At 35.3% G+C, this 72,089-nt stretch overlaps 2 non-coding genes across 2 annotated transcripts; both read left to right on the forward strand.

Moving 5' to 3' along the window:
- Positions 1-15,323: 15,323 nt before the first annotated feature.
- On the forward strand, positions 15,324-15,426 carry LOC131029239 (U6 spliceosomal RNA). The gene has a single exon (XR_009102729.2). It is a non-coding gene; the product is annotated as a U6 spliceosomal RNA (small nuclear RNA).
- A 17,512-nt stretch (positions 15,427-32,938) lies between these two features.
- On the forward strand, positions 32,939-33,152 carry LOC131029244 (small nucleolar RNA U3). The gene has a single exon (XR_009102734.2). It is a non-coding gene; the product is annotated as a small nucleolar RNA U3 (small nucleolar RNA).
- Positions 33,153-72,089: the final 38,937 nt, after the last annotated feature.

Genomic DNA, 72,089 nt, shown 5'->3' on the forward strand with positions numbered 1-72,089 from the left:
TGATTGTTTGACTATTTTTCGTGACAAGAGGACACAGTTTTGATGAAGACCCAATGTTTGCAAGTGTCTAGACTCAAAATGACTCCAAGAAAAGTGTTTTGTTTGATGTAAAAATGTTTTGCATACACTTGAAGACACAAAAGACACAATGTTTGGTTGTTTGGTCTTGAATGTTTTGAATGTTTAACATAAGTCAAGCATAATTCTTATGGCTGGCCAAGACAATAGCTGTTGATCCCACATGGGGTTTTACCCCCGAGGCTACGCTATTCAGAACAGATACTTAGATGCTTGACCTCACTGGCTCCACCCTCGGTACTCACTTCTCGGGTCAGCCAAGCATCAATCCCCACGAAAACTCCCCGTGGCAAACTTTGTATCTCTACTAAGAACCGTATGTGTGTGGGCCGCTACCAGAGGTCCGAACTCCTGCCCCAACAACTAGAAGGATTTGGGCCTCTAAAACAAAATGGTGCTAGTAAGGGCATCCGCTTGTGTGGCCATACATGCGGCACTTTCAGCTCTGTAAATACAGAAGGCTCCCAACCGGTAGGGGTTACGCCCTACAACTGATCAAATAAATTTGATCAAACAGGTTTATGGGGAGACATAGTGTCGGTATGAACTAATCAGCACACGTTATTCATAGTTTTCACCATGAATACATTTGTTTATAGTGGTTCGGATGAGGTGGGTTTTCCTTGCTACCACTTGAGTCATTCTCTTCTCACTAGTAGTCCTAATGACCACATGGGAAGACAGGCCCTCTAAAGATTAAACAAAAAGAGCCTATTGCTCAAGACACAAAAGACAATGATTCAATTTTAGTGCACCAATTGAAGTGTTTGCTAGTCTATGAAAACAAGGCACACAATAAAAATCCAAAAACCCTTGCCAAGGACCTACAACAAAGATTTATTAGTAGTTTGGGTTGTTTCAAATAATCACCCCTTCCTGCAAGCACACAAGTTAGGTAAATTTTAAACCCAAAAGACCTTGTGAAAATAGGGGCCTTCAACCAAATGATTTAGCCTTCAAGACAAACTGCACCAATTTTGTTAGCTAGATCTGAAAATGTTAGCTCAAAATAAACCAGATCTGAAACCCTAAATGCAAAATCCGAAAAACTGAATCAATGAAAACCCAAAATTTGAAACGGGCGAGCATAGACGCGGTTACCCTCAACTTAGACGTGACTGGATAACACAGACGCGGTTCTGTGAGACACAGACGCAGCTATAGAGCACAGACACGCTTCCGTGACACAGACGCAGGTTAAAACTAAGCAAACGTGACCTTACAATGCAGACGCGCCTTCCTGGAACCTGCAAAATAAAATATTGCCAAAACATAGATGCGGATCCAGATGTCACAGACGTGCCAGAAAATCAAAAACGCGATCCAAAAGTATGCAGACGCGGAAATAACAAAATGTTGTTGAAAACGTCGGATCTGCAACTTCAAAATACAAAATCTGCAACAAGGATGTTAAATGCAAAAGGGACAAGAGTCCCACCGGATGTGCCAAAATGTATATGGTGAAAATGGATAAAAAATAATAACGATATTGGAAGGCTAAATGAATTCAACCACAAAACCCTAGCCTAACAACAACAAAGATCCACCATAACATATGAAGATTACCTAAGACAATGCAAATCAAACGAAATCACAAAGATTATACCATCACATGTCCAATAGGGTTTGGATCTCCATTCTTCCTATCTCCATTGATCTTGCTTGATATATTTGCTCTCAGATTTTATGTGCACAAGAGCTCAACAAAGAACGGAATGTGGTTGCAAGTAGGATCGTAGTGTAGTCAAGTGCATAAAAGATGATTAGAATGCATAGAATGATTAGACTTTGATAATGAAGGAAGCATCTCCTTATATAGAAGACACTATATGAAATGGAGGGATAAGATTGAGAGGTGTAAGAGGAGGTCGGCTATGATTAGAGGGTAGGTAAAAGAAATAATAAAATAATGAAAGGGGTAGGTAGTGTATGAATTAAGAGATGAATGACATGTGTCATGGGTAGAAAAGGTTAATGAATTAATTAAATAAATAAAGATTTATTTAATTAATAGAGGAATAGGGATCAATTAAATAAATAAAATATTTATTTAATTTAGGAAAAGGATAATTTAAGTAAATAAATGTATTTATTTAAATGAGAAATAAGGCTAGAAGAGGATAAATGAATTAATTAAATAAATAAAGATTTATTTAATTAATAGAAGAATTAAGCTAAAGTAATTAAATAAATAAAATATTTATTTAATTAAACTGGACAATTTTAGGTGTCTACACTCACCACTAAAAAACCTTCATCATTGTGATTTGCTAACTATCTACACCCGTGGAGAGTTATTTAACCACTCTTTGTATTATCTTTGGATCTAGGGCTTTTGGTTTGATTGGCAACTCTTGGTCTCTAACTTTGTATGACTTCTATTGTCACTACTCATTCTCTTCAAGTTGACATCTACATTACTATTGCTATATCTTTCCTATGATTGAAAGATTTGATATCTCAACTATAGTGAGGTTTGACTATGAATGAGGATAGTTGATGACCCCTTTTGTGATAAGTTTTTTTTAGATCAAAAGTTGACCTAGAGGATCATAAAATGAGAACTATTGGCTATCATAATCACTATGCATAATGAGTTTTTGTTAGAGAGATCAAGTATTATATTGACAAAGTAATGAATTTACAAGGCTATGTGCTCAATGGGTCTCTTAACTTGTAAACATTGCCAACATTCATGAAGAAAAAGGAAAAAATATCATTAGTGAAATGATTACTCATTGAGATCATCTTAAGATGACTTAAAACACAACCATCATATCCCACAAAAATAAATATTGGCCAAATACGCCTTAGAAGCCTCTAATTACTTAAAAGTTAATATTATCCTCTAGATGTCAAAGGAAATTTGGTCATGTGCATTGACCGCTACAATTTGGAGTGCAAAAGAGCGAATGTACCTGACAAACCGCTACAATTTTAAGAACAAAGAGACTCTATGTCACCGAGAGGTTGCAATCATAGCCTATGTTGGCCATAATCCCTGTTGTAACAATAATGAGATGTGAGGTAACAATTATAAAATTTGGATGAATTCGGAGAGACATTTACAAATACAACCTACCCTTTATAATATCTAATTTTAAAAATGGATGCAATGCAATTCCTTGTATCAATAATGTCTGGCAGATAGTAAAAAACTAGAACAATAAATTCCATATAAAAGTGGTTAGACTTAAAATGATAAGGAAAATTAAAAAATGCTAAAGAAAATGTCAACTAATAAAAAAACTTACAAGGATGAGGCATATTCACAACTTTTGCAGGCGCGCCATGCATATTAGCACTAGAAGCAACTCATAGTGTTAGTGTACATACAAGACAATATGGGAGTTCATTATACCCAACAACTTGTGGTGTTGTTGTTCATGTTGGCTCTATTGGACCCTGCAATTAAGATTTAATATACATTATTCAATAAGATTAATTGTGCAACATAATGATCATCTATCATCCAAAAAAGAAATGGCATGTAGGGTAGGGTTTCGGGTGGTTCAGGGGAGGCTTTCAAGTGATGCTTATACGGTCCTTGGCAAAACCTTTATGGGTTCACAGGGAGATGGCTCGAGATCCCCAGGATCTACTGGCTCTAAAGACAACCAGGGTGATGTGGATTCTAAAGATGGTGGGGACCCAAAAATGGGTTTTCAGGTGGACCCAGGGGACGGATCATGGGCTTCTCGAGGTCCTATCACGGGGGCAACAGAATGGGCCTTTTTGACCTGAGCACCTTATGGCATAATAAATATCTTTCTAATGTTCACTCTTTGCAGGATTTTTTGAGTTCTTCTCAGATCCCCGCAGGTTCTCATCTTTGGAACAATATTCTCAAGGCCAGGGATGTGGTTAGTTGGGGAGCCCACTGGAAGCTTAGGAATGGTAGAAAAATCCAGTTTTGGGATGATTGTTGGATTGGGCATCACTCACTTGCTTCAGATCCTACTGTGGGATTTTTAAAATATCTTTGTGTGGCTTCTCATGGCCCCATGGTAGCTGACTATTGGAAGGAGGGTAAGTGGTTTAATCTTCTTGCTATTAATCCTTCTTTTACCCAATTGTAAATTTCCCTAAATTTTTTTGGCTTGGAGGTAAGTGTGGAAGATGAACTAATTTGGAAATTCAACCCTAATGGGAAGTTTTCTGTGGCTTATGTAGATGCCTATAAGGAACCTTATGTGTCTTGGTGTTCTAAATTTTGGATTAAGAACCTTTCTCCTAAGGTCAATATGTTTTTCTGGCTCCTCTTTCTTAATAAAATCTTAACTACTGACAATCTTGTTAAGAGGGGATTTTCTATCCCAAACAGATGCTACTTGTGTTTGTAGGTTGTTGAATCTATGGACATTTGTTCTTATATTTCTCTTACACCTTTGAGACTTGGAGTCTGGTGCCTCAGAATTTAGATCTTTGCTGGACCTTATCGGGAACTGTTAAGGAGTTTGTCCACCAACAGAATCTGCCCTTCGAAAATCCCTTCATAAAGAAGATCTGGCTTTTTGTGTTTCCTTATATGGCATGGGGCTTATGGAAATAATGTAATAATCACATCTTCAAGGACACCCATCTCCCTTCTGATATTGTTTTCAATAAAATTTCTAGAGCCATCTCTGATAACCTCTCAATTGTTAGCCCAAATGTTCTCTCTCACAGTGGCATCCTTAAGGAGTATGAAGTCAATGTTATCAAGGGTTGGGATATTGGTCATCATATGGTTACCCCTAAAGTCAACATCAGGGATAACATTAGTTGGAACTTTTCTCCACAAGGTTGGGTCAAAATCAATTTTCATGGCATGACTAAAGGGAACCCGGGTCAAGCTAGTTGTGGTGGAGTGATACGGGATCACAATGGCAACTTCATTTCTGCTATTTCTATCCCTCTTGGTAAATAGACTAATAATGTTGCCGAAGCTATAGGGGCTTATAATAGTCTTAAACTTGCTAAAAAAACAAATGTAAGCTTGTTTGGGTCGAGGGATTTTAAGAACATTATCAACTACCTTAAAGAAAATTCTACTCCAGCTTGGAATGTTGATATTTGGATGAAAAAAGACAAAGACATTATTAAAACCTTTGATAAATGTATGTTCGCTCATATTTATAGACAAGCCAACGTGATTGTTGACTTCCTTTCCAATAGGGGAGTGACGTGTAATACCTAGCTTTTTTGGACCTATGGTGACAGGTTGGACTCTGAACTTGCGATGTATCTGCTCCATAATCGAAGTTAGGGGAGTAAAGTTAATGGTTATTAGTGCTATTATGACTTTACATGTTTTTAGAACTACCAATACCTTTTATTCTGAGACAGGTGGCTAGAGAGGACATAATAATCAATGTGAATTTATTTGGCATGCTTTGTGGGTGATTTCATATATTTTTTGGAGTATTACCTTAAATCTAGAAATTCGCTACTAAGAGAATTACAGAGAGCCTGAGAAAGTGGGTGGTTCCTGAAAGAGAATTGAGCCGCCTAGCTATGTGCAGCTTAAGAATGAAAATAAGCTTTAGTGCATTCTGAAGAAAGGTGGGTTTACTAATTATATTGAGAGGCTTCAAGGGCAAAATCAAGATGCTACTAGGTATTTTGCTAAAAAATGGAAGGATGACTCGATTATTCTTCATGGTCAGAGGGTCCTGGTAGATGAAGCCCTTATTGCTCAGGTTACTGGGTTATCTATGGAAGGCATGAAGTATTATAGAGATAGGGTGTACACGAAGAAAGATGTGTAGGGTTTCCCTAAGGAGGAGGAGGAGTGGGCTAAAATTGTCAAGAAGACGGTTAGCTACTATGATATTGCTGTCATCAAACCTTTCTAGCAAAAGCTTCTCAAGGTAATTATGAGTTATCTTACTTTGGATGGTCGGTATACTAGGGTGCATGGCCACCATTTTGTTATTTTGAATCATTTTTTCCATGGGGTGAAAATGTCTTTCCCTTTATACGTCATGTCTGCCCTTAGGGCTAATTTCAGTGACCACCGTAAGAACCATGCTAAGTTTCCCATTGTGCATGAAGGCTTGTTGGTTCTTATTGATACACATTTTCATGCTCTTCCTCCCCCTGAGGATTTTATCCATATTTCTTCTGAGAATGATGAGACTAGTGCGGGAGACTCTAAGAATGATGATTCTGGGTCTGGGTCTGAGGAGACTACACCTCCCCTGAAAAAAGATAAAATGGAAACTCCTTCGAGCTCTAAACCCAAATCACGGAAGGGATCATTTGGTCACAAGAATATTGTTATGTCCTCCTCCTCTACTTCGGCTTAGATTGGCTCCCCCTCTTCTTCTGAGAAGGTTGATAAGAACCCTAGTAACCCTAATATCTTGGCTTCTCCTCTTTCCTTTAAGGAGACTGGTAATATGGGTGTGGCTGGTATTGTTGACCTTAATCCTAAAAGTGATGAGCTAAATGATAAGAGGGAGGATTATAAAAATGTGATGGGTTTAGCTCATGATCATGCTATCGACACCTTCAATTTGTTCAAGTGGCTATTTCATGAACTCAAAGAGATCCAGATTAACCAAAGAGCTCTGGGTAGAAAAATGGATTCCCTCTCTATTGGTTTGTCTCTTGGTCTGCACAATGATGGGATTGGACTGAGGATGAGAAGAATTCATCCATGGACTATATCAAGAAAACAGGGGAAGGGGTTGACCAACTCAAGAAAAATATGGAGGAACGCATCAACTGGGTTGAGGATGGATACAAAAAAATCTAGGACACCCTCAAGACCATTATGGTTAGCAGTCATAAAATTGTTAAACAGTCTACAATGGTTATAAACACCATGGTGAAAAGTATGGACCAACTAGATATGGATGTTTTTGTTATTGGTGAGGAAGCTGAGGCGGCTCAAAGTGGTGATGGACCCTACAAAAGGACTTGAGGGAACATGAAGAAGAAGGTGGCCTTTTAGAACTTGGATCATAACACTATGCAGGCTGCTGCTGACACCATGAATGCCTTAGAGGCTGAGGTAGCTGACACCCTTAGAAGCCTAATGTATTTGGGTTGTTTTCTGTGTCTAGGTCTAGTCTTTTTGTTGTCTTTTTGTGCTCGGCTGGGCTTTTGCTGTCTCTTCGGCTTCCAATTTCTATGGCTATCCTTGTATCCCATTTTGTTTTGGAAGTTTCTATTTGATTCTAATCCTCTTAGAATCATTTTGTAAAGGGTTTTGGGGCCCCTTCAAAATCTATTTTTTGCTTTAATCCAAAACTGTGCAACATATTAAAATATTGAACAATGTGTTATCTTATTGAGCTTCACTTTGTTTCGAGAATAGTTTAATATTGTCTACTTAACAGGGACAACCCCATGAAGGAGGAATCTCATTTGGCCCCTCTCCCCACCTAACATCACTCTAAATTCCCCGTTAACATCTAACATTCATTCATTCTTTTATCCATTATTAAAATATAGCATTCATTCATTATCACATAACGTTCATTAACACTTAACATTTATTAACACACACATTCATCAATATTCATTAACACATATCATTCATGAACATTCATTAGCACATAATTACATTCATTAACACATAAAAATCAGTCATTATCAAATAAGGTAGATTACAATCATTTTTTTTTCTTTTTTTTTTGAAGCTATGTAAAAACTAAGCGGAGCATCATTTTCTTCATCATTTCACCCATCTTCGGTTGTTCTTCCCTTTGCTCGTGATCTCTATGTATGCCTAGTCCTATATAGAGGATGAGGACACTGAACCAAAGGGGGGTTGTCTGCAATAACAAAGAAATGGGTTAAATTCAAAACATTTTTTATTATTGTTAGAAGTATTTCATTAATTTAAAGAACATAACCGTGGCACTCTTTACTTGATGGGGCAACATCATCTTCCACATCATTTTGTCTAGCCTCAACCTCAACATGCTGAACACCCTCTAGATCCTCTGGAGTTGAAATATGAAAGGTTACATTAATCAATTCACCAATTGCAATTCAATTTGTTTAAAAGAATAAAAATGGTCATGTTTACCTGATTGGGGAACATCACATTCCTAATGTTGTCTACCTGAATCATGCTCCACTTGGTCACCACCAACTACATGCTCTAAAATATTAACAAAAAAGGTTACATTAATTACTACACTAATTATAATTTAATTAAGATGTTTAATTGTATTAATAATTACATAAAAAAATTTGAATAGAAAATGAATACCTCTACTACTGGAATGTACATCCGGACCTTCATGTCCAGGTTGTGTTCCACGATTAACAGGATACATTCCTATGGCATGTGGATTGTTATCACTGCTTGCTTATTTAAAAAGAATATAGTCACCTTATGTTGGAACTTAACATCAAATAGATTATTGGTAAAGTATTCAATTTGAAATCATTTTCATTTAGCTTATTTACCTTTGTGACAGATGCATCAGAATCTCATGTTTGCCCACTCAATTCTCGTAGCCGTTCAACCACAACTGTATAGCCTTACTGGTAGGCAATTCTCTTGTCATCTTCTGTGGGTGCTCTATTGAATTCAGAGCCCTGCATTTTTTCTTAGTATCATGAATTTTGCTTGTATTGTTTGATAACAAAACAATTGCTTGCAATTTATAAATATTTTGATGTGATATTTCATTTACCAATTCTTACAATTCATGCGGCAAGTTTCATATAACCACCAAAGCCGAGTTTGTGTTGCTCGTGCTTTTCTTGTCTTTCCTTGGTTGCCTTTGACGTGTCACTCAGTCTATGAAAAGTTTGAAATATGTTAGACTATATAAATATAAAGAGTAATTAGTACATAATTATATTCTTAATAGTATCACATACCTTCTTCTAGCATTTGGTGGTGTATTTCCTTTTTTCCTTTCAATTCTCTCCTTCGCATCCAAAATCAGGTCCTTCCACTCCCTCTCCAGAATCATGGGGGGTGCTCATACTTTACGTTCTTCTCTAAATGTGTCCTATATTGGTCCCTCACATACTTTAGATATATGCCAGCTTTTTCAAAGACCTTGGCTTTGTCGAATGTGTCATTTCCGAACAACCCAACCATACGGTTTGTTAGCTCATCTTTTAACTTTTTTTCTTGGTCATTCCACCTTTAAAGAAAAAACAAACCTGTTAGATTTAGAAATAAACTGAAGCTACCTTTGATATAGTTCAAGAAAAGGATCAAAGGAAAGCTATTCTAGCAATGATATGAAATCAAAATAGTGGATTAGGGTTAGGTCACATATGATGTTCCACCTTTTACGTATGGTAGGTCCAAATATTTGCAATACAATGTCATTAAGATTTTTATAAAAAATATCATTTCCTGCAAAAAAATCATGGAATCATTAGTCCAAAATGAGTGATCAATAAGTAAATTATAATTAGACTATATATAATAATAATTTTAAAGTACCTGGAACCTTTTGTATCTTTAATGGAATCAATTCTTCATCACTCACCACCAATGTGGCATGCAACGTTCCCATACTAGCAATACGGGAAGATCTAGGAAATGATGGTATGTTATCAGTAGTAGTCGACTCTGGTGCATCCTCATGTGCATCTCTTGCTGTATAAAATGAATCCACTATGAAATGCATCCAACAAAGAACACTTCAAGGTAAATAAACACATAACAAAAGAGAGAGAAAAAGAGAGATCTACCAACAATGGGCGGGTCAACATGATGTGAAGTAGACGATGTCTGCATGTTGCGTGCTACCGACATTGCAGTCGGCAATAAAAGTGGGGATAACCTCGGATGAGGTGGCGTTTGCACATGAACATTGACAACACCTGAAGAATAATGCATTAAATATATAAAACATTATATATGTAAAAACTGCAAGAATGTAAACAAGGATGAACCTTTATTAAGAATTGTAAAGAAAGATAAACCTTTATGAAGTGTTCGATGCTAATCTTAATGATAGAACAGTATGAAGGAGGACAAAGGTAGGTAAATTTGTGACAAGAGATGAGTGTAAAGGAAGAAGGAAGGAGACACCTTTAAGAACAATATAATGTATTATGGTTTGATAAAATCAATAAAATTTTGTGTTTTGGAACTTGTTAATTGCAAATTTCCATGACAGTCATGTTTCATGCACCATTTCAAGTTTCTTCTCATCAAGCAAATAGATTAAAAATGTGTAATCAAGGATTGGAGGGTGAAGTGTAATGAATTAACTTTGTTTTGTTCCAAGTTAGAGAAATGGTCATGAAGAATGGGGATAGTTTGAATTGTTTTCTCTAAACTATCCAAAACCCTCAGTTTCGGGTCAGTCACAAGGGTTTGTTAATATCCATTTATGTAGTCATTGAAAAATTCTCAAATTTTGGATTCCTATTTTCAACTCAAGTATATTTCATATTGAATTGTTATTATGTTGAATGGTTGTACAAATTTCACTAAAACTAGTGCCCTAGTAGACTGAGACAAAGTTTTCCCTATTTTGGGACAACAAACCACATTGTTTTGTTGAGTGATGTTCAAGGGGTTGAAATAGGATTGCGTTGATTAAATAAGGTTGGAAAAACTCTAAATAACCTTCCCCTGTATGATGGACATTGATAAGCCAAGAAATTTCAATCTAATTGTTTGATCATGAAAGTCACAATGAATGCTAGTTTGGGTTCCTTATTTTGCAGTTTTGGAATTTGTAAGGATTCTATGAGTAAGTGCAGATTATGAGTTATTGGGGAGTTGGAGCAGACATTAATGAGATAAGGACAAAGAAATTATAGTCTTGGAGGATAGGGGTAAGTACATTTTAAGGTATGATGATTGAAATACTTGGTATTTTCACAATGTTAAGGCTAACATGGATTTGCTTGAACGTGTAACTTGTCTTGTTGGAAGTTGAGCTCAAGTAGAATGTGATGAGATTTGAAAGGAGAGAGTATCATATAGTGAGAGGTGAATTAATAGTGAAGAAAAAATCACAGTATGAAGCTCTCAAAAATTATAAGTGATGGAGTGAGAGGTTGATCCAAGTCAAGGATCTATAAAAAGGATGTGTTGGGGGTTTGTTGAGAACATGTGAAAGGATGTGTAAGGGGGTTTTTCCCCTAAGGTATGAATGATCAGTCATGAAGATCATCAACTAGATCCCTCTGCATCAACTACATAATAAATATATGATCAATAACAGTAGCATTAAAAAAGCAAGTTCACAAGTCCAAAGGAGGAGGAGTTTTAATGTATAGAACATGGTCATCACTTGAACTATCTGCAATAACCTGATCATGACCACCAAGTTGATGAGGATGCATAAAATCCTATAAAAACAACATGTACATATTTTAGTTAATGACATAAAAGAGAATAAAATATAAACTATTAATGAACTTTTGTTATAATTAAAGCTTTCATTACTGCTTACTTGCAAGTTATGTGTTGTCTGCATGAATTGTTACACCCTCTCTTTTATTTCATCAGTCTGAGGGCTCATGGATGCCAAAGCAAGAATCTCTCTATTAATTTTTCTAACAGACTTTTTCATCATTTCTATAGGGTTTGTGGTAAATGCAATGTTATCATCGCATAATATTGTTGAGTCCACATCCCTATAGAGGTGTTGAGGTACTACAGGTCCCTTTCCCTTTCCCCAAACATTTGTCTATGACAAGAATATTATTAACACTATCAAAATTACTCCAAAACACTCAATAAAAGAACATAATAATGTAACAATTTGCTTCTATCTAATTTATACAATTACAATGAGGTTTACATGCTTAGTAGAAGTGTCAGGACCTACATCCCTATCTGTGCTATGTGATGGATCCATGTCGCCCCATGACAAAGAAAAAATATAAAAATGTTAGCGAAATGAAACCAATATACCTAGCAAACAAACTTAATAATAAAATGGTATATTAGAGTCATTAATTGGAGGTTGGTTTAAATGGTATATAGTACATACCACCCCCATGATAGTAACTTTGTTTGTATCTATATGATTCAAATTGTAATTGATTAGCAACTCTTCCCTTGCACTTACTGATTTTAATGCACAGACGAATACATGATTTCCCTCATGTGCCTCAAATATGTAATTGGGTTGCTTATTAGTTGACCTAGGTCATGTACTATTTATAAAACCTTCAATATTCCATGTTGCTTTTGGCCTTCCATCAATGTATACAACCACTCATTTGCTTTGATCATTATCTTTCTATTGTATATAATTTGCTGACAGTGCATACCTATGCATACTTTTTTTATATCAAATAATCTGCATCCAATTTTTGTAATTGTAACAAGGTCCAACAAACTCCATCAATTCAACAACTTTGTTGTAACATACCTTTATATCGTCCATGGAGAATAGACCCAAACCATGTAACGACGAAGGTGCTATGCGATATATCCTCTCGTTAACACAAAAATCAGTGTTTATTGGAGGAAGTTCCTTGGGTACCCATTGTTTCTATAGATGTTTGTACCTCAAGGGCACCTCGATGTCATCTTTGGTCTCATCATCGTAAGAACATGACCTCCCTTGAGCAAGGAAAAATTCCATGCATTTATTGAATTTTCTTCTAATCTTTTGACCTCTAGTTTATCTCCCTATTTTAGATCTACTACATGTCTCACTTTCATCTTCAATTCCTGCATTTCCCTCATTCGAGGAAGACACATTTGACAAATACATATTTGTTGATACCTGCACTCCACCAAATGGGAGATTTAGTTGGTAATGAGAGAGATATTTTGCAAATGAGGGTAATGTTGATGAAGAAGTTGACCCTAAAGTTGATGTTGAGATTAAAATTTGAATAAGTCCAACTAGGGCCTCAAGTGTTGATAACTGTATTAGATTTTCTGCTAATGTCAAGGTTTGAAAAATCGAGGAAGTTCATTTTCCAAGTATTTTTTTTTAAATAAACTGTTTCTATAGGGTGTATTGACTTATACCTGTCGATCCATGAGACTGTGCAAGATCCTTGTCAAAGGGGTTCAGGTTCCTGCATATGTAATTCAATTATCTTATGTTAGCTAAAAATTACATGATACATATACTAAATATTACATAGTACACAACATGAACAATATGCAATCATCATAATCATTATATATTTTTTTATTCCTTACCTTTACTTTATGTAGTCTCTGAAGGATCCTCAAGTAAAGGGTTGATGATGTTTGTAGCCAATTACCTGTTTCCACTAAGGGTGGCAAAATCACACAAAATTTATGTAGGAAATCAACACCAACAATTGAGCATCATAAGTATTTCATTTTTAATTTGATAAACAATAAATACATATGTATCATAAGCATCATAAGCATCACATATGTATCATCATATATATAATTGAGCATCATAAGCATCACATATGTATCATCATAAACATGTAATCCATCAAATATATATCATAAATCACCATCCATCGCATAGCTAATAAACAGTCCACATAATGAATTAATTATGTAACCATATAAGTCAAATAAATTTTATCAAGAAATTAATATTAAATAGATAATATACTAATCACATACGTCATACATTTCATTCATGTCATTGATCTTCTTCTTCATCCAACTCATCATCATCATCATCATCATCATCATCATCATCATCATCATCATCATCATCATCATCATCATCATCACCCTCATCATCATCATCATCATCATCACCCTCATTGTCATCATCATCACCATCACCATCACCATCACCATCACCATCAACATCACCATCACCATCACCATCACCATCACCATCACCATCACCATCACCATCATAATCACCATCATCATCAGTAACAACAACATCATCATCATCATCAACTTCATCTTCTTCGTGAACATTTCTGTTAGGAACATCATCGACTAACTAACGATCGTGATCATCATCTACATCATCTTCTACTTCTTTGGTATCTTCTTCTTCCATCACATTATACTTTATCGGCCTTCCTCTTGGATCATGTCTAACAACAAATGACCAACTAGTTTATGTGGAACCTCTGAGTAAAATACCTGCTCACATTGGCTTGGAAGAACATAGGGCTCATCCCCAACTGGCTCAAATGACCTTGTATTAACCATTGTAAATCCATTATCATGTTCAATAAAAGTTCTATCAGGATCATTTTTACTCAGTCGTAGCCTGTATGCACTATTTGACGACGAACATAACTAATTTGAAGGAATTAAAGTCACACTCAAGTATATCATCCAAAATGCCATAGTATCGATTTTGAGACTCTTGAGGATGTATGTCGTTTCTAGATGAAATATTGGTCACCTCAAAGACTACAGTTATCCCAGAATCACAAGTTTTCTTCGTGTCATCCAAATTTTTTATGCGAAATTTATGACCATTGAAGCACATAGCGTTGTGGTGTTTGACCTGCAATATGTCAAACATGTAAAAATTATTGCATCGTTAGTTGATAAACATATGGGCGATTAATAAATTTATACGTACCTGTTTATCTCTAGAACCTTATGCTAAATCAATTTTCCTTTGCGTAACACTGGAATCTCCATTACTATGATATTCTTTAACCAATGAAGACACACCTTCCCATGTTAATGTGCGATCGGAATGTTGACATTGTTCAATCCATACCATCATCCAATCAAGATTGTTTGCAATATACAAATGTAGTGCATCCCACTCTCGACCAGCTGTACAAAAAATAAATAGATGACTTACAACAGATTTATTTTGAAGATTAAGAATTAGTTAACTACAATAACATCTTATAATTACCTCTCACTTTCCTCAATCTACCTTTCCCCATCAAGTACTCCCCTTCGAATTTGTTAATGGGGTTGGGATCCCAAATGCGATCTATGCGGATCTTTGCTGCAAACTTAGGAAGATATTCAGTAATGTACACCATAGTCTAGTATACCATATATCCCTCCACCATAGAACCTTCAGGATGCGCTCTTTTTCAAACCAAAGCCTTAAAAAATTTCAAGTTCCTCTCAACCATCCACATTGACCTAATGTGTACAGGTCCACACAATTCAATCTCCTTAACTTGGTGTATGAGGTAGGTAGACACTTTTGTATTTCACACATTAGATGAGGAATTTTTCTCTTCCAATATTTTATATCTTCTTTATGGATTTATTTAGATGACAACCACCTCCCCTGGATTCAAGACACAAAAAAAGACACAAAAATATATAAAGGACACTTTATAAAATAATATACAATATATTACATAACAAATAAAATAAATGGAAAATATAATATTTATACAAAAAATTGAATAGACTTGTCTCTTTGGAGACATCTGATAAAATTAGAATGATATAGAGAAGATTAGCATGGCCCCTGCGCAAGGATGACATGCATAAATCGAGAAATGGTCCAAATTTTTGTCTTCTGATATGTAGTGTCGCGGTTAAAACACTTTGTTGGTGAAGCGGCCACCATGGTTCAAATCCCTCCTGGGCCTTTTTGCTCGCAAGGACCTGTACCTTCACTGGGTCGTTGTTCTCATGGATTTGAACAAGTGAAGTGTGGGGATGAGGTCCCTCGTTTTTGGCCTCATTGGTTCATAGCTCCAGGTCAAAAGCGTTTACCCCTTATTTAAAAAAAACCAAATTGAACAAACATCACTACTTACCTCATGTATTTTCCAAGATCATATATGACTTGCTTGACATTATTGTTGAAGTGGTCTTGGAGAGATAGAGGTAGAATGTACTCCAACAATTATAAAATGATATTTTCATTATTTTCTAACATAATACAATGAAAAGTACATGCGCAGTATACAAATATATAGTAAATACACAAGAACATGAATTACCTTGATGAAGGTATGCCAATCACGCGTTTTCATCCCTGGCCCAAATTCACTTTTCTTTGATATGAGATTGTTTATGTTCACAAAAAATCTTGTGGGAAATCGAATTTTTCGTATGACTTCATTTATAGTATTGCTTTGTTGCTCCATTAATAACCAAGGAAGGGCACTTATATTAATCTAGTCTCCACTACTATTTGATTGAATGACATTTTTCATTGCATGATTGGATTCTTGAATGTCACTACAAATTTTGACAATTTTTCTTTGACACGCCTTCCATCCAAAATTTTCCATAATGTCTCTGTTATATTCTTTCCAATATGCATAGCATCAAACAAATGCACAATTTGTAGCTTCTTGTAGTAGAGAAACCTACTAAATTGCTTGGGATAAATTTTATTCCCTTTGGAAGGTGGTCATCCATGCCTTGATGACCTTCATGATCATCAATCACATCATTAGTAAACAAAACACGATAGAAATATACAAATTCCAAACATAAACCATTAGATGGAATGACATTTCCTTGACGATTAATTCTATTATATTCAAACTTCCATAGGTGAGGTGTCATTCTTCGTGGCTTTAATGTAGTCTCTTCTTTTCCATTAAAAATATATTTTTCAGTATTCCGATACTAATGATTTTTGTGGAGGAAGTTCCTATACTCATCAAACACCTGCTTTCCTTAACTTTTTGAATGATGAGATTTTGTCTTTGGACCACAAAATGGACATGCAAATTTTCCCTTTGTTTGAAGACCTAGAAGATAATGTATAATTCGATTAAATATGTAAATTTTTATAATTATAATTATCATGCACAAATTGAACACTATAACATACCGCAAAAATGTGTTAGCCCTAGGGCATCATGTATTGTCCATACAAGCATTGCATGGAATTGAAATTGTCTTTGTCTTATTGGTCTAAAGATGTCATACATGGTGACACCATTCCAAAACTCTAGCAACTCGTCGATAAGAGGCTCAATATATACATTCATTTTTTTAACTTGGTACTTACCTAGTGGAATGAAAAAACACATTACTTAATTATTATGACCATTTTACTGCAATATTTATGATTAAATATAGATGACTATTAAATGAGAAAATACTTGGAACAATCATTTCCAACATTATGTGCTCCCTCTTTATTGACATCCATTGAGGAGTGTTATTTTTTATAATAAAAACAAGCCACATCGAGTAAACATATCTCAACTCTCCAAATGGATTGACATCGTTCATTGCCAATGAAAACCTGAGATTACGAGGTTCTTCTTTAAAGTGTGGCCACTTTTACTCTATGTCCATAAATGTTGAACCGTCTACAGGCATTCAAATAATGTCATCTTGACTTCTATTGTGTGCATGGTAATCCATAAATTGTGCGAAGCTAGTGCACCTGAATAATTGTTGCATACATGGAATAATGAGAATATAATGAAGAACCTTGTGAGGCACCCTTTTTGTTATTTGATTTATTTGATATCTACTGATATAAAATTCAGGGCATTCTATTCCAGATTCATGTTATTTATGATATATAATATGATCATTGGGATAAGCATCTATTGCTTGATACTCCATTCCAATATCTTTCATAATGGTAAATAATTCTTGGTATGAGCTAGGTAGAATATTTGATGGTGGTAACAAAAAATCACCTATCAATCTAAAGAAAAAGATATAATTTGTTAATATAAAGAATATTAATGGTACATGATTCACCATTTATTAACTATAATGACATATATGGCATACCTTAACATACGTGAGATTGTTATTTTGGATAAACCATTCATAACCTTCAAGTTCACCAACAACAATACAACGGAGAGAAGAGTTATTTGGGAGCCTTCGTAAAGGGCCTCATATGCCTTATCAATTAGAGGTAAATCATGAACAACATCAAGGTCATCATGATCATCATGATCACCTATGCCAATACTAAATGTGTCATGGATCAATGTATTTGTACCATCATCTTCAATTATGTTTTTTGGCACATGATCGTCATCTTCCATGGGATCATTGTCTTCAGCTTCTATATTCACACCTCCATGTTCCTCCACTTCGAAAACCATATTCTTCGAGTTGTGTTGGTACATACCATATGCCTTGGGGTGCTCAACCTATATAAAAATGATCAACATAAATAAACCATGATCATGATCTCATCATCAATTGATTTCTTATGTATATAAATTGTTAAAATGATATAATGAATAATTTACCAATGGATGATAATCATATCCCCCTTCAATGTGACCATGCTACCTACAATGTTTCTTAGTTGTTTTGATTAGAAGTCTTCTAGTCTTTAAGCCCTTACAAATTTTGCAAGAACAATAACATTTTCCATCACCTTTTTTTTTCAAGTTAGACCGCAATCTAGCAATTGTCTCCTTATTTTTTTCTTCGCTGATATTATTTGACATGGTCTTTCTTCATAGGCAAAAAAATCAAGCTATGGAAAAATTGCAAATCAAACCAAAACCATTTAACTCTTCTTTTTCATCTTAAAACATTGAACTTAATAGAGAACGTATTTAATGTAGCTAGTGGTCACAAATTCTTTTGAGATAGATGTTCCACATAAATTCTTTTTCCTCTCCCACCAACTCTTCCTCCCTCCCTCTTTCTCTCCCTCCCAGCAAAAGATGTTGAGTGCAGATGCTAAATGGCATCAACATAACTGCCCTCATCATAGTTTCTAAAAAAATACTTAAGGAGGCAAACAACTGGAGTGAGATGATTATAAGTGTCATCAACTGTGCATTGGAATTATTCTGAGTGCAGTCAACTTGAGTGAATCAGGCAGATTCATTGAGGACAACTCATTCAACAACCAGATTTGCATATGTTGGATTAGGCACTTAACGTAGGGCTTCACATTAGACTTCAATTAGTGACTGTGATTAGTCACCAATCAGATAAGTATATCTGATATCTGCTCATGTAATCTGAACATTATATTGAGAGCTTTGATCTAAACTTAATGTTGGGTTTTTCCTCCAATTTGGAGGCTTTCCTAGGGTAATCTGCGTGTGTTGTCTTGTGTTTTTTCTTGTATTGTTTATTTCTGAGTTTTATTATTACTTATGATCACTAAGATTATCACCTTCTATATAAGTGAGAGGGTTCCTTAAGGTGTTCATAGTATTCCTTGAAAATGGAATGAACTCATAATTTTACTAATTCACCATGTTACAAGTAAGACAAAATTACTTGTAGAAGTGAGGACACGTTTGAATTTTATAAGGTGTCTAGAGTTTCTTCCTAGAGGGGATATTACTAGTATATTGATGATAATAGATTATTTATTAGAGTTTTTTCCTAATTCAGTTTTCCACAAGGTAAATCACTTGCATTATGTCCTTGTCATGTCGTGTTTCTTTTATATCTAGTATGTAATTGCTAACTAAATTTTCAATTTGAATAAAGGACCTTTTCACCTTCCCAATTTATTTGATTCAAGTCCTCTTGAGGTAAATTCCATGATATTGGACAAAATGAAAAAATAATCAGAACCCAGGTTCCTAGCAAAATGAGTAAACAATTTCATCCCACAACAGGCACAATCCACATTTATAAACTGCAAATTTACCAAAAATCAAGGGGGGGAATGCTTAAAATTGTATGATCTCCTTGTCGTTACCCAAAAGATGTGATGTTAAATGTATTTCTATTTATAATTCTTTGATGTATAATGAGAGTATTGTTAATCATGTTAATATTGTTTGGTATTCTATTTCATCCCTTGCTCAATGGGGCAAGTTGTTTAAGAATATTTGGAACTCTCTTGTTGCTCCTAAAAGGAAAGCTTTTAAATGGTTGCTTCTACTTGATAAGTTACCTATCAGATCTAAACATTCTAATGATGATTTGTGTAACATTTGCAAGGTTAAAGAGACAGTTAGACATATTTTCTTTGGCTGCTTTGTAGTTAAGGAGGTTTGGAAGTTGTTTGGGTTTATTATTCCTTGGCATATTAGCATACTTGATGTTGTATCCGGTTTTATTAAAGGACTTTAAAAAGACACTAATAAGTTCTGGACTTTTCTTTTGTGTGAAATTATTTCATACATTTGGAGGATTAGAAATTTAGAGAAGTATCAAGGGATAGAAAGGGCCCTTACTGATTCTTTTCGTAGACTCACATTCCATACTCAAATTACAAAACTTCAGTCTATGAAAACTTTGGTCTATAACCTTCACAAACTAAGAAAAATGATGTCTCAAGTATGAAAGTCTTCTTAGAACTAGTTATAAAGAACTTGAAATGTTAGTTATGAAATGATGTTTTAGTATAATATACCAAATTGAAATACTTAAACATAAAAAAATTGCAAAACGAACCAAAACCATTGAACATTCAACATAGTAACATCATGAACAATAGTCATTGAAAGATCACAAGAGCAACAACTATATTACAACAATGTCAAAGCACTTTGATAAGATCTAATAGCACATTATTTTTCAAATTAATTATTCTCTTAAAAATGATATTCTCTTATATTTTTCTTTTGATTTTATACATTGAACACTTTCTATCATAACAATAGTTACTGCTGGGTTTTATGTGATGGTTGACATGGATGAGCTTTCACTTTGACAAGTCTTGGAAAAATGTATATTTCAAAAGCATCTCAGGGAACATAATGAGAAAAAGAAGAGCTCCTATGTATGTTAGAGGTGTTGGCAATTGACACTCATTGGATTCATTTTTTTGTCATTGATGGAAACAAGATCTGATGAAAGTCATAAACCAGCACTTGGAGGCATATACCACAAGATACTGACTTTGGAACATTCAGGGCTACACCGGCACCGACACTAGCATTCATACTTCATTGGAAGCCGAGATCAAGGAGGATTTACTTAAATCATTTTGAAATTATTGTCAAGGCCAACATTGAATATCTTTGTAAATATATTGTAAGCCGGTGTAAGGTATATCATTTGTAATAGGTATATAGGACAGTCTGCTAGGTTATTTTGAGATATATGATAGATGATATGTAGTGTGGATATAGGAGAATATAGCAGAACTGTATGATGCAAAATATATGTATGAATATCATTTTGTATGTGAATATTATATCATGCAATGATCTGTAGATAGCTTGGAAAGCATTCTTGGAGGAGAAGAGATACCGGTAGTAGTTCAGGGTTTATGAACCGGTACAGAGTAGAGACATAATCAGAACTCTATTTGGCATAGCAGATGCATTCTTGAGTTCATTTTCCATAATTTACTTTAGCAGAAAGCTTGTAGTCAGTGAGGCTCTTTAGTGATGAGTAGTATGCTCTAGGCAGTGTGCCTTCCTGCATGTGCAGACCCCTATTATATGTAATATCTTTTCATATGGCCAGTGAACTGATATTGTGGGTCACAAAACCCACTGTGGTTTTTCCTCATTGAGGTTTTCCATGTATAAATTATGTGTGTTATGGTGTTCATTTATGTGGATGGTTTATTTGCTTCTTGTTATATGCTTATTTGTTTACTAGTTTATATATGCATGGTATAAAAGGATAAAATCAATTCATACTGGTAGAACACTGATTCACCCCCCCCCCCTCTCAGTGTTCTTGGATCCCAACAATTGGTATTAGAGCTTGGTACCTCAGAAGAAGTTTAACAGCTTGAGGAAGATCCTGAAATCAGAATCTTTGAAAATGGCTATGGAGAAGCAACTTGAGAAAGCTCTTGAGGATTATGATGTTGAAAGGATGAAGAATTTGAAATTGCAAGAAGAATCGACGTCTACAAATGAATTCATTCTTATCCTACAAGAAAGGTTATCATCTGCTCAAGCCAAGAGAAAAGAACTTTTGCAAAAACCGGATGATGAGGAGAAGAATGCTCTTAAGGAACAATTTCAGAAACTAAGTCAAGCAAACATGCCCATGAAGAATGAAATGCAAGATCTAACTATGAGGTTATCAAAAGATATTGAGGATAGAAAGAAGAAGGAAGATAATCTTGTTATATCTTTGAAGAACAAATTTGATGAATGTGGCAGATTGACTCATGAGAATAATTTGTTGAGAACTGATTTGGCACACTCCCGAAACAATGAACAAGAAATTGAAAGACAAATAACTACTATGAGAGATGATCTAACTACTGCAAGTGAGTATAAAGAAAAGTTTGGGATCAGTGTTGCACAATTGGATGACTTATTGAAAAGACAAGGACAAATTGATGATTCTAGAGGACTTGGGTTTGTACAAGGTGAAAGCTCTGGTACTGCAAATGAAGATCAGACAGCCGATATGCATAACTTATCAGAAAAGAGGAAACCGGTAAGACAATCTAATGCTTATAAATTCAATGGTAGATGTTTTGTTTGTAATAAATTTGGGAATATGGATAAACAATGTAGAAATAAAGAAAATCAAAACTACAATTTTGTTCCCGGTCAATGTACAAATTGCAAGAAATATGGTCATAGATCAGAAGATTGCAAAATGAATGTTAAATTTCATGCATGTGGAAAGTTTGGACATTTTGCTAATCATTGTAGGTCAAGAAATGATACCGGATATGTCAAAGCAATTCAGAAGAACAATGTTACATGTTATGCATGCAAGAAAATAGGTCATATTTCTAAGTATTGCAAAAGCAAGACTCAACTGGTTAATAATGATAAAGATAATGAGAAAGGAAAGCAAAAGGTACATGAAATACAACAAGATCACACCAAGAGATGGGTTAGAAAATCTTAAGAACCAACTGGAGATGGATCTACACTGGTAACTCCACTAGTAGAACAAGGTATTCCTCCACCGACAGGAAATTCTATCGGTAATTGAGGCATAAGCCTTAGGGGTTGGCAAATTCATTGCTAAATTTTGCATATTACTCCGGAAGAGACTTAAGGAGATCTGAAAGAGATCTAGAAAGTTGTGTTCATCATCGATGAAGGTTCACCCAACGCATGACTGTGAAATCGACATCTGTAGGGTTGTTGGCAAAGCATTTATTATAGAAAATTAGGGTTTATTCGCTAATAAAGGGGGTAAGTGAATTCATTTTCACTCACTGAGCATTCAAGCATTCAGAAAGAAGTAAAGGCGGGTTAAGAGTGAGCATTGTGAAAATATTTTTAAGCAGTTATCTGAAGCACTCAATCTTCCACCGACATTCACTTTCAAGTATTTTTCAAAATGGCATCTGGATCTTCAGCTCCTACTTTCATTGCAAATCCCACCATTGTCGAAGTCAAGGATAGGTTAAGGCCATTATTTAAGGAGGTTCCCAAAATTGCTAAAAAGGAAGACTCTGCGGGAGCATTTTCTAGGGTTCCTGACGGCGTAATGTATGTTGAAGATGTGAGGGCATACATTCACTACACCCTTGAGGATTTGAGCACAGAGGACATCAAAAGCATCTATCAATCTGTGATACTGGGAGACTCTGGGACCATCAAATCAGAATACAAAGCAATTGAGGATCTAGGGTTAACCGATATTCTGTACATACCAGAATTCAAAGATGAGGTTATCAGATACGTTCTAAGTAGGGTTCACAATAAATTTATTTGGATAGATAGGCCTTACATGATCATGAAGGAGGCTATTCAAGCAGTCACCAACTTACCCAAGGTCAGACAAGAACCTGACAAGAAAATTTCCAACACAGAGGTTGAGAAACTTACTGGTGCTACACCTGATAACAAATCAATGAGGATAACCACAATCACTGACACGGATATAAAGTTTGCAAGCATGATCATAGGTTTCAAGGTAACTCAATCCAACCAATTGAATTTTTTCTCTAGTTCATGCATTCATGTTGCATATCAGATGCTAAGGAACAATATGAAGTATGATTTATGTGAATGGATGAGGAGTGAGTTGATGTTAAACCCTGGTAAGATCAAAGGAATCAAGAAAGACACTTTTAGATATGGAAACTTGATTGTTTGTTTAATGCTTTACTTCCTGAATGAGCTATGCGGTCTAGGGAAGAAGCGTTGGGCTCATGACATACCGTTAGGTATGCAGATCAAGGAAGCAATCACCACTCTTGGTAGCACCAGAGATGAGAAACTTTGGGGGTATTTTAAGATATTTCAAGAAAACATGAGGCAAAGGGAGAGAATATCAAAGAACATTGTGGAGAAATATTCCACTGATATCTCTTTCATGGTAAAAACTGATGAAACTCTTATGGAAGCAGTTGAACCTAGGCAAATCTGGATTACTGAGCTTGGATATGAGGTGGATGATAGCATTTTTGAACTCTATGCAAAGATGTTATTAGATGCCCCATTAGATGATAAAACAGAGCATTTTGGTACAGCAAAAGAGAAGGCTCTTGAAGTGAAAACCTGTTTTAACAGGAAGAGAAGAGAGAAGAAAATAGAAAAGATGTCTGCATATGTACAAGATGTGATTTATAAGATAGACACTCAATTGGGCTCTAAATCCAAATAGGAAGCTAAACCGACAGAGGTTGGTACTGCAGAAGTGAAGAAGCCACAAGTTCACATTTCCCCGATCACTTCTGATTTTGATTATGAGTATAATGAACCTCTGGCTTTCAGAAGGGTACAAAGGAAGAATGTGGTAAAACCACCAGTAGAGAAGAAGAAGGCAGAGCCTAGGAGGAGACTTGTTAGAAAGGCAACTAAGCCTACTGCACCTCCACCACCGGCAAGGAAGCCTATGCAAAAGAGGAAACTAGTTACACCAGCAACCACAAGCAAAAATAAGAAGGGTGATGATACTAAAACCGGTAAGACCACAATAACCTATGTTGAGCTTATTGATGAAATTACAAAAGATGGAATATTGAAAAATGTATCAAAATATTATGAAGATTTAGAAGAGAATGAGCAAAATGAATTAGAAGTGGCTATTTTGTTGTATATAGACATTTATAAGAAAGCCTTAGTTGAAATTTTGAAGGAGATACCTTTATCCTTGTATAATAAACTTGAGGCTAGGAGACTTGACGTAGTCAAGAGAGATAGGGAGATTAAAGAAGTAGCACTTTTGGAATTGTGTGGTGCTGTAAATAATGAAGAAATGAAAAGATGTATAGACACTGCAAATAGGACAGTTTTCAATAGTAAATCCTGACAGATAAGCCTTATGATGGGGAGAGTAAATGAGGTGATAAATGAGACTAGTAAGGGATGGACCAAATTCTTTCAGAAAAACCCAGACTTTCTCACATCTCAAGAAGAATTTGCAAGGGCAACATCTTCTACTATTCCTGACAAACCAAAAGGGAAAGGTATTTTGGGCAATTCAACTCCATTTTTGACACAACCGACAGTAACTATAGATATTCAGACACAATCGACAGCTAAGGAGAGTATATAGTCTGTACCAGCATAGACCATTTTTGAGCAAGGCAATGTACAAGACACTGGAAATATTGTGGATAATACTCCACCGGCAGTAACCGACATTGCACCAAGTGGTGAAGCCACTAATGCAAAAGAGGTTGAGATGGACAAGGTAAAATCAACTGAGTCCATACTAGAAGGTAAAACTGATTCACCGACAAAGGTTTTGGCAATTCACACTTCTCAGGTTGAGAAGAAATCAGTTTCTGAGTTGAGTCCAACTGAATTGATGATGATGACTACTCAGAAATTACTGAAGGAAGGTACTGCAGATAAAGGATTAATTGATCAATCAGTTACAGTGTTGCACAGATTAATATATGACTGTCAGATTAAAGATGGAGCCTACACGGTCTAGGCCCGGATAGGGTCTAGAGAAAATACAAGACATGAAGGAGGAAGGGAGAAGGATTGAAAATGCAGAAATAGGTCTCAGTTAAGGAAGGAGATGTTGTCGCCAAAGTGAGGACCCCAAATGTGGTTAAAATTGTAGGGGTTGCAATTTTATGACACTACAGTGGTATACAAAATACCATATCCCTTACCTGCTATTCACATTCCTCAAGATTCTTTTACTTAAGTTTGCCAATGTCTATCATTTTGTGTCTCCATAAATATGGTAATCAAGCTTATTGTTTACATTATATCAAGCCTAGCTACTATCAACTATATTAAAATTCTAACCATGCTTATGTACAAAGTTAACTTGACAATGCCTTTAAAATATTATTCATGGAGGTTCATATTCTCATGTTTCTTAATGGAGGTTCATATTCACATGACATTTAAGTTGGCATAGTGATCACCTTGATGACTTTTTTAGTTTCTAATTTCTCTTTCAAGGTATTTGAATAAAGGGAGAATAATAGGAAAGGTTGTATCGACCTTGCATTCCTCATTTCTATTTAAAAAAAAATCATATGTGCTCATCATTTGATCTACTAATATTTTTAATCTTCTTGTCCCAAAGAGTGTCATCTCATTTAGAGAATGACTATATTTTATCTTTAGTACAAGTTTTTGGCTTCACATGAGTAGGTAGGAATCATACATTGAGATGACATGGTTTTGTCAAGTGTTGGTATCTTGCGGTGTGTGTAAGATCATCATTTACATATGATAAAATATATTGACCAATATTATGACAAGTGGGAACATTTGTAATGGAGAATATTTGCATGTTCAAATAAAGACAAATTGGGGCACCAAATTTTGGTATTAAAATGTAACATGCAAGTAATATGCTAAAAATTTCTAGGAGGATCCTTTACTAAGGACATTAGAATTTGGTGTCTTGGTTTGGGTGTCATACCTCCTTTGGTATTTTTGGTACACTTTTATTAAATTATTCATGATGTCTAGTTTGTTATTCATCTATTTATTTACATATTTTGGTTTAGAAGTATGAGTAATTTCCATTGGAAGACCTCATGCTATCATATTTCCTCTAAAAAAGCAATATGTAAACTTCCATGTTAAGGATATAAGTGTGTTGTAATTTGAATTTGGTGAGTAAAAGTAGAGTGAATTCCCTGGGGTTTACGGTTTCCATGTCCAATGGGTTGCTTCCCATGCGCGATGAATTTGCAAGGAAGAGGTTCCGCGTTAGATTCTCAATAGCAACTCATGAGAAATAGAAAGAGCGTATTGTGAACGAGAAAAGGTCACTTATCATTGCCACGAGCGAGTTATTCATCAACATCTATTTGCAGCAATTGTGCTTGCTTCCTCCCAATTTTTGCACCTTGATGAGCACACGTATAATGATGGCTCGTAGTTACTTTTAAAAAAAATACCATGTGTTCGTCGAAATTCCGACGTGAAATACGAAATCTGCACTATCGGCAAAATTCAACCCGAGGGTAACACAAATAGAAGCATGTCATCGGGATATAATACATAGAAGAATCCCATCGGCATAACTCACACTAGCGGCAAAGCAAAGATCACGTATTGCCGATAGCCGATGATGCTATCGGTAAGAATTTTCCTGATGGACAGTGGCAAAAGTAAAAAAACATCGACAAAGGTTAAGATGATATAGGGTCAAAGCTTATGATGAGGAGACATAAAATATCAGGAGGAGCTATGCCGAGGGAAAAGACATCGGGGAAATCATGCCCATCGCCTAAACACATTTTAGCTATCCCGATGGCCAATGAGACTAGCAGGATAACTCGCATCGATCAATAGGAAGAGAGGTCATCAACTTATGTTATCCTGATGAGTAAGAAGACATTCAAAGGCTGTGAAAATCATCAGACCAACATATGCCAATCAATAGGTAAAATCGGTGTTCATCCGAATGCTGAGGTAAAATTTCAAGACGTCGATTTTTAGTTGAAATTCCAATGTGAAATACGAAATCTGCACTATCAACAAAAGCCAACCTGATGGTAACACAACTAGAAGCATGTCATCGGGATATAATACACTACAAAATTCCATCGACATAACGCACACTAGCGGCCAAGCAGAGATCATGTATTGATGATAGCCAATGATGCTATCGGTAAGACTTTTCCTGATGGACAGTGGCAAAAGTAAAAAACATCGACAAAGGTTAAGACGATATAGGGTCAAAGCTTATGTTGAGGAGACATAACATATCGGGAGGAGCTATGCCAAGGGAAAAGACATTGGGGAAATCATGCCCATCACTTGAACACATTTTAAGCTATCTTGATGGTTGATGAGACTAGCGGGATAACTCGCACCAATCAGTAGGAAGAGAGGTCATCGACTTATGTTATCCTGATAAGTAAGAAGACATCCAGAGGCTGGGAAAATAATTAGACCAACATATGCCAATCAACAGGTAAAATCCATGTTCGTTAGAATACCGAGGTGAAATTTCAAGACGTCAGTTTTTAGTTGGAATTCCGACGTGAAATTTTACCACGTCAAAATTCCGATGAACACAGGGCAATTTAAAAAAAAAAAACAAATCAATCCGACAAAGAAAAAGAAATCCCATAGATCATCGGAAATGCTCATCGGAATTTGAGGCCAAATGTATTACTGAGATCAAACCCCGGTTGAGGAATCAACCTAGAAAGAAAGTAATTGCAAATGCTTGAATGTAAACTATGGAGATGTATACCTTGTAGATTTGTAACTTGTTGATGATGATTGCTTTTCTTCTTGAAAGTAACCACAAATGTTGTATGAAATGGCATATAACATGAAAAAACCCTAACACACACACATGCTTGCAAATGAATGTTGTAATGTTGCTCCAATGGATGAATGAAGAAGACTTGAATGCTTGATAATGACTTTGAAATCTTGTATCTTCTCCTTATGCTCTCTATCTCTTATCCTCTATTATCCGTCCATACGCTATCCATCTATCCTTGAATGAGGGTATTGAATTCTCTTTTATACATGCCTTAAGGATTAACTTTCAACCGTTGAAGGCCGACAAAGAGGAATAACAAACCCCGAAGACAAGAAGTTCAAGAAGGAGGAAGGGAGAAAGATTGGAAATGCATAAATAAGTCTTGGTTAAGGAAGGAGATGTTGTCGCCAAAGTGAGGACCCCAAATGTGGTTAAAATTGTAGGGGTCACAATTTTATGACACTATAGTAGTATACAAAATACCATATCCCTTACCTGCTATTCACATTCCTCAAGATTATTTTACTTAAGTTTGTCAATGTTTGTCCTTTTGTGTCTCCATAAATATGGTAATCAAGCTTATTGTTTACATTATATCAAGCCTAGCTACTGTCAAGTATATTAAAATCCTAACCATGCTTATGTACAAAGTTAACTTGACAATGCTTTTAAAATATTATTCATGGAGGTTCGTTCATGTTCTCATGTTTCTTCATGGAGGTTCATATTCACATGACATTTAGGTTGGCATAGTGATCACCTTGATGACTTTTTTAGTTTCTAATTTCTCTTTCAAGGTATTTGAATAAAGGGAGAATAATAGGAAAGGTTGTATCGACCTTGCATTCCTCATTTTTATTTAAAAAAAAATCATATGTGCTCATCATTTGATCTACTAATATTTTTAATCTTCTTGTCCCAAACAGTGTCATCTCATTTAGAGGATGACTATATTTTATCTTTTAGTACAAGTTTTTGGCTTCACATGAGTAGGTAGGAATCATACATTGAGATGACATGGTTTTGTCAAGTGTTGGTATCTTGTGGTGTGTGTAAGATCATCGTTTACATATGATAAAATATATTGACCAATATTATGACAAGTGGGAACATTTATAATGGAGAATATTTGCATGTTCAAATAAAGACAAATTGGGGCACGAAATTTGGGTATTAAAATGTAACATGCAAGTAATATGCTAAAAATTTCTAGGAGGATCCTTTACCAAGGACATTACAATTTGGTGTCTTGGTGGTGCAGGAGCACCCTTCCAAGCTCTTCCTCCTCCTTTTTTTTGTTGGTGTTATGCTTCTTTTGAAGCCATTGTACATGTAATAAGGGCCATGAGCTCATTTGTTCTTCACTAGGTCCTTAGTGTTTTTGTTGGGATTTCTTGTGCAGGAGAGGTTGAGTGTACCTTGGATGTGTGTTAGGCCTTAATGGCATGTTTATGTCCTTAGGATAGCCCAAAATAGGCCTAGGAGTCATGAAAAGCAACAATGGAAAAGTTGCTCCAAAGATGCAAAAGTTGCAAACAACTTTTAAAAGTTGCAAACAACTTTTAAAAGTTGTCAAGCAACTTTTCCACCCAATAGGTAAAAGACCCTTATTGAGCATGGAGAGCCCTAATTTTGGCACATCGACCGAGGAAAAGGTGGTATAAGTAATTGTAAACCCTAATTGGATGGGTGGGATCTCAGACATTGTATGGCCCAAGCCAATTGGATTGACTGTGACTGTTTTGTTGGTTACCAGTCAGTTTGTATGAAGCTACCGAGAAAATTAATGGATTGAATTGCATGCAAAACTATGTGGAATGTCTTCTATGGAGTAAATAATTACATTGTGAGCAATTAGATTAGGTTTTTATTTGTAGGTTGAGTGTGTTTGTAAATACTTTGTAAACTGTCTATTCTCTGTCCAGTTTTGGATTGGTCTGTGTAAATGAAGTCATAACTCCATATCCCATTGTGGAATCACCATGAAACCATGGGGAATGGAAGTGAAGACCTGTACAATAGTTCCATGCAAGAAGGGCCCTTGAAAATGTAGGGAGGCCATACAAAGACCCACTCCTAGGCAAGACTGGACAGTGCCCGGCTAGGAGAGGTCAAGTTGCAAAGGTCTTGGAGAGCAAGGTTGGTCTGAGGAGAGTGCACCCTTTGGAGGAGGCGTAAAGGTGTGTGTGAAGCATCACTATTATGGAGGAGGAGCCTCCACCAATCCAAACAAGGTGGCTAAAACTCAAAACTTACACTGTGACCCAGGCAGACCGTTAAACCCTCACAAAAACCCTTAAAAACCCCAAAATTCGCCCTAGGCACTGTACGGCCACTTGGAGGCCCAAAACCCAAGAAATCCTTGAGCCCTTGCCAAATGAATGGAAGTCCATTTTGGGAGTTTGGTTAGTTTGTGCATCGTTTGTGAGAGGGAGCCCTAAAGGACCGGGTAGGAGGCCTAATTGGTCCTAATCCTTGTAGCCTTAATTTGTAGACAAAACACAAAATAGTGAAATCGGTAAAGGGTTGAAGGCTTGAAACCTCTTGGGGGAATATGAATAGGTGGAAAGACCATGAAATAGACTTGATACAACCTTGCTAAGACCTTGGAAGGTGTGGAACAAGCCTAGCCCTTATTAGCCATAGTAAGGAGTTTTGAGTCTCATGAGTAGGTGAGACCTTAGGAGAAGCATTGCAACTCATTGGTGGGTGGAATTGGGCAAGGTCAGGGGATTCCTCAAGAAAAGGAAGTCCTAGAGACCCTAGGGTGTGTAGAGAACACCAGGTGATCCAAGGAAAGGATCCAAGAGCATAGACTAGGCTAGTCTATCCCTAACCCCATCCCATCACTTGGTTTGGGTGTCATACCTCCTTTGGTATTTTTGGTACACTTTTATTCAATTATTCATGATGTCTAGTTTGTTATTCATCTATTTATTTACGTATTTTGGTTTAGAAGTATGAGTAATTTCCATTGGAAGACCTCATGATATCATATTTCCTCTAAAAAAGCAATATGTAAACTTCCATGTTAAGGATCTGAGTGTGTTGGTGTGTTGTAATTTATTTATTTTATTGCAAATTAATAGATTACTTCAATGATTTGGAGTGTGGAGGTTTCTTACCCAAAAGTTTTTTTTCCCACATAGATTTTTTCTTCTTCTCTTCTATCTATTCTTTTTCTTTCTTGTTCTTACATGTGCTAATTATATGTGATTGTGCTACCAAATTTGGTCAGACATGGAATCTACTTTACTTTCCTATCTATGCAAGTTTGTTTCTCTTTTTGGACATAATTGTATGCACTTGTATCAAGAATATTAGATTCAAATAATTACATGGTATTGGAGGTGCATATTGAATTCATTTTTCGTTACAATATTGATTATGTAGGTGCCTCTATTATTTTATTTTGTGTGGTTTTAATTGCTAGGATAACTATCATGTTGCAATTCTCTAGGGAATAACATTGTCATATTACCTATAACTCCAATAAAGATCTACCATACAATATTAATTGGATAATTGGTAATAACCATTTATTTTTTCACCCACACTCAATTCACAAAACTAGACAAGCTAGACTTGAAAAAATTACACATTGGATATTATCATAATACGGATTTTTATGTGGTCACTACAATAAGGTTGATATGATTGAGTTTTCTAACTCTCAAAAATCCATTATTTTGAAATGATCAAAGTTTAGAGGGATGACCATTTATAAGAATAATATTTTATTATTAAATTATTTATAATATTCACTGAGAAGTAGTTATGCACATTAATATCTTCATCATTTACACACTGGCTTATTTATATAAGGACCCCTTATTTACATCTCATCATTTTTTGAAATAGGTTGAAACCCAAAGCGTGGTAAAAAAATGTGTGAAAAAGTTGTTTATATGTAAAATAATCTAATAAAAATTATGGTATCTTCACCCTTCAACACTATGGGTTACAAAAGAATTGAAAGGTTTAGGCCAAGTAATAATGAATAAGAAAGATTGATAGAAGATATTTGTGGATAACACTTCTTATCTTATATATATATATACTGTGCACATTAGTTATATATGCATTTATAATATTGATTAATGACATTAATCTCATAATATTTATTGGATGCACCAAATTTGTGCATTTCATAAGCTTTTAGTGTGAAGCAATAAATAAATAATAAATATAAATATTTTGTTTGAAGTTTTGTGATACAGAAAAGTATGGTAAAAGGAAAAGTTCTGTGATGGTTATGTCTGTACTTAATTTATGTTTGCGTTAGTCTGGCATGATAGAAGAGAGTTTGAAAAACTATGCTGTGATTGGAAGTTCCTCAATAATTGTATTGTATATCTGCCAATCACAACTTGGAACTTTTCTTTCTAATTTAATTACTTGTGAGGCACGTTTTCAAACTCTACTTGTGCGCCTTTTGAATTCAGCCAAACATAAGATTCTGTTTCAATGTAGAAGTAAATATTGATAATCTGGTGACGTTTTGAAAGTAATATCCCACATTTAAGCCACGTATAAACTCAAGACTAGTTATAATAGGAGAGAAGAAAACAATAAGGCTCGACCTTACTTGAACAGGATCTGTTTTGAAGGTTGTACAACTTGGTCTGCATATCAAACTCAGACAAGCACACAAATCTGGAAGATGAGATATGGCTCTCAGGCCAGAGCGCGAATACTGAGGCCGCTGTGTTTTGCAGTTAGCCTCCCGATGAACGTCCTGCCTGCTAATTAACTAGCATGCAGTGAAGGCCTGGGAGCGTTCTGACAGATCCATCCTTTTGGCTGCCATTAAAATGGTCGATCAGGTTTATTTATAACATAGATGAAAAGGGCAAGGGACTTCTTAAATGGTCAATCATACCCTGGGTGACATTATGTTTTTCATCGATCCTTGGATGACCATGGCTGCAGTTTTGGTAAAACGATTATTTCCTGGGAATGTGACCAAGAAATTGGTCCCTGCATCCTCTTGCTCCTCTTCCTCAACCTTGTGCAGATGCTTCTTAGTCTGTATAGCCTAATCTAGGAGATAAGAATCAATAATCCCTACAAACACTCATGACTATAAGGAGTCTCATGATATATATTCAGGACAAGAATGAAGTCCTTACATCATACAAAATTCCTATGGAATAGTCCCACAACAAGATGAGTTTCTATCATGCTTAACCTACCCACTCAATGCCAATAATGAGTTAAATTCATCCCAACACTTTGACCTACTACACATGCTGCAAGCCCAAACATCTACATTGGCATGGAGTTACCATGATATGAGAGGGATAGAACCTAGCCTTTGCATACACCATATTTATTTGAATGAAGGTTGTAGACTAGTAAGCCAACCATAGAGGAGAATGAACCTATCTCTCAGACACATAGTGATAGCTAAGTTGCAGAAACTTTTGAAGGCAAGGTTCATATATCCCATATCGGATATTGAGTGGGTGTTTCCATTGGTCATTGTACCTAATATGGGAGGCAAATGACAAGAGTGTGTTGATTATAGAGAACTAAATGCAATGACCAAGCAAGACCATTTTCCCTTGTCATTAATAGATAAGGTTTTAGACTCATTAGTTGGGAAAGGGTATTTCTCTTTCTTAGATGGGTTTAGTGGCTACAAGCAAATTAAGACAGCTCTTGAGAACCAAATGAATAAACCAATGGTAAGTGGCATGCTTGTTAGATGGTTGGTATTAATGCAATAATTCGATATTACTATCGTTGACCAACTAGGTAAGGGAAATGTGGAGGCTGACTTCTTATCTAAGCTAACAACTTCAACAGCTACCAGTGAATACACCTTTGTGTGCAAACATAGCCACTTATCTAGTTGTAGGAAAAACACCTCCACACCTCTTACCAATGGAGAAGAGGCAATTGGTTCAACACAACTTTCCTTATTCATGGATAGCTAGTTATTTGTTCTACATAGCATCTGACAATGCTATGCATAGGCATATCAAAAATCACTAAGCTCCTATTATGATTCTCTCTATCTCTATTTCACTCTATTTGTGTCCCTCAATCTCTCTTCCTATCACCACCCCTTTCCCCCTCCCCCCCCCTCTCTCTATCTCATTCTCTTCTCTCTCCCCAAACTCTAAATCTATATCTCTCCCTTCTACTTTGTATCTTCCCTCTCTTCTCTACCTACCTCACACACAGTCTCTCCTCTTTATCTCACCTCTCTCTCCCCTTCCCTCTCTCTAATTATCTCTACCTCATCTATCCCTCTCCCTACATACCTCCCCTCCCTCCCTTCCTACATGTACTTCTCTACATAACTCTGTGTGTGTGTGTGTGTGAGAGAGAGAGTGTGTGTTTCCCACCCTTTCATGCTCCATCTATACATATCTCACTCTCAACCTTTCCCTTTGTACTTACCTCTATCTCCCCTCTCCCTCTCTTTACATACCTCTACCTCCCTACCTCTATTTATCTACATAAATCTCCCTCTCTCTCACCCCATCCCTCCCTCCCTCCCTCCTTCCCTCTCTATTTCTCTTTATCTCACTATCTTTGTCTCCCCCAAGTTTTATACTTATATCTCTCCCTATCACTCTCCTTCTCTCTATCTCACTCTCTCCTCTCTACACACCTCAATCTATTTTTCTACATATCTCTCCTTCCCTCCTCTCTCCCCCATTGTATCTCTATTTATATCTATCTCTTCTCTCCCTCTCTCTATACATATCTCTCCCTATTTCCCTACCTACTTGTATTTCTCTAAAAAATCTCCCTCACACCCTCTCTCTTTATATCTACATCCCTCCTCCTTCTCTCTCTCTCTCTCTCTCTCTCTCTCTCTCTCTCTCTCTCTCTCTCTCTCTCTCTCTCTCCACCTCTCTCTATCTATTTCCCCCCTCTCAACTTATCAACATCTCCCCTCTCCCTCTCTATTTCTCTATATACATCTCCCTCCTTACAAATCCTCTATTTCTAACCCTCCCTCTATCTCCTAAACCTTCCCTTGCAACTTCTATCAATCTCACCTCTCTCCCCACTCTCCCTCCCTACTACCTATTTCTCAACCTACATGTCTCTCCCTCCCTGCCTATTTCTCTACCCCTCTTTCTTTCCTTTTCTCTCTACTTATCTCTATCTACCTGCCTCTCCTACACTCCCTCCATACTTTATTTATCTACATACTTCTCCCTCCATCCTTCCATATTTATTTGTCTCTATCTTTCTCTTTCTATCTCACCTTTCTCTCTCTCCTTCACTCTCTTCTTATCAATAAAGAGGGACAAAGGGAGAGAGGTAGAGAAGTGAGAGACCCAGTGGGAGAGAGAGTGACTTGATATATATAGAGGGGAATGAGAAATGTGTGTTATGAGATAAGGAGGGAGATATATCTAGAGAGAGGGGGGGGTTGGGGAGAAATAGATAAAGAGAGGTGAAGGAGGAAGGAGAGAGATAGAGAGAGGTGAGATATACAAAAGTGGAGGGGAGAGTTGGAGCAAGGGAGGAAAAGAGAGGTATTCAAAGAGAGGGAGAGTAGATAGAGACAAGTAGTTAGACAAATAGATTATGGAGAGAGAGAGAGAGAGAGAGAGAGAGAGAGAGAGAGAGAGGTGAGAGAGGTGATCTCACAATAGTGGGTTAAACTTTTTTGCCAAACTTGACATTGAAATGAACATTTTGAACTAAATCTTCATTTTCTAAAACCTATAGCTGCTAAACCATTAGGAATTTGAAAATGATGCAAACAAGTGATTTGTGACATATTTTCTGTGGATTCTAATTTATTTATTTTAGTATTGGAATCAAATTACATCTCCTTTTCCATCTCCTTTGATAGTTAGTTTTTAACACTAAACACCATTTTTAAAGAGTGATGTGCATGACGTCGCACATAACTAAACACATTTTGGTATGGTTTTGTCATCGATGTCAACACCTACTAAACACTTAGCAACTCTGGCACTTTCGAGAATCAGCAACATTCACTGGCAAGCAAGTGACTTATGCACAGTCACCAGTATATTGTACACCGACAGGATATAATGATCATTAGAACCTGGAATGGCATAGAAAACACTTGGTTATGTCGAAGACATCGTTTGGACACCTTGTCTTGGAGATTTGTTTATTGGCATATTCGTATTTGCATATTTGTTGTTACTGGCAAATAGGTCCAAGTTATACACCGACAGGTTTATCTTTTCCAGATCAGCACGACACGCTATGGAGATGATTTATTATTGTTGTAAATGCATCAAACTGACATGTTGAATCATTTATTGCATCGGATATTGTTTTGTTTGTAAAATGATTTTATTGTAATATCTTGTAGAGCCGACCTACTAAAATTGGTCTTAGGTTATGATATAAATATAAGATCTTATTTGTAAGATCAGGAGTGGAATGCGAAGAAGATTTGTGTGAAGGTATATGCGAGAATAAGCAGAGCTATACATGCAGACATCATTTGAAGGTTGAAGGAGGGTTTTTGTGAAAGCATATCAAAACTACACCGGTACTGAATCCAACATATGAAGATGTTATTTTGAGCAGTACATCTTTATTGGATTTAACCATCCAATTGTAGTCAGTGTGACTCCTATTTTGTGTTTGAGCAGTGAGCTCTAGGCGCTTGACCTTTCTGCATGTGTAGACCCCATTTGTATACACTTACTATCTGCAGTAGTATCATCTGATTGTGGGTAAGGTTTCCCACCGTGGTTTTTCCCCTTACAGGGTTTCCACGTACAAATATTGGTGTTATGTGTTGTGGATGACTTTGTCTTTTTGTTTCATGCATTAATCTTTACCGGTATTGCAATTATTTGATAAAACTATCCACCGGTATAAAATACTGGTTCACCGGTATTAAGCAGAAAGTTGGTTAAGTTGTTTTGATTTGAATTTATTTGACAACTGTTTCATCCCCCCCTCTCAGTTGTCTCTGGGACCTAACAATTGGTATCAGAGCCTAGTCCTCTTTTGCAGAAGTTTAACAGCTTGAGGAGATCCAATGTCTACTAACTATTTCAGGAAGGACAGTCCTAAACTTGATGGAACCAACTATGGCATATGGAAGATCAAAATGGAGACACATCTAAATTGCATCGGAAAGGACATCTGGGATGTTACAAAGAATGGCTATACTGCTCCTACTCAAAGTCAGCCTAATCCACCTAACTTGACTAAAGATGAAGAAAATGATTGCAAAGCAAGAGAAGCACTTTTGAGCACATTAACAGATCAACAAATCATGGGATTATCAGATAGGTCTACTGCTAAAGTTATTTAGGATCATTTGGAAACACTGAATGAAGGAGATTCCACAGTCAAAATTGCAAAACTTGAAAGCTTCCGGGTTAGGTATGAAAATCTGAAAAATGGAAGAAGATGAAAGGATTTCTGTTTTTATGGAAAGAGTTAATGAAATTGTTTTGGGTATTAAATGTTGTGCAGGAACCTTAAGTGAGGATGAAATTGTTTCAAAAGTTTTAAGAGGATTGCCACCGGCATATAAAATGAAAGTCACTGCTATAAATGAGTTAAGAACAATGCCTAATACATCAGTAACTAGAGATACACTGATTGGAAAACTTTCAGCCTTTGAAATTGAGGAATTTGGTCCTATTGCTATTATAAAGACAGATTTATCCTTTAAAGCATCAACATCATCTGCACCATCATTTGACAAATCTGATTGGAAAGCCTTTTATGCAAGAGAACTTGAAGAAAGCGAGAAAGAAAATGAAGAACTCGAAGAACATGAAGCACTATTTGCAAGGAAAATGCCTAAAGGTCTAGTTGGAAGTAAGTATGAAGGTAAAGCACCCTTTAAATGTTTTAATTGTAATAAGATTGGTCATATGGCTTCAAGATGCCCTGATAGACATGCTAGACTAAGAGAAGAAGCTAGAAGGACATACAAGCCCAACCCTGAATATCAGAGATACAGATTTAAGAGGAATAAAGACAAATCTTGTTATCTTGTTGATGAAGGAGTGACTGATGATTCTAATGAGGATCTGACAGACAATGGATGGGTTTTTGTTGCTATAAGAGAAGTTCAACCAACACCTACAATCCAATCGGTAGAGCAGGCCTTGGCAGCTAAAATTGAAGTAAAGGATGAGTGGATCATTGATTCAGGATGCTCACATCATATGACAGGAGATAAAGGTAAATTCTTGAACTTTCAAGAATATAATGGAGGCTTAGTGAGATTTGGAGATGACAAAGCTTGTTTGATCAAAGGTAAGGGTACAATATCTCTTGATGGTAAGAATGATACTGACAGTGTTTACTATGTTGAAGGTTTAAAGCATAATATTTTGAGTGTTGGTCAATTAGTTGAGAAAGGATTTCGGTTACAATTCAAAAATGGTAAATGCAAAATTATAAACAGAACTAGTTTAGAAATTGCAACCGATAATCAAACTAGAGGTAATATCTTTCATTTGAATAATAGTGAAAGGACATGCTTGATTGCACATATTGATGAAAGTTGGCTATGGCATAAAAGACTCTGTCATGTAAACTTTGATTGCATGGTAAAAATCAGTACTACTAAGGCAGTTATAGATTTACCTAAAATTGTCAAACCTCACAATACAGTATGTAAGGAATGTCAATTTGGAAAACAAGTTAGAGCTACTTTCAAAAGTATTCCAGAAAAATCCAATAATGCTCTTGACTTAATTCACACTGATTTATGTGGTCCAGCTAGAACTAAAAGCTTACAAGGTGATAGATATTTCATGTTAATCATTGATGACTTTTCTTAGAGAAAAATCAGAAGCACTTGGAAAGTTCAAACTGTTCAAAGCAATGGTAGAAAATGAAACCGGTAAGAAAATCAAATGTCTAAGATTAGATCAAGGAGGAGAATTTACATCCAAGGAATTTAATGCATTTTGTGAAGTAAATGGAATTAGAAGACAACTATCAGCACCTCGGACACCACAACAAAATGGAGTTGTTGAAAGGAAAAACAAAACTATATTGGATGCAGCTAGAAGTATGTTATCAGAAGCAAACCTACCACATGTGTATTGGAGAGAGGCAGTAAGTACAACAATCTATACATTCAACAAAGTTCACATCAAAGGTGAAACCATTAAGACCCCTCATAAACTATGGTTTGGTATTACCCCTACTCTTAAATATTTCAAAATATTTGGAAGTAAATGCTATATTAGAAGAGATGAGTATATTGGGAAATTTGATCCTAGAAGTGATGAAGGAATATTTCTTGGTTATTCATCTAAGAGTAAAGCATATAGATGTTTTAACAAAAGATTGCATAGAATTGTTGAGAGTACAAATGTGAAGATTGATGAACAATTCAGAGGAACTTCAAGGTATATAGATTCTGAACCGGCAACAGAAGTTCTAACAAATGAACCTACACTGAACCCACCAGTATAGAATGAAGATCCAGTTACACCGGTACCATCTGAAAATTCCACTGTGACTGAGGATCAGCAGCAAATAAAGACACCCCGGTATGTAAGATTAAATCATTCTGAAGATCAGATAATTGGAAACAAACATAAAGGAGTTATGACAAGAGGAAGATTGGAAAATGAAGATGTATGTCTTGTTTCTCAAATTGAACCATCATCAGTTAATGAGGTATGTGAAGATAAATATTGGACTAAAGCTATGGAAGAAGAATTAGAACAAATTGAGAAGAATAACACTTGGACATTAGTTCCCCGACCTAAAGATAAAAAGTAATTGGAACCAAATGGGTATCCAGAAACAAACTTAATGAATATGGTAAGGTTACCAGAAATAAAGCAAGACTAGTGTGTAAGGGATATTCTCAGAAAGAAGGAATTGATTATAATGAAACCTTTACATCGATAGCTAGAATTGAGGCAGTCAGATTATTCTTGGCTTTTGCAGCACACAAGAACTACAAAGTTTATCAAATGGATATTAAATGTACATTTCTGAATGGAGATCTTGAAGAAGAAGTTTACATTGAACAACCTAATGGATTTTCTTTGATAGATAAAAAAGATATGGTTTGTAGGTTAAGGAAAGCTTTGTACGGATTGAAGCAAGCTCCAAGAGCTTGGTATGCAAGATTGGATAAGTATCTTTTGAAGATTGGTTTTTCTAAAGGTAATGCTGACAACAACTTATATTATAAATTAACCAATAATGAAATCTTGGCTATAGAAGTTTTTGTTGATGATATAATCTTTGGAGGAGAAGATGGATTATGTAAAGACTTTTCTATTGAAATGCAGCAAGAATTTGAAATGTCTATGATCGGTGAAATAAGATTCTTTTTAGGATTGTAGATTTCACAGACTAACAAAGGTATATTCTTAAGTCAATCCAAATACTTAAAGGAGTTACTAAATAAATCTGGGATGGAGAAATCTAAACTGGTAAGCACACCTATGACTACAAATGACAAACTATCACTAAGGGATGAATCTACACCTATTAATCCAACCAGGTACAAATCTATGATAGAAGGTTTACTGTATCTGACACAAACCAGACCTGATATCATGAATGCAGTATGTATTGTTTCAAGATTTCAGAGTAATCCTAGAGAAAATCATGAATCAACAATAAAAAGGATTTTTTGGTACTTACAAGGAACTACAAATCTTGGATTATGGTATCCTAGCGATGAAAACTTTGAATTATGTGCATATACAGATGTAAATTGGGTAGGAGATGTGGATGATAGAAAAAGAACCACCAGCGGAGCATTTTTTCTTGGAAGCAGACTAGTTTCTTGGTTGAGTAAGAAACAAAGTTGTACATCCTTATCAACAGCAGAATCAGAATATGTTGTAGCAGCAACTAACTGTACACAGGTACTATGGCTTAAACAAATGTTGAAAGACATAAAGGTAAAATGCAAGGAACCTTTAACTATCTATTGTGATAACACTACATCAATTGATATATCTAAGAATCCGATACTACATTCTAAAACCAAACATGTTTCTATCAAACTGAATTTTCTAAGGGAAAATGTTGAAGCAAAAGAAATAAAACTGGTTTATGTGAATACAAAAGAGCATATTGCAGATATTTTCACTAAACCTCTGCCTAAGGAGACTTTTGAATATCTCAAAGACCAGCTTGGAGTCATACCCCCACCGCCAGAGACTTAGGAAGTTGATGTTTGTCATCAACCAGTAGAATTAATAGAGAAATCTTTTACTCCGACTTTGATGAGGAAGCTACTTCTTAGGGGGAGTAGTTGGTATACTAAATTGATTGGTATTTTGTAATAACTTTGGCATTTGATGTCAAAGGGGGAGAGATTGGTATGGAAAAACACATTATCTTTTGGGGAGAGATTATTCATTGGGAGAGATTGTTACTCTCTGTATCTATATTTTGATTTCTGGTTATTGGGAGATTGTTGGCTTTTGGTATTTGGCATTTCTGTTTTGGCACTTTGATGGTTTTTCCATCTTGCGTTGCCATCAATGCCAAAGGGGAGATTGTTGGTATTTTGGTATGGTTTTGTCATTCATGTCAACACCTACTAAACACTTATCAACTTTGGCACTTTAGAGAATCATCAACATTCACCAACAAGCAAGTGACTTATGCACAGTCACCAATGTATGGAACACCAGCAGGATATAATGATCACCGACACTTGGAATGGCATGGAAAACACTTGGTTATGTCGAAGACATCATTTGGACACCTTTTCTTGGAGATTTGTTTATTGGCATATTCGTATTTGCATATTTGTTGTTACCGGCAAATAGGTCCAAGTTATACACCGGCAGGTTTATCTTTTCCAGATCAGCACGACACGCTATGGAGATGATTTATTATTGTTGTAAATGCATCAAGCCGACATGTTGAATCGTTTATTGCATCGGATATTGTTTTGTTTGTAAAATGATTTTATTATAATATCTTATAGAGCTGACCTACTAAAATTGGTCTTAGGTTATGATATAAATATAAGATCTTATTTGTAAGATCAGGAGTGGAATGCGAAGAAGATTTGTGTGAAGGTATATGCGAGAATAAGCAGAGCTATACACACAGACATCATTTGAAGGTTGAAGGAGGGTTTTTGTGAAAGCATATCAGAACTACACCGGTTTTGAATCCAACATATGAAGATGCTATTTTGAGCAGTACATCCTTATTGGATTTAACCATCCAATTGTAGTCAGTGTGACTCCTATTTTGTGTTTGAGCAGTGAGCTCTACGTGCTTGGCCTTTCTACATGTGCAGACCCCATTTGTATACACTTACTATCTATAGTAGTATCATCTTATTGTGGGTAAGGTTTCCCACCGTGGTTTTTCCCCTCACAGGGTTTCCACGTACAAATATTGGTGTTATGTGTTGTGGATGACTTTGTCTTTTTGTTTCATGCATTAATCTTTACCGGTATTGCAATTATCTGATAAAACTATCCACCGCTATAAAAGACTAGTTCACCGGTATTACGCAGAAAGTTGGTTAAGTTGTTTTGATTTGAATTTATTTGACAACTGATTCACCCCCCCCCCCCTCTCAGTTGTCTCCAGGACCTAACATATGTGTCATATTTATGTAATTGGGTGATCGAGGTTGTGTCTATATTATGAAAGAGTGGTATATGTGGTGCTTAAGCGAATTTATCCTTCGGTGTGGTGTATTGAGTTGAGGTGTTGTAGAGAAGATAAATGTGCTTAACCAGAATTGTCATCAGGCATTAGCGGATGCTATTATTGCAGTTCATTCCTTTCAAATTGTAGTCTGAATCTTGTTGTAAGTTAGACTTCCCTAAGGGTTGTATCTTTCCGGGTTATTGCATCTTAAGCAAGTGAGCTCTAGGCAGTGTGCCTGAATGCTGGTGCATTCCCCATTGTAATTATTTTCACATACTACTACAGGGTATCATCTTATTGTGGGTAGGTTTCACGACTCAATTGCATTAAAGGAAAATGAGATCAATAGTTTCACCTCCAAGGGATGAATGCTGATTGATCTACTATTCGTGCATTTGTTTGAGTTGAAAATGAGTTATGGAAAGATGTACAATAAAATGCTAGATCTATTGCTATAGGTGTAACATTGACATAAATTAACATAAATAGATGGTTTCAAATATGATATGCAATCATAAACATGGATATTGAATCAAGGAACAAAGGGGAACCTATGTCTGGAATTTGAGCTTGAAATTGTGAGACAATGGTGTGGCAAGCGTTCCTATCCTTGACAATCAAATGTGAATGCAAGTTACTTTTTTGGAATTAGAATACAATCCTTAATATCCTCCTAAAGATTTTCTTGATTTTTTTTAGACATAGGTGTGTGGGGAGACCTTGTCCTACACTTTTTGCTCCTGCAAAAGCTGGATTTGATCATCTCTATGTACTATGCCTAATTGTACAATTATAGATTCTCAATTTATCAATTGCTCATAGTGTTGGCATTATGGATGAATTGATTATGTGTTGCATTGATGTTTTGTTATTGATGTCAACACTAGATGTTATGGTTGGTTATTGACAGACATGTTTTGGTTACCGATAGAAGATCTAATGTTATCGATAGAAGGGACTATCTGTTGAACACTTCTGACATGTTTGGATCTATGGAGTATGTTTGATTTTATGTGTTACATGCTTCTGGAGCATGTTTTGGTTAGTTGGTATTGACTTGGTAATCGGATTCTATCATACACTCTTGTAAACCCATACCGACATTGGTTTAAGGTTTAATCGGCAGAGCTTTCACTGAGAATCTTTGATAGGATGCATAAGTGGTGTTGTTCCGGCTTCTAGATGGATTTTAGGATGCTAAAGATGTTCTTTGATCGTGCTTCAACTGCTTGAAGACATTGTTTTGGCATGGTGGACCCAGAATAGGTCTGGTTGTAAGTTAGTGAGACTTCCCTAAGGGTTGTTGCCTTCCGGGTTATTGTATCTTGAGCAAGTGAGCCTTAGGTAGTGTGCCTGAATGTTGGTGCATTCCCCATTATAATTATTTTTACATACTACTACAGGGTATCATCTTATTGCGGGTAGGTTTCCACGGTGGTTTTTCCCTTAACCGGTTTTTCCATGTCAAAATCTTGGTGTTGTGTGTTGTGCTATCAATTTTCTTATCATTGTTATCAAATTTGTATTTGTGGTTAAGTTTGTAGATCCAGTGAAAACCGATTCACCCCCCCCCTCAGTCTTCCTTCATTGTTGTTGCTAACATACCAAAACATGCTACATGTTATGATTGTTAAAAATAAGCATCCATTTAATAATTAAGCTAATTATTGTATCTTTTGGTAATATTATGATAATTATGATTGTTGAAACTAAGAATGCATGCAATGATTAACCTAAGGATAGTTCCAAATGACACATTCTCTATCCTAGGTCTTTTAAGAGGGTTCACCTATTTAATGTATCCTAGAAGTTATAGAATAAACAAGTGGATGAATGAGACTTATAGTAGGTGTAGATTATGGGTTGGAATAGTTAGATTCCTAACATAAAATATGGTTAAATCTAGATTTCTCAATGGATACTCTAACACCACAAAATTAATGCTTTTTATAACAGTTGATAGCTTTTTATTGCTTCAAAAGCACTTCAAGTTGGTGTAATAAATTTTATACCATGACATTGTAATGGGATGAAAAATAGGGTATTTGCTAATCTAGCTATGTAAACAAGGAATAAACCTTTATTCATGACTCAATTGCATTAAAGGAAAATGAGATCAATGGTTTCACCTCCAAGGGATGAATGCTGATTGATCTAGTATTAGTCCATTTGTTTGAGTTGAAAATGAGTTATGGAAAGATGTGCAATAAAATGCTAGATCTAGGGATAAAGGTGTAACATTGACATAAATTAACACAAATAGATGGTTTCAAATATGATATGCAATCATAAACATGGATATTGAATCAAGGAACAAAGGGGAACCTATGTTTGAAATTTGAGCTTGAAAGTACGAGACAATGGTGCTCCAAGTGATCCTATCCTTGAAAGTCAAATGTGAATGAAATTTACTTTTTTGGAATTAGAATACAGTCCTTAATATCCTCCTAAAGATTTGCTAGAATTTCTTTGGACATAGTTGTGTGGGGTGACCTTGTCCTACATTGTTTGATCCTGCAAAAGTTGGATTTGATCATCTCTATGTACTATGCCTAATTGTATAATTATATATTCTCAATCTATCAATTGCTCATATAATTAAGGAATTTGTGTTTGGGATAGGTGTCTACCTAAGTCAAACCCCAGGTTCGGAACTAACCCTTGAATTGAATCAAAATACTTAAGTAAAATGATAAATGTTAGTGTAGATGGAGGAAATAGGAAACTAAATCATGGATTTATTCTTCCAACATCCAACAATGAAGTACGTGGAAATCACACACACATGGAAATCACTCCATTGCCCTCCTATTCCTCAAGATTTTATATTTTCACAATATTGCTCTCAGAAGAAGATGCACAAAAGGCTATGAGGAAATGGAGATTTGAATGCAAGATGATTGAAAGAGAAAGAAAAATGCGAGATTAAAAGAATGCAAAATGCAAAAGATAAACTAGATGCTAGATTGCTAGATAGCCTCAAATGAGAGAGGGGCCGAGCTTAAATAGAAGTCCTCAAGGGTGGATCTAGGTTGTAGGGCAAACGTGGGATAAAATATTGGATTGGAAATTTTAGTGTTTATCCCACATGCATTAGATGAGCCTAATTGACAAGAGTGGAATATGATAACTAGACGGTGAAGTTGATATGAAAGAGATTTAGGAAATGGGTGAAAAATGGATTTAATAAATAATAATGTTTTTAAATGGATTTTATTTAATATATGATATAATAGGAATATTATGATATAGTGAGGAATAATGGAATAATGAAAAATGAATATCATAAGACAATGGAGAATAAGGGGATAATAAGATATCATTTAATTTGGATCCACTTGATAACAATTAGAAAATTGAGATTAAATAAGAGGACATTTTAATGGAAATTTTTTTGTGTCTACAATTAGACCTTATATTTGTTATAGTTGATGAAGTTTGATGATGTAATTCTCTTTGAATGTGATCACAAGTGTTGATTCAATAACATGACACAACCTAAAGGAAATCAAACATGAACATATGCTTGCATGAAGATCAATGTAATTTTCTGCTCCATGATGTCTAGATCTTGAAGAATGATTGAAGGATATGGTGGGATGAAATGCCACCTTGATGATTAATGAGTAGATGAATGCTTGTGAATGATGAATTAGAAGAATGGTCTTGTATAGGGTTATTAATGTATTTCAAGGATTAGGTTGACCTCCAATAGTCAAATTGAGGCATTATGATCGGGAACTGACTAGTGGGAAGCGTTCACCAAGATATTCAAATTTAGGCTTAATTTTGGGGGAAATCAACATCTTGAACACTTTGGTCTAGGACAAGGACATCTGGGATGCCCTTGTCTAGGACAAGGGCCCCCTAAATGTCCTTGGCCACCTAGAATGAGGTGAATATGCCAAGAATGGGGTGGACACAACCAGAGACAAGGTTTGGACCACCATGTGGACAAATGACATCAATTTGAGATTAGAGCCTCGAAATAGGCTTCGATGAGAGCTAAAATGGGACACAATAAGGTAGGGGCACTGAAAGTGGTGTAAATTATAGAAGATTACAAGTTATGATGCTACATTTAGCCCCCACTTTGGCGAGAGTATGAGCCTACATGCATAATCATGTTAAAGTAGAGAGAGATATGAGAAATTAAGAGCAATACTACAAGGAGATAAAAGGCATAACTAACTTTGAGGGAAGAAGCCCCTAAGCTTAGGATCTTAACTCACACAACCACATGGAAGGATAGACAAAACAAGACAAAAACAAAAGGAAAATAGACAAAAAAAGACAAAAGACATTGAAAGAGAAAGATTACGTATCAAGTAATGAACCATGACTCATTGACTAGCAAGGTATGTTATGATTTTGGGTTCATGGGGAAAGGAGAAAGGAAAAATGGATTCCACGAGCTAGCAAGTTGTGTTATGCAAGGTGATTTTTGAGAGAGAGAGGGAGAGAGAGAGAGAGCATGGATTTCAATAGCTAGCAAGTTGTGTTATGCTTGGTGATCCATGGAATCATGAATTCTCATGAGATAACAAGTTGGTTTATGTTGTGTAATCCATGTGGAAAGGGAAAGGAATAGTCAAAATAGTCTAGCAAGATGTGTTATGCTAGTTTCGTGCATCTTACGAAAGGGGTGTCAAGAAAAGTTTTCTTATCGCAAGACAATCAATCAGTGCAAATTGAAATAAAATATTTTTCCAAGTGAAGCTCTCTTATCACAATGTGGACAACTACAAAGAAGGTTTTATTGGGACATATCAACTAGGATAACTAAACAAAACATCATATTTAAGGCATTTTTTTTCCAAGTAAAGATTTCTTATCAGAAGGCAAACACATGCAAAGGTGTTACTTGGACACCAAACCAAGGATACCAAAAAAAACACAATGTTTGTAAGGAAATTTTGTGACATTGAATTTGAAAGAAGCAACAAAGAGGTCACATATATGTCTCCCCCTTAAGATGTCAACATAGCCCTATGTTGACATCTTAAGGTAGAAAGAAAAGACAAGGATAAACACCTTCAACACCAAGAAGATATCCTTTAAGCAACAATGTACATAACTTCCAAGCTAAATAGGCATAACTATTTTGAATCAAGGAAGAGATATTTGTAAAAGACATATATTGCAACAAGTGTAAAGGGATCCGTTTAAGGGATGCAAGGAGGAAGAGATCTTCACCTAAATATTTCTACCTCTAAAATTAGAGGAAATTTTTAATAAAAATGTCATATTTTAAAGAAGGAAACTAAGAATACACACCTTTCCCTATTGCTAGAAAAAGTGGATTCTTAGTGAAGGATTGTACACTTTCACTAAGGAGATATTATTCATAAAAGATATACTATTTCAAACAAGGAACACACATGTACTTGCATGGAGGATAATTATATGCAAGAAACGACATCAAGTTACTAAAGATGCAAATCAACAAAGGAAAAAATGAATCCATGAAAAGAGATAAGATTGAAGCATTATTCCTACCCCCCAAACATGGAGACAAGAAATAAATAATATTATGTAGCTAACCAATTATGGTTGCACATCAAATTGTACCACCACGAAAACAAAGAGCCCCCCAAAAGGAAAGATGCTAAGATAACATTGTGAGGAGCAAGATAATATATGAAGTAAATTATAATCATCTACTATTTTGATTGTACCATTATTAAAGAGCATTTGCATCATTTTAGAAATCAGGACATTCATTAGTATGATTACCCTAGACTTGATGATATGTGAAAAAAGGAGTGTTATTTTGATTTGGCTTACAAACTCTTCCTTTCCTTGCAAAATAAAGAGAGATTTATTGAGCTTTAAGAAGGTCGCCCATGGCTATTTGAGGTAATGAGTGGGTATATCCTATGCCTTCATTAGTGAATCGTGAGGGCAGATCTCTAGGGATGTTGATTCCATGTTCTAACTTCCCAAGGCCTTGCCTGCTATAGCCTTGTTTAGAAAGCATATCATGGCCAACTTCATAATGTGTTCTTAATTGTGAAAGGGTAGTACTTTCATTATGGAGTTCTTTGTAATTTTTTGTGAAAGGACATGTTTAAGGGCCAAGGGGATGAATGGATTAGGGAGGAAGAGGCTTTGTATGAAAATTATCAATACTATTCATATCCACTTTGTTAGGTTGGAAATAAGTATTCTCATCATATAATGTTTCATCTTTTCTCAATGTTATGTTAGGAGATAGGTCATTGATAAAATGAATAAAATCATATCTTCTTAAAATGCATTGGTGATTAAGATATGCACTAGGGGAATAAGGAGGACCTAGAGAGATAGATGTACTAAAATCAATGTGTTTACCTTGTCCCTCTTGCACCAAAGTATCTTTGTGAGAAGAGGATGACTCATTATCGCTCCTCAATGTTGCATCTACATTGGAGATATCATTGATATTAGTATTGATTCTTTCCTCATGAATAAAAGATACTCTAGGAGAGGTACAAGTATGATATATATTCCAATATCATCTCTAAGATTAGCAAGGGCTCTATTTTAAGCATCTACCAAAGTTTTTATGAAATGTAAATATTAAATTAACTTGATTAAATATATCATCATTTAAAAAGATAAAATATGTAATAACTCTTTGAGAAATGACTTAAATATAGGAAAAACCTTTGAAATCTCATAATGTAATGTATTAGAGTTGTATGAATAAATGCAAGCAACATGAAGTGAAAGAAGCTATTATCCACCACATGATTTTTACAAAAGTAACTAATGAGTAATGTAATCACATGTGAAATAGAAAACCAATCATATTTTGTGAGTTCCATTATGGAAAATCATATCTAAAAATTTCCAATCATAAATATGCAAAATGTTAGAAGCGTTGGGTTCACCAAAATGTAATGGGGTGAAAATGAGGTTTTCACTAGTCCATCTATGTAAACAAGGAATAAACCTATTTTCAAAACTCAATTACATTAAAGGGAAATGAGATCAATAGATTCACCTCCAAGGGGTGAATGTTGATTAATATTTTGTTAATCCCTTTGTTTGAGTTGAAAATGAGCTATGGAAAGATGAAAAATGAAATTCTAGATCTAGGGCTAAAGGTGAAAAATTGACATAAATTAATATGAATAAATAGTTTCAAATATGATATGAAGACATAATCATGGATATAGAATCAAGGAACAAAGGGGAACCTATGTCTAGAATCTAAGCCTGAAAGTGCGGGACAATGATGCTTTGAGCGACCTTGTCCTCAAAATCTTAGATGTGGACAAAAATTACTTTTCTAGGATCAGAATATAGTCTTGAATATTATTCTAAAGATTCATTAGAAATTCATAGACATAGGTGTGTGGGGTGACCTTGTCATCTGCTTTGTGCTCTGCTAGATTTGATCCTCTTTGTCTACTCTACTTGATTATGCAATTGTAGCTTCTGAACTTATCACCTACACAAAAAAAAATTGTGTTGGGGATAGGGGTTTGCCTAACCAAAACCCCAAGTTTGGAATTAACCCTTGAGTGGAATTCAAATTTTGAAGTTGTTGAATGTTATACCTTAGATCTATTGTACTTGATGAAGGTTGATGATGCAATGCTCTTTGAATGTGATCACAAGTTTTGATGCAATAACATGACATTACCTAAAGTAAATAAAATATGAACATATTCTTGCATTTAAATCAACATAATTTTTTGCTCCATGATGTCTAGATATTGAAGAATGCATGAGGGGAATGGTGGGATGAAATGTCGCCTTGATGCTCAATGAGTGGATGAATGCTTGCGAATGATGAATTTTGGATGTCAAAATGGATTAGAAGAATGCTATTGTATAGGGTTCTCAATGTATTTCACCGATTAGGCCAACCTCCAATAGTCAAATTGAGGCATCACGATCGAGAACCGACTAGAAGGAAGTGTGCATCGAGATATTCAAATTTGGGCCTAGTTTTGGGGGACAAGTCTGTCCTAGATGCATTTGTCTAGGACAAGGATATCCCAAGCACCCTTATATAGGAAAAGGAAGCCCCAAACATCCTTGGCCACCCAGAATGAGGTGAACTTGTTGAGGATGGGGTGCACATAGCTTGAGACAAGGTTCAAACCACCATGCAAACATTACATCAATTCAAGGTAAAAGGATGGAAATAGGCTTGGGTGAGAGCTAAAATGGGATAAAATAAGTCAAGGGCACCAAAGGAATTGTAAATTGTACAAGGTTACAATTTATGATGCTACAAACACATACAATTTGTTGAGTTGGTCACTGATTCCCAAAAACTACACCAAATGAACACTCTTGGTAACATTTGATGGCTTGTCACTATGAGGGAATTCCTTTGAGTTGGAAAGACATTATACAATATTTTGTAAGGGAATTTTTTACATACTTGTAGGAGCACATGATTCATGCATATATGTTAGTAATTTTTATGATTAATTTATATTGGCATAGTTAGTTTTTACACATAATATTTATGATTCCAAATTAATCTCCCAATGATCTAACAATCCATAGTATGTTAGTATTATTTAATATAAACAAATATTGAACAAGTATGTCATAATTTAGCATAAATGAAAAATATATATTTCATATGATTGTCATAATGCTTCTTTTTTATAAATTCTTGCTAATTAGGTATTTGAATAGAGAAACGATTAGATGTTATTAGCGACAATTATTCATCTAACTATGACTACCACCATGACAAGATATAATACAATAAATCAATTTATAACATATTATTGTTCATAACTCAACCATTTAAAAGTGATTATGCATTCAACTTTTATGTTTAAAAGTAGAAAAAAATGCACATAAGGAACAACTTATATTATATGTCAATTTAATATGTGAAAGTGTAAAATAATTATGGACATTTATACAAATTTGGCATATATATGTCAACTCGAAATGTTTTTTGACAAAATATGGTATTATGTCATCTCAAGATCTCTATACAATGTACATGTAGAATAGCTATGTATCAATTCCTAAATTTCTAACAAACCCTATTAGGTCTTGGGTGAATCCTAAACTTTTGGGAGATCATCAAATATAGCCTCTACATACCACTTGATGGATGCAAAGTTGTCTAAATTTGATTTATTAGTTTAAAAGTAAATATGTTAGATGAGTAAATAGAAACTTATATACTATAATTTAGAACTTTTAAATTAACACATAAATCATTATGCTCAACTATATTTTTTCTAAAATACTAATTAAAGTAAAATTAAATTCAATTATACCTTAACTCTTTGGTTTTTTAGACATGTTTTGCAGATGTGGGTCTCTTAGGATGATCATGAGTCCTAGCAAAGAATGATGGTAAAGGGGCCACATCACTCAATGTTGGAATAGACTATAATAAGTAAAATAAAGTTAATATATAAACATTGACAATGAAGGAAACTAATACAATAAAAAGAGGTTAGATGTGCAAATTTAAAATCTAGACTGAGTTAATGATAAACTTATCTACTATGAAAAATATATATTATTGATAAGGCTTCTTCCATTGTCTAAGAAGGATTCATCATGGATGAACCAACTATGATTTCTTGAATCTAAGTTGAAAAAATGTAATACTATTTAAATATACATATAATCATAATAAATTTAAAATTAACATTTAAATCACTACATTAAACTATAGTTTCTCTGAACTATCTATTCAATTAAAATTTAGTTCAATTACCTCAACTCTTTATTGTTGCTTTGAAATTCTCTTTGTGAATGACAAACCTTTAGGAAAATGAGGTGTTCTACCAAAACATATTGTTAAATGTGTCACCTCATTCACATTTGAATATACTACAAAAGTAAAATAAGATCAAGATATAAATTAATATATAAGTGTAATGGTGGAAAAACTAGGGTTTCACCAATTAAGTTAATAAAACCATCAAGACTTGCCAACTCCTTAGGAAATCCAATCAGCCTTGGCCAACGAACAGGGATGGTCGAAGACCAAATCCCTCTACACTTCAGGCTCCACAAGACCTAGGTGGGTGTACCCTTCCCTCTCAAGCACAAAAGAGTTATTTAAATGTGGATTTAAGTCTCTAAGCAAGTTTACACAACTGGAAAATTATTGTTCTGCAACTATGCTATATCATGTGCTTTAGCTGAATACTTTGAAAACTAAAAACTGAATATGAATAAAAGTGTATGTTAAAGATATTGTATATTGAAAATGAAATGCTTTCAGGACTTGAATGAAATCTGCAAGGATTATTTCAAATAGGATATGGAAGAATATTTCTCTATAAGGACCTTATGCATACAAATCAAAATCTCAGAAATAAATGACAGACTAGTGCCTCTATCTAGGAATATGCACGATACTTTGTGGACAAATAATTCGATTAAACTCTTGAGACAGTTTTTAGGCAACTTGTAACACAAGACTATCAATACAAAGGTTCCATTAAGTGCTATAAGAACATGAAGAAGCAAATCTTATATTCAATTATAACAACTTGTGGTGGCACACTGTATTAAACCCTTTATCAGATTTATCAAGAGGACAAAATGAAATTCATCAACACAAAAGTATACACGAATTCTGGAATTGAAACAGTGAATCTTGTACATTAATTTCTGGAGAGTGAATGCATACAATAGCTACACTTACAGATACTCCATTACACAGTGATTGCTCAAAATGATACTTCCATTCCTACAGACTTCTCCAATACAGACATCCCATAGCCCCTACTGGCAGCCTGACCGATTGTGAATTGTCTTGGATCACTTTTCTTATTTGAAAAAGACTCCCTATAAATACCTGATCCAAAAGACATATGTGAAAGGACACACCCTTTCACATACAGGAGGGAGTTACAGAAAGTTGTTTTTCCAAAGGACACACCCTTTGGTTTACAGAGATGATTACATTTGAATCCCTAAAATACACACTAAATAAAGCTTTAATAATATATCCTTTATCCTCTGCTTTGATAATACTTCCCGTAAATATTCAATATCTCCTGCACATAAAATAAACCAATCAAATCCCTTATTAATTCAAGATTAAATATATTCCACTTTAGATTAGGCAATAATCATTTTACCCTATGTAAAATACTTATTTACAATAATTCACTTAAATCAAAGTATTAAACACTTGTAAATATTTATTCCAATAATAGTTTTTATTAAATAACATAAGGTAAAAGATTTTGTATAGTAAGTAAAAGAAAATACTTCCCTTCCGATAATGTTACAATACTTTCTCACCTTTTGGTAATCTTTAATTTGGGTCAGAAATATTATATCATATGAAATAACCTTTGCAAAAAGAAATCAAGCATTAAATGACTCACCCTAATGAATATGTTCAAATTATTTATCTAGGGTGAAATAATATTAAGAGAATATAAGATGAAATAGTAATATATCAGACCCTATTTAGGTCATCCAATACCACATATATTTTCCCTTTTGATAAAAAATATTACAATTATAATTTCTTGAAAGGCAAACAGAAAATACTACTTGCATAAGTATATCAAGATGCTATAAATATCAAAATGCCTTTCGCAAGTAATAATTGGAAATATTATATTACAAAAAAATGTCAAAATATAATCTTGGATGAAGAATACTCCCTTTTAATGTTTGCCCAAGAATTTTAGCTTTCTGCACATAAAACAACATTGTAATAAATATTTATCCTTTAATTAATCTCTTAATAAATAAAATTCACCCTAAAGTATTTAATTTAGTGATTAAGGGCAAAAATAATTTACAAGAGAGTAAAAAGGTAATAACAATATCAAAATTCAATTTTCTTCATTAGTACATTTCACACCTTTTTAACATATTTTTCAAAATAAGATCCATTTATATGAAATGACATTTTACCCTAATATGTATTTTACCAATGTTTTAGGGTAAAAATAATTTATTTAAATCACATATTTCAAAATGTATTTCCACATTTCAAGATTACTTTAATAAATTAAAATCTTGTGGAAATATTTGCAAATTATTATCCATAGTAATTTACCCTAATAAACATTTTCAAGTAATACAATAGAGCAATTGGTAAAAGGGGAGGGTAGGTATGGGTAGTTAGGAAGGTTGGGTTGAGAGGTTGAGTGTTCAACTCCCTCTCCCTGCCCTTTTGTAAAAATATATTTTATTTTTAAATCATTTATAAGCAAAATATAATCACATTGCAAAAAATATTCTTGGTAAGATATACTCCCTGTAGAATAATTTTTTGAGAATAATTTTTTGATTGTCCAACCTGAGCAATCCGGTTATCAATTACCAAGTTTTTGCCTATAATTTTAGGTTCCACCAGGGACCACTGCATTGAAAGAGGGGTGAATCTAGTAGATCTAGCCACAATCCAAATAGGAAAAGGACTAAAATTCTGATTAGATTCATTGGTTTTTATTTTGCCTCCTCTTTCTAGTTGAAGATTGGATGTGAATTAAGAAATAGGGCAAAACATGGTATAATTGAAGTATATTGATGAAGACAATATGCTATAGATGTCCCACAGAGCCACAAACTGATATCTAGGCAAAAGAAGAGATTTAGAACTTGTTTCTAGAAGTTCGGCCTGATTTTTGGATACGAGGTAGTACAAATTCGCCATAGTCCTCTGACTTTTAATCCATTGAAATATGAACCTATTCATCATCATCAACCCTATTGGAATCTTTGAGTACATCTCCCGAGCCTATTCCTTGCACAAAGAAATAGAGAAGAAAGTGTTGGGGGTAGGGGTTTGCCTTAGATCAAACCCCTATTTAGGAATTGACCTTGAATTGAATATTGTAATTACTGAAGTAAATTCTAGGAGATATACCTAAGATCTACAATTTTTTATGGAAGGATTGATGATGTAATTCTCTTGGAGTGTAATCACAAATGTTGTATGGAATGGAATGAAAAACACATGAACATGAAAACCCTAATTAAACACACATGATTGCATGAAGATTGATGTAACTTTGCTCCATAATACCTAAAGGATGAAATAATGCCTTGAATCTTTGAAAATATTTGATGATGAATGATTGAATGCATAAATGCTAGGTATGGAGTCTTAGTGGATGTAAAAATGAATTGATAATATGTCTTTACATAGGGTTGCCTAGGTAAATTACTGATTAGGCTGAGCTCCAGTGGTCAAGTGTAGCCACGGGGACCAAATTCGATCGGGGAAAGAGAGAGGTTGCCCAATCCAAAATTAGGACCTGTTTAAGGGGGAATAGGTAGGCCACTGAGGGTGCCTTGGTCTAGGACCAAGGCGTGGAGTGCCATAGTCTAGGACCAGAAACTCAAAGGCCAAGGGAGGAAGATTCTAAGAGGGAGGCCACCCAATAGTGTCAACAAGTGACATCAAGGTTGGAGTAAAATGGAGGCAAAATAGGCCTAGGGGGAATGAAAATGGGACACACTAAAGTAGGAGCACAAACATGAGGTGTAAATAGTACAAGTTACAATTTATGATGCTACAATAAGTAATCACAAAAAATGAAATGTATACAATAAAAAGGTTAGACATGTAGAATAAGTATACCACCAAGTCTATTCCAAGTCAAATGATTGAAAGAGTACCATGATAATTGGAGTCACTGCCAGAAACAATTTATATTTACCTCTTTAGGACATTGGAGTCATTGTAGATGGTTTTTGTATTGGGTGAAAATGAAATCGGGTAGTATTAAGACCTAACTCAACTTTCATTCATACATTGGAATATGAAGGAGCCTAAGGGAGTGATTCACTTTGACTAACTCTTGTGAAAGAGAGTCAAGGAATACTTTTAGAGTTTCTATTCCTTAGCTAATATGAAAGGGAATATGTCAAACGTAGAAGAATGATAAACTAAGCTAGTAGTATGAATGAAAACAACTAGAACAACAATAATAATAGTTTAATGCAAAAAAACTGAGATAAGAGGGACAAATATGGAAATGGTAATCTGTGTGCACCTATGACAAAAAATTGGGCTTGATTTGACAGGACCAGGGCATTGGGCTCTCTGGTCCCAGTAATTGAACTGGTCTACAAACTATAAATCTATAAATTGAAATTGTCTAAAACCTACCTGCCAAATCTAGAGCTGACTGAGGAGGACTAGGGTATTGGGCACCCTGGTCCTGGAGGACTAGGGCACTCGACACTCTGGTCCAAACACTTTCTACTAAAATTTGGTTGGATGCTCTATTTCTGGGTCTTAAAGCTATTCTGATATTCTCAACTCCACTAGATACCTATAACTTCAATAGGTGATGCAGTGCTCTTAGGATAAGTCCTTCATGTGTTGATGCAATAACATGATAAATCACATAAAATCCATCATGAAATCATAATTGAAACATAATATGAAGGTGCGCTAATGTAGTTTGTTGCTCCTTGAATCAGATCTTCTCTTGAATTGATGATGATGTTTGCATAAGGTGTAATTATGAAAATGAATTGAGAGGGATGCCTTATATAGGGATTTCACAATTAAAGTCACCTTTAGGCCGACTTAGACTTTATAAAAATTGACACAAAGATGGATTTGAAAATTATAATGTTGTCAAATTAAGCTCTCAAAATTCAAGGAAAAAAGTATGGGACCAAAATGCTAACATTTTGGTTTGGCTGCCTTTTTTTGAATTTTCTAGAGATGAGAGATATCATAATTATAAAGTCAAATCCAACATGATAGGTAAATACAAGGTGTTTAGATATGTAAAAATGTGCTTTGAATATCAAAATTAGGACATTATTAGGATTAATTAAAATAAAATAAAAAAATGGGTGCCTAGGGTTAAGGGCCTAATTTTTTGTTATGTGAATTGTTGAGAGAGGAATTTAGATTTAATTAAATTAATAATTAAATGCCTTAAGGAGACTTATAAATGCAAAATTCAATGGGACACACTAAGGTGGGTGCTAACCTAAGTGTATAATTGGACAACCATAATTAGGGGTGTACAATTTACAAGGCTATAGTTTTGATATTTGCACTATGTAGATAGTTTTCTTATATGATTGACTCATTCAGGAAAAGCTCCACATTTCTTTGTATTTATGTGTTTTCTCCTGTGTTTTCGTGGACATACTTATATTGTCTATGCAATGTCTCGGTTGAAGTTTTAAGTGTAGATGTGTACAACAAGTATGCTTGTTAGCATTCTATCTCAAGACTATGTTTTCCAACTTACTGGGAATGAATTATGATGTATTTTCTTGCTTGCACAAACTCAATTGGACATGACAGTATGAAAGAATGGTACATAAGTAACATTGAAATACATATGAAGTTTTCCTATGCTCCGCATTGGTGTTCTTCATCCCCTACTAGCCACCTATGATTCCCCCTTCTTCAATTGCCACAATCCCACCACTATCGATCTTTGTCCTATAAAGCATGACCGTACAACATGTGTATGTGCCACAACCAACCTCTTATCAATAGGTCATCACTCTTTTTCACCCCTCATACATCCCCTATTTTACACAATTTGTGTAGTCTATAGCCTTCAAACTCTCCCAATCTACACTTAAAGTGCAAGGAGTCCCCACTTGCCAGTCATTCGACTAACCTTTCGCACACCCATCTCAATATAACTCATAGAGTACTACCCAATCTACCACTCTCTTTCCTTTGGTTAGTCAAACTCACCCAAAATCTACTCCCACACCTAATTAGGTCAACTACCTAGCCATGCCTGTCGTGCTTTGTGAAGTGTACTTGTATCTGCAACCACAATGCACTCAATAAATCATTACAAGCAATGGTTAGTAAATTGAAACAATGAAAGACAAAACCATAGCTAATCGACTTATTGCCTCCTAGTAAATGTGAGTATGAAAAATGCTCTCAGATCTGATTATGCATACTCCAGTGACTTGACTACATTTAGATGGAGGATTTGAATGATGAAGATGCATGATCTAGCAAGAATAGAATGATTAAGCTATATGAGTTCATGTTTGATCTAGAAAATGAACTAAGATTAAGATGTAATTAAGCTAAGATTGAACATGATAATATTCCTAAGAAATGATAAACGATAAGCTAGATGCCTATAATAACAATGCATAAGATGAGAATGAGATGGGATCAATCAATATGCAAAAATGATATGAAATTTGGGACCAATATTACTCCAAAATGAGGTCTATTTATAGGATTTTACAAGGCTAGGGGTGATGTGGCAAGAATCAATGGTCAAGATTAATCTGAAGATATCAATGGTTAAATTGGAGGAGGATGGAAAAGGGGGTTGGATTAAAGGGAACATCTGTCATCTCTATGGTGACAAGTGTTAAGAAGCTTCTAGAAGAGTTGGATGAAAGCGAACACTTAGTGACAAGTGTCACAAAGGTTCTAGAAGATGTTGGATGAAAGGGGACATGGTGGTAGGTAGAATGGGTTAGGTTTAGGAATGGTTAGGTTTAGGAGTGGTAGAAGTTAGGAGAATTTTAATTTTAAAATTCAAATAATATGAAAAGGATAATTGATCTCAACAACTCATGAATTTGATTTGTTTTAATTAATTAAGATTTAGAAGAAATGATTTTGGATGGAGGGAATTAATTAATTTGAATTAATTAATTAAAGGGGTGAAATGAAATGAACCTATTAAATAAATCCTTATATTTATTAATAAGTAGATGAAAGAGGAAATTTAATCAAACTGCCTAGTGAATTCAATTAAATTGGGGAGAGGTATTAATTAAATAATTGCTTATTTAATTAATTATCTTTAGACCATTATAAGGTGTATACATTTTGCCCCTCTTTGAAGCGAGGTGTGATGACACGTTGATTCAAAGAATAATCTCATTTTGATGATGACATTGATTTGATAGGATACCCCAACTCTTGATTGCTAAATTTTGATATGATGATGCCCCCTCAAGAGGTCAATTGAGATAATTGATCTTTGGAGTTTTTGCGAGATTGAAATCCTGATAGATTTGATTTAATTTCTGCAAGTATGGTTGATGAAAATGTGAGTTCTTTGATTATCTTGATTGCTTAGATTGATAAGATTAAAAAATCTTGATTCATTAGATTGATAAGATTGAGATTCAGTCTGGTTTCAGGAAGGATTCATCCTATATAAGACAACGATGATCAAAGTGTCTGGTTTCAGGAAGGATTCATCCTGTATAAGACATGATCAGAACGTCTCATTTCAGGAAGGATACATCCTGTATAAGACATTAATCAGAATCAGATCATCCAGTTTTAGGAAGGATACATCCTATATAAGACGTGATAGGATCGATTAGGTTTGATTGATTGATTTGATTTGATAAGGTTGATAGATAAAGAACTGACAGTTTGTTGATATCGAGTTGCTGAAATATTTGGATATGCTGATTGTTGATTTTGTTGAGAGAGATAGCATAAGAGTTGATAATATCATGAGAGAGATGTGAGTTATTCTGATTGCGTATACACTTGTGATGATAGTTTGATGATTCCTGTGATAGATTTAACCTTGGATAAAAGGAGCTTTGTTGGATCCCATGCAAGAATGAAATGCAATGCAATGGAATGACCAGACCAGTCACTGGATTATTTTGCGTTTTTGTCATCATTGAGCTTTTGAAATGTGGGAAGTCAGTGAAAACATTGATGGTATAATTAAATCATGATGACTTGAGCACTTCTTTCCTGGATTTTGATATAGCAAGTTAACACAAGCATCGAGGTATAATTGAACCGAGATGACTTGAGTGTTGTTTGCATAAAATAGGCAGTATTAATCATTTCAATATGCAAATCAGAAATGTCTTCAATGATATTCTGATGATCATGTCCTGAGACAAATCTGCAAATATTCATGATTAATTTTCAGACAACATACAAGAAAAAAATCATGTTTCTTCCTTGTTCCTCTAGTCAATGACATCCTGGAGTCACTCAGAAATCATGATAGCGAAAAGCAATATAGAAAAGTTGAACAATCATGTTACAATCATTATCCAAAAAGATATTATCCACTGAAAAGTGTGTGATGTGCTTAGATTGATTTCGTGATAGCTCGATAATTGATATTTTGATCTTGTGTTCAATGTTGGAGGTGTCTCTATTTTTGCTTGATAAGAGTTGTCTAACTGTTTGTTCTACTTGTTTGATTAAGCTCAAAATGATCAAGAGTTTTGCCCCCAGCTAGGTGTAGGATTCTACCCCAAGCCTAGAAACAAAGTCGTTATGATATATCCAATGATCAAAACCATGGTAGGAAACCACCTGGGATGTCTACGTATGTACCAATTCTTATGATGGCCATGTATAGCATTGATGGAAAATGCATGAATGCAAGCGGAAAAATGCATGATCTAATAGATGGAAGAGCTAGCTAACAGATAGCGCCTATTTGCCAGGTTTTCACCATCTATTTTTATTGCACTTTTTCTGATACTTGATTTTTTTCTTTCTTTTTTCTTTTTCACTTTTTTAGGATTTTTCTTCTTTTTCCCCTTTTTTTTAATTTTTTATTTATTTTTCACTGTTTTTTATTTTTTCTAATTTTTCACTGTTTTTGATTTTTTCTGATTTTTTAGACATAAAATTTCTTTAGGTGCATGCTATTGATAGGTTCTTCAATTTGATCTTCGTCCTATGTTGATAGCTGATATGCTCCTAATCCAAGTACTGTTGTGACCACAAATGGACCTAACCAATTTGGTTCAAATTTTCCTTTCTTTTCTTGATCTGCCTGGTTGCATGGATTTTCCTTTAGCACTAGTTCTCCAACTTGAAAGCTTCATGGTTTGACCTTGTGATTATAGCTTCGACACATTCTTTGTTGATATACCTTTAGATGATCAAAGGCATTTTGTCTTCGTTCGTGGATCAGTTCTAACTCTTGTAGTCTAGATACTCTTTGTTCTTCATCTGGGATGAGACCTTTTAGTGATACACGTAGAGAAGGTATCTCTACTTCGATTGGCAATATGGCTTCTGATCCATATACAAGAGAGAAAGGTGTGGCACCTGTCAGTGTGCGGATATTGGTGCAGTAGGCCCATAGAGCAGGGTTTAGTTGGATATGCCAATCTTTCCCGGCATCGTTCACTATCTTTTTAAGGATTTTCAAAATAGTTTTCTTAGATGCTTCTGCCTACCCATTTCCCTGTGAATAATATGGTGTGGAGAATCTGTGTTGGATTTTAAAATTCTCACATAGCTCTTGTACATCCTGATTCTTGAATGGTCACCCATTATCAGTGATAATGGTCATTAGCATTTCATAGTGACAGATGATGTAATTCAAGATAATGCAACAACTTGTTTTCCTGTGATATTGATGAGAGGTACCGCTTCAATCCATTTTGTAAACTATTCAGTAACTACAAGAATGAATTTATGTCCATTAGATGAAGAAGGATTTATCTTTCCTACTAGATCAAGTCCCCATTGATAAAAAGGCCAAGATGTTGCTAAAGCATTTAGTTCTTGTGCTGGTGCATGGATCAAATTCCCATGGATTTGACATTGTTTGCATGTCCTTGCTATCTTACAAGAATCTTGTTCCATAGTCAGCCAATAGTAGCCCAAGCATATGAGTTTTTTCGAAAGGGTAAGACCACTTGAATGAGTGCCACAAAGGCCATTATGGACTTCATGTAAGGCCTTCTTAGATTCTTCTTGTTCGAGACATCTTAAGAGAGTACCGTCTAGACCTCGTTTAAATAGGGTATTCATGACAAGAGTAAAATGAGAGGATTGGTGAATAAAGTTTCTCTTTTGGTTCTTCGATAAGTCAGGAGGTAGGATATTATCTTTCAAGTATGTGTAAGTTTGGCCATAGCGGGAGGAATCATGTCCAATAAGTTGAAATGTGGTTTGGGAATCAGCACAATTAAAGGCCAGATGAAACAACTCTTCAACCAGGAATTCATAATGCTGTTGATTTTGCTGTGTCTGCAATAGAAAAGCAAGTGTAGCCATGGCATCTGCTGCTTTGTTGTCATTTCTTGGAATCTGTTCAAAAGTTATTTATACAAAGTACTTCTTGAAATCATCCACCATCTTTTGTTTGATAGTCATCATTGATTTGATTAATGACAAGCTGAGAGTCTCCAAAGACTTGAAGTTGTTTAATATTTCATTCTACAACCATTTTGATACTTGTTACCAATGCTTCATACTCTGCTATATTGTTTGTACACAGAAAGCTTAGTTTGTATGCTTTCAGGATTGTATGACCTTGTGGTGTGATGAATAGAATTCCGGCCCTTGATCTGTGTTGTGTTCTTTTATTGATGTCTTCTCCTAGACTAATATTTGGGTGATGTATTGTAAGATATGTATCAAACCCTGGAACGTCTGTATATGAACAGGTAAAATTGACTTTCCTTCTTTTGAATGGTTTCAAGTATTTTTGTCTTGCTAGTTCTGACAAAGAGATTGTTGGATGTAGATCAGTTGTGCTAATGATAACTGCCTTTGTTACTTTGGTCAGAATAGATGACCTTTCTTGATGACCTTCAAGTAAGGTGTCAAATCTCCCATCTTCCGGCACCTTGAGGAGGTTTTCACCATTAGATTCATCCTTTTTTTTAACTTTTTCTCGATCTAATGTTGCCAATAAATGGTTTTCAGCATTAGACTTGATATTATTTTCTTGATTTTCACTTTTGCAACTAGGAGATTTAACACCCACTTGACTCAAAGATACGTTAGCGGAATCCCTGGTGAAAGTTGTTGCAGGTTTGATTTCATCAAGATATAAGGATATGGCATGGTCATTAGGTAAGGTATAAATGTCAATATGTCCTTCATTTTCCCAGTCCATAGGTTTAGGATGGCTTAAGGATAAAGGATCTTCAGGTTGAATAGCTTCAAAGATATTAGGGGTCATGATAGAGGTGTCAGAGATTTCAATATGTATGTCGATGTCTAGAATGATACTTTCATCAGAATGACCTCGTATAAGAAAATCCTAATCATCCTCGGTTAAGTCCATGTCAGTCGAATGTGATTCTGATTCAAGTGGGCTAGTTCCTAACATTTGTCCTCCATACGTGTGAACTACATCGATTACTATATCTGCTTCTTCATCCCTTTCAATTTGAAGTTGCTCTTGCTTGTTTGTCCATGATAGAAAATATTCTCCAGTCCCTTGATCTTTTAGTTGCATTTGTTTTTCCATGTTTGACATAATTGATTCAAATGATTGTTCCTTAGATTGTGTGCTTGAATATGTTGCCTCTCTGTTATGTGAAACAATGACCTCTTGAGCTGATTTCTAATTATTACAACATTGCAATGGATTTGAGACTACTGAGATTGTGATTTCCTGTCCATTGTATGGAAATTTTACACACTGGCGGTATGTTGATGGTATAGCTTGCATGTCCTAAATCCATGATCTCCCCAAGAGTATGTTGTATGGTAGGTCCATGTCTAGGACTCAGAATGTTGTATCTTTTTGCAAGGGTCCCACTTTGATAGGTAATATCACAATTCCTTTGGAGTAATGTTCTTCTTCACTAGATGTTTTGATTTTTATCCTTTTCTAGGGATCAACTGTATCTTCTGAATATCCTAGAGCACGGACAGGACTCAAAGAGAAAATGTTCAAGCTAGCTCCCCCATCTATTAAGACATGTTTAACAAGCGTTCTCTGAATGAGGACTTCAATTTTCAAGGAAGCGCTATGGGGATTTTGCAATGAGTCAATGCTTGGATATGAAGGAGATGAGCTTTGAATAGAATCCTCTGAAATAAGTTTGATGGCTGTTATGGATATCCCTTGGGGAACTTCATCTTTGGATGTATTGTTTGGCAAGGATGCTATGGAAGATTCTTTCAAGCTTTCAAGATGTGTAGGAATAGATGCCTTTGTAGAGTCAATTTTCTTATGGATGGATGGATCATTGTTAGACATGGGTTCACAATTTTGATCTTATTTAGCCAAATCCTTTAGGGATCTCTTTAAGAGGTGCATAAAAGAACCATCTTTCTTTTGAGATGTGTTTAAATCCTTGTGAGGTTTTAACATAGTTGGATTTTGATTTTGAACTTGTTTGATTTTCCTGATATGTTGGTTTGTTTTGTTTTCTTCTTGTGTTTTGCTTTGGTATGTCATGTTGATATGATTTTTAGTTATTTCAAAAGTTTTAGTAATCTTATGTCTCTGCACTCTTATTAAAATGGGCATTGTGTGTTATTTTTCTTAGATTCGATTGTCCAAAAGGTTGTTTTGGGTAAGTGATTAATAGTCAATGTCAAGGCAATAGAGTGATATGACACTAAAAGATGGTTCAAGTGTTTAAAGGTTTGCAAGTTTTTCGATCTTCAGTTTTGGAGTGCAATGATGATGATTGATAAGAACCAAATCCAGTAGGAACGATATATCCTACGATGTGGGACAAAGTTATCCTGACCAAACATTTCAGTTTCATGATAAAGGATGATAGATCCTAATGAGAAACTATGTTTGAGTGATCAGTTTATCAAAGAGGGTGATGATTCCCGAGCACTGTCGTTGCTTTGATTTTCATCAAAAACACATTTATTTTATAGTGGGTTGGATTACTTGGCGTTAGCCGTTCCCACTTAGATCGTTCCCCTATCACCGGCCTTAAGGGCTAAGAGTTAATTGATAACTCGATGAATAGTGAGTACCAAACCGGTACTGAGAGGGGGGGGTGAATCAGTACAGGCACAAAAACTTTTCCTAGACCGGTTTGACCACAAACAGTGCACTTGGCTGGCAAACACTAACACTGGTCTAAACCAGATTACTACCTGTTAAATACAATGAGACTATGAAAGATATAAATCAGTAACACTTTGCTTTCCACATAACCTAATACCTCATTTCCACTTTACCCTTATGCATAAACAAGTATTTTACCATTAGAAGTATAATAACTTGCTAGTTCAACATGATTCACCACTTAACAAAAAATAACAAAGCATCACATGAAAAAAGAATCACACATGACACACATATTTTTCACAAGGAAACCCAACTGGGAAAAACCACAGTGGGGATGAATACCCACAAGCTATTTTTGAACTCTTTAGAAGTTCACTCTATTAGGAGCCTAGTTTGATTAAAGACTGTTACAACAGGTTCTGTTAGGAACCGATCCTGCTAGGGATCACCTGGTTAAGGGATGGCTAGAATACCTGGTTAGGGGTTAAACCCTATTAAAGGTTACCTTGTTAGAGGATTTTATGAACTCAATGGTTTTGAGTCACCCTGTTAAAGGATTTACAGCAAGCTAGTTAAAGCTACCCTATTTAGGGATTTTCCAACTGTTGAAGTGGTTAGAGATCAACAGGTATTACAATGATTTGGCAATAGCACTCAATGCCAATGTAGATCCACTTAAGTTCCTTCCTTCTGCACACACACTCTGCAGGTATCAATTCTCTTATTTGGTTTGGCAAGAATCACGTATCTCTATACTTAGATACACACACGACATTTGCCAACAACCTCAACATGAAACACAACATCGACCTTATAGGAAATAGATAGATCGGTAGCATAAACCCTAAACCCTAAACATTTAGGTTGAGCAATTTAGTCAGTTCAATCCTGACCATTGAACACTTTGCTTTGAATACAGCATTCTCCATCATTCGCGCTTCACCGCTTCTTGGAGGCGATAACCTATCATGTGTTCTCCACCGTTTGCAAAGACTTCGCACATTCCCGAGGTAGATAGGATCAATCTCCTTCATGCAAAATCCTTCACGCGCACAAGGCTGACGTGGCAACATGATCTAATCTCCATTACAATGCTAACTCATCACACGATGTTATCGGTTGAATCAAATAGGCTTGGAACACTTCAACCGGAAACCCTGAAGCTGAAACTACCAATCGGTAGTCATACCATATTAAACCTTGATAGAAAACATTCCATATACCGGTTTACATTCCAACATACCGGTTCACTTAGACAAATGTACCGCTTCACTATTTCACATATACCGGTTTACAACATCATACCAGTTCACTTTGCTAGTTGCTTAGCTTCAATATACCGGTTCACCCTTCAACATATTGACATCAATGACAACATACAATATCATCATGTCAACATACTCTGCACATATGCCAACATTAATAACTCCTCGGGAGGGCAGGCCTGTTAAAGAGATGCACTAATGAAAGTAAAAGGATGAGTCTAGCTTTTTGATCACCTAAGAAAGGTGAGAGCATACTCGCCTATCATCAAAGACATGAAATACATGGTTGTTCATTTTTAGCCCAAAATCAAGTGTGCCTATAAATTTAAATGAATACACCAAGTTTAGTTGAATTCATAGCAACCTACAATAAATCCATTAGTAGTCATGATTGTGTTTTGAATTATGTCTTTGACAAGTGTATCTTCGTACATCGTCCTACAGAAAAGAGTTAGGCTGCCTAAAATCTCACAGACAGAACAAGATTAGCATTAGTGATCCGAACTACAAAATTTTCAAAAAAACTATATGAAATTTTATCCTAACTTCAAATAGGCATAACTTTTTGCTCGGGACTCAAAATTACAAGCCGTTTAACTTGTTGGAAAGGTCTCCAAGAGTTGTAGATGATATTTTGAAAGAGCATGCCTAGCCACGGCACTTTCAAGGGCTAAAAATGCCTTTAAGACCTAAAAAAATGCAAATTACCAATGTATAGACAAACTTAAAAATTCTAATTTGTAGTTTGTGGAAAAACACAGAGGCAGAGAGTTGTATGACACAAATTTAGATTTTGCACAGGAATAAAAGCAGACTTGTACGACATAGGATTTAACAAGTATAAATTCGTATGAAACATAATTAGCTCTAGTACGACAGTGAAAATCAACTCATACGACACAGGATTTATTAGTAAATTAACTCACACGACATGAATTTATACCTGATACGACAAGGAAAATGGACTCGTACGAGTCAAGATGAAGTGTCATCCTGGGCTAAAAGGGAGTTCGTACAAGCAGGAAAAGCAACTCGTATGATTTTCTGAAACAGAGCCAGAAAGAGATGAAGTTTGCTGAAGATTAAGAGGCCAAAAGTGATGATTTTGGCCCCACGGTGGGCACCAAAATGTCATACTTTGTGAAGTGTACCTGTATTTGCAACCACAATGCACTCAATAAATCATTACAAGCAATGGTTAGTAAATTGAAATAATGAAAGACAAAACCATAGCTAATCGACTTATTGCCTCCTAGTAAATGCGAGTATGAAAAATGCTCTTAGATCTGATTATGCATACTCCAGTGACTTGACTACACTTAGATGGAGGATTTGAATGATGAATGTATACACCTAAAAATGGTTTGAAGATAATTGATTGAATAAGAAATTATTTAATTAATCTCCCTTCCCAATTTAATTGAATTCACTAAGCAATTTGATTAAATTCATCTACTTATTAATAAATCTAAGGATTTATTTAATAGGTTCATTTCACCCCTTTAATTAATTAATTCAAATTAATTAATTCCCTCCATCCAAAATCATTTCTTCTAAATCCTAATTAATTAAGACAAATCAAATTCATGAGTTGTTGAGATTAATTAGCCTTTTCCCATTATTTGAATTTCTAAATTCAAATTCTCCTAACTTCTACCACTCCTAAACCTAACCATTCCTAAACCTAACCCATTCTACCTACCACCATGTCCCCTTTCATCCAACATCTTCTAGAACCTTTGTGACACTTGTCACTAAGCGTTCCCTTTCATCCTACTCCTTCTAGAAGCCTCTTGACACTTGTCACCATAGAGATGACAAATGTTCCCTTTAATCCAACCCCCTTTGCCATCCTCCTCCAATTTAACCATTGATATCTTCAGATCAATCTTGACCATTAATTCTTGCCACATCACCCCTAACCTTGGAAAATCCTATAAATAGACGTCATTTTGGAGCAATATTGGTCCCAATTTCATATCATTCTTGCATCCCATCTCATTTTCATCTTATGCATTGTTACTATAGGCATCTAGCTTATAGTTTATCAGTTTTAGTAATGTTATGATGCTCAATTTTAGCTTAAATCTTAGCTTAATCATGCTAGATCAATCATTCATGTAGCTTAAATCATGTTATTCTTACTAGATCATACATTTGCATCATTCAAATCCTCCATCTAAGTGTAAAGTCACTGGAATATGCATAATCAGATCTGAGAGCATTTTCATACTCGCATTTACTAGGAGGCAATAAGTGGATTAGCTATGGTTTTGTATTTCTTTGATTTAAATCTTCTAACCATGCTTGTAATGATTTATTGAGTGCATTGTGGTTGTAGGTATAGGTACACTTCATAGAGAACGACATTTTGGTACCCATCTTGGGGCCAAAATCATCATTTTTGGCCTCTCAAGCTTCATCAATCTTCCTCTCTGCTCGAGACGGAATCATAAACTCGTATGAGCTCCCTTTGTGGCTCGTACGAGCTTCCTTTTAGCTTCGGACGACACCTAATCCTGACTTGTACTAGGTGTAATTTTGACTCGTACGAGCTTTTATACTACAAATTCTTTATTTGTGCTAAATCTAAATCTGTGTCGTATGAGTCTATTTCTTGCAAATTATTTACTCGTACTTAGCACAATTCGGTGTCGTAAGAGTCTTCTTTTATTCCTGTATGAAATCTAAAGTTCTATCGTGCTAACTGGAAAATAGTGTCGTACGATTTTCTGCATCTGTGTTTTTCCATAAACTGCAAATTAGAATTTTCAAGATTGTCTATACGTTGGTAATTTTCATTTTTGAAGGCCTTCTAGTAATTTTTATCCCTTGATAGCATATGTTGTTTTAAAATCTCATCTACAACTCTTGGAGACCTTTCCAACGAGTTAAACGATTCGTAATTTCGAGTCCCGAGCATAAAGTTATGCCTATTTGAAGTTAGGCTAAAATTTCATATAGTTTTTTTGAAAATTCCATAGTTTGGATCACTAATGCTAATCTTGTTATGTCTATGAGATGTTTGCAGCCTAACTCTTTTCTGCAGGACGCTTGTCAAAGATAAGCTTGTGAAAGATATAATTCAAAACACAATCATGACTACTAATGGATCTATTTTGCAAGTTGCCTAAGGATTCAGCAAAAAAACTTTGTGTATTCTTTAAGATTTTTAGGCACACTTCAATTTGGGCTTAAAGAAATGAACTATCATGTCTTATGTGCTTGTGATGATAGGCGAGTATGCTCTCACCTTTCTTAGGTGATCAGAAAGCTAGACTCATCTTTTTTCTTTCATTAGTGCATCTCTTTAGCAAGCCTTCCCTCCCGAGGAGTTATTAACTATTAGCCCTTAAGGCTGGTGAGATGGGAACGACCTAAGTGGGAATGACTAACGCCAAGTAATCCAACTCACTATAAAATAAAAATGTTTTTGATGAAAATCAAAGAAACGACAGTGCTCGGGAATAGATCTCCTATGTGCCTTTGGGTATATCAAACCTTGGTTTTCAAGGCTAGGAGACCTCTTAATTGAGTTTATACCCTGACGTGTCGAACGGATCCCTTACTAGTGCTGATTAAAATAGAAGCTACCCAATTCACCTCCAAAAGTGTGATAATCTTTGTGTAAGAGAGATAGTAACTCTCCCAAGACACTTACCATATCGTGCCCCCATTAGCATTTGGAGTCAGATAATACGGTGTTGAGAATCCATTGTGTGAGACTCAGCGACCATATTCTGATTAGCTATTGTGTGTGTACCTAAGTCAACAAGCAAAGGTTTTCATTCTCAACCAACTTCCTTAGGGTTTAGCTTGATTGAGAGTCATGTATCACATCATGTGTTTGTTGTGTATTCATTCCTAAATTGAAAAATCAGACACTTAAAACTGGAAAACCAAAGTAAAACATCAAAATTCAATGATCAAAACTCAAACAAATAAACAATTTTTATCACTATTCAAATACCTGTCGTACGAGTCAGAAGTCTCTGTTGTATTTCTTGATCCTCTATTGTACGAGTCAAGATTCTTTGTCGTACTGCTTAATCTTTTATCGTACGAGTCAAGGTTATATGTCATATGAAACATTGCTTTTCACATGAAGTCACTAGTATGTCGTTCTATCTTGTATCTCTTGTCGTTCTATGTTGCATAATATGTTGTACAAAACTCTGCATCTGTTAGTCCAGAACTGTGTCTTACATGCCTGTTTCAGATTTATCATTTCTGCCTGATCAATTTGTAGTAAACATAAACACCTGTTATCTGTCAATCCGTGCTTAGATTGTCTGCTTGGTTTGCTTGGTCAAGTTATCATCCGTCAAAATCAAACTCTAGAAGATAAACACCCTAAGATTTTCAAGTGCTCATCCTCTACAAGTTCAAAATCTAAACATCTTAAAGTGCATTATCATCCTCTTTGATAAACTGATCATTCAAACATAGTTTCTCATCAGGATCAATCATCCTTTATCACGAAACTGAAACATTTGGTTAGGATAACCTTGTCCCACATCGTAGGATATATCATTCCTACTTGACTTGGTTCTTATCAATCATCACCATTGCACTCTTAAACCGAAGATCAAAAAACTTGCAAACTTTTAAACACTTGAATCCTCTTTTAGTGTCATATCACTCTATGGCCTTGAAATTGACTATTGATCACTTACCCAAAACAACTTTTCAACAATCAAACCCCTAAAATGGAAACAGGAACATTTGTAATAGCTGAAAATCATATCAATGTGACATACCAAAGCACAACACAAGAAGAACACATGGCAAACCGACATATCAGAGAAATCAAACAAGTTCAAAATCAAAATTTAACTATGTTAAAACCTCACAAGGATTTAAATACATCTCAAAAGAAAAGTGGCTCTTTTATGCACCTCTTAAGGAGATCCCTAAAGGATTTGGCTAAAGAAGATCAAAATCGTACACCTATATCTAACAATGATCCATCCATCCTTAAGCAAATTGACTCTCCAAAGGCATCTATTCCTACACCTCTTGAGAGCTTGCAAGAATCTTCCATAGCATCCTTGCCAAATAATGCATCCAAAGATGAAGTTCCCCAAGGGATATCCAAAATTGCCATCAAACCTATTTCAGAGGATCCTATTCAAAGCTCATCTCCTTCATATCCAAGCATTGATTCATTGCAACATCCCCATAGTGCTTCCTTGCAAATTGAAGTCCTCATTCATAGAA

Source organism: Cryptomeria japonica, chromosome 3 (genome assembly GCF_030272615.1).
Source record: "Cryptomeria japonica chromosome 3, Sugi_1.0, whole genome shotgun sequence".
NCBI lineage: Eukaryota > Viridiplantae > Streptophyta > Pinopsida > Cupressales > Cupressaceae > Cryptomeria > Cryptomeria japonica.